The 72,089-nt window shown below is 38.1% G+C and overlaps 7 protein-coding genes across 11 annotated transcripts in view; 5 read left to right on the forward strand and 2 right to left on the reverse strand.

Moving 5' to 3' along the window:
* The window catches only part of LOC139191802 (uncharacterized), a 984-nt gene extending 209 nt beyond the window's left edge, over window positions 1-775 (forward strand). Inside the window, exons 1-2 of the mRNA XM_070812823.1 lie at window positions 1-164; window positions 261-775. The exon at window positions 1-164 is cut by the window's left edge and continues 209 nt beyond it. Of these exons, the coding sequence (XP_070668924.1) occupies window positions 1-164; window positions 261-775 (679 nt within the window). The remainder of the gene's footprint in view (window positions 165-260) is intronic.
* A 4,478-nt stretch (window positions 776-5,253) lies between these two features.
* LOC103401376 (uncharacterized) lies at window positions 5,254-6,368 on the reverse strand. Its single transcript, XM_029094689.2, has 2 exons — window positions 5,719-6,368; window positions 5,254-5,587 (listed from the first exon to the last, which is right to left on the reverse strand). Exons 1-2 carry the CDS (start codon window positions 6,104-6,106, stop codon window positions 5,508-5,510), a joined length of 468 nt encoding a protein of 155 aa, XP_028950522.1. The 5' UTR covers window positions 6,107-6,368; the 3' UTR covers window positions 5,254-5,507.
* A 6,410-nt stretch (window positions 6,369-12,778) lies between these two features.
* On the forward strand, window positions 12,779-13,276 carry LOC139191803 (uncharacterized). The gene has a single exon (XM_070812824.1). The coding sequence runs from the start codon at window positions 12,779-12,781 to the stop codon at window positions 13,274-13,276; it is 498 nt and encodes a 165-aa protein (XP_070668925.1).
* An 11,450-nt stretch (window positions 13,277-24,726) lies between these two features.
* LOC103401436 (uncharacterized) lies at window positions 24,727-27,136 on the forward strand. Its single transcript, XM_008340147.3, has 2 exons — window positions 24,727-25,497; window positions 26,717-27,136. Exons 1-2 carry the CDS (start codon window positions 24,727-24,729, stop codon window positions 27,134-27,136), a joined length of 1,191 nt encoding a protein of 396 aa, XP_008338369.3.
* Window positions 27,137-30,627: 3,491 nt separating this feature from the next.
* LOC103401378 (uncharacterized) lies at window positions 30,628-35,232 on the forward strand. Of its 5 annotated transcripts, XR_001785966.3 has the most exons (13): window positions 30,628-30,966; window positions 31,064-31,102; window positions 31,203-31,345; window positions 31,601-31,676; window positions 31,798-32,092; window positions 32,175-32,284; window positions 32,392-32,439; window positions 32,526-32,729; window positions 32,955-33,056; window positions 33,253-33,386; window positions 33,503-33,641; window positions 33,799-34,068; window positions 34,884-35,232. XR_001785966.3 is itself a non-coding variant. In XM_008340092.4 (12 exons), exons 1-12 carry the CDS (start codon window positions 30,770-30,772, stop codon window positions 33,938-33,940), a joined length of 1,629 nt encoding a protein of 542 aa, XP_008338314.3. In that variant the 5' UTR covers window positions 30,628-30,769; the 3' UTR covers window positions 33,941-34,245. The 5 variants fall into 5 exon arrangements, 4 of the variants coding, with proteins under 4 accessions (XP_008338314.3, XP_017178780.3, XP_017178779.3 ...); XM_008340092.4 differs by lacking the exon at window positions 34,884-35,232 and having other exon boundaries at window positions 33,799-34,245; XM_017323291.3 differs by lacking the exon at window positions 34,884-35,232 and having other exon boundaries at window positions 33,802-34,245.
* A 26,262-nt stretch (window positions 35,233-61,494) lies between these two features.
* On the forward strand, window positions 61,495-63,247 carry LOC103401380 (uncharacterized). Its single transcript, XM_008340097.4, has one exon. It carries the CDS (start codon window positions 61,668-61,670, stop codon window positions 62,886-62,888), a length of 1,221 nt encoding a protein of 406 aa, XP_008338319.3. The 5' UTR covers window positions 61,495-61,667; the 3' UTR covers window positions 62,889-63,247.
* Window positions 63,248-68,802: 5,555 nt separating this feature from the next.
* On the reverse strand, window positions 68,803-69,252 carry LOC139191804 (uncharacterized mitochondrial protein AtMg00820-like). The gene has a single exon (XM_070812825.1). The coding sequence runs from the start codon at window positions 69,250-69,252 to the stop codon at window positions 68,803-68,805; it is 450 nt and encodes a 149-aa protein (XP_070668926.1).
* Between the last annotated feature and the right edge of the window lie 2,837 nt (window positions 69,253-72,089).

Here is a 72,089-nt window from a genome sequence, read left to right on the forward strand (position 1 = left end):
GGAGGGGATCTTTACTTGTGTTGAGAAGTTCTTCCCCGATAACTATGAGGTTCAAAACCAAGTGATAAATGTTGAGATGCATAAGTATAGAGTAAAAGAAGGTGGATTTGGAAGACATTTGGCCGAACTTGGATGCGCTGAGAATGATGAAAACTATAATCCGGGTATGAATATTCACATATGCTTACATTTTATTTATTAAATTTGAGTTTACTACTTATTTTTCATTACTAATTGTGTGTTTTTTTTTTCTTCATTAGTTGCATGGTGGTATAATTATGGAAATGGTGTGCCTAATTTGCAAAGGATGGCTATAAAGATACTCTCATTGACTACAAGTTCATCTGGTTGTGAAAGAAATTGGAGTTCTTTTGAAGGTATACATACCAAGAAAAGGAATAGACTAGATACAACAAGGTTAAATAATTTAGTCTATGTCCAATTTAATGCAAGGATTATGAACAAGAAGAAAAGAGAGAAGGAGAAGAAGGTGGACATATTGCTTGCAAGTGAAGCTAGTATGGCTCAAGGATGGATTGTGGAGGGTGGTGATGAAGAGCTTGAGCTTGGCTTGGGAATTGGAGAGACATCGGAGGTAGGTAGTTCCCTAGAGCCTAGGGGGAGTTCTAAAAATATTGAAGTAAGAGAACTTCATGAAGAAGATTTTATATCGGATGAGGACACGGAAGAAGAAGGAGATGATGAAGAAATTGAGTTCGAGTCCGACACGGAGAGAGTCTTGGAGGGATATGGTGAAGAAGAGTTTGATGCCTAGTAACTTTCGTAGCTCAATTTTCTTTTATGTCAGTGTCTGCATGTGTAGCATTCGAACATTTGACTCGTTGTTAATTCTATGAAATGTATGCCCATCATTCGTACTCACTGATGTTAATTCTATTATGTGAAATGTTTGTGCAACATTTGTACATTTGACTTAGTAGTGTTGGACTTGAATGTTTCCATAGTTCTAGTCTTCCATACTTACAAGTTACAAGCAGTGTCTAATTTTGAGAATGCTCATTCATTGGACATAAGATTGGAAATCACATTTCATTTCAGTGGTTGCAAGCACTGCCTTGTTCTCAAGTATACCATATGATTATTACTTCATTTGTTAAAAGAAATATTTCTTTTGTACATTTTCTACATGTTTTGTAAGTGTCAATATACACTTATTCACAGGATATACAAAAAATTTACCTAAATCCGCCTAGGCCGCCTAGGTGCCCGCCTAGGCGCCTAGGCGCTAGGCGCTAGCCCACCGCCCGACTAGCGCCTAGCGTTTTTTAGAACCTTGGTTATTTTTATAAAAACTTGAGCAATTTTATACGAGGAAAAGAAAACTTTCTTGCACAACTTTGAATCTATCCGTTGATTTGTAAATAAAACAATACAAGTGTGAAATCGGTAGTTAAGTTCAATCGTAGAGAGTCACGTATGTATTGTTAAATTGTCAATTATATTATTGTCAAATTGTCAACTTTGAAAAATCGTATTCAGTTGTATTCTTAACTACAGCTGGATGGCTTAGTAGTTTTAGATTTGTCTAATTTTTCGTAAAGATAATATGCACTAAAATATAGACGATTTAGATCATTGAAAAAGCTAAAGAATGAGCACCGTAATGTGTTGAGGGATCTCTCAACGAAATGGAACTCTATATATGTAAATGTATGTATAATTTTAGTCAACTATGATTACTGAAGCATGAATCTTAAAGGGCAGAAAGATGAGCTGCTATATACAGTTATACACGACCCGCACACGCTTGCCGTCTTTGAGTTGAGTTGTTCTGCTTAATTAGGTCTGGTCCTCACTGACCTAAAAATATGTGTGCTTCTCAGTTGCACTTACACTTTGCTCAAATTTTTATGCCCCTTCCCATTAATTATATAAAAAAAGAAAATATAAGTTGGGGGCGCAAGAGGAAGATCAAATTCAATAGGGTAAATCTATTACTTGAAAAAATATTATGAACACAGTAATAAGACACATAAAAAAGGTGGGAATGATATTTGTTTCGCAGAGGATAGAACTTAATTAGTACCATCGATCGCTAATTAAGAACAAAACCCTAGATCTTTTCATGTCACCTGAGCCAGAACACAGATGGGCATGGGCATTCATATATATGATCTTATAATCAAACGCATGTGTTCAAAATGATCACTGCAAGTCTGCAACCGCACAGCAGGAACTCAACATGCTGTTCCAAGTTTTAGTGTACAATTGTGTCGCAGAGACTTTAGAAGTAGGCAAAATCATGAAGACCAACTATATACATGGATATGGGTTTTATGATTAATATTAGGTGATAAACATCTTGTAACAGGTCACAACTCTGGGCCCAGGTCGGCCTACGCACAATGGCAAATTGGTTGGAAATTTTAATGAATGAGCCACTGATGATAATTACATTTAGATGCGATCTTATTTTGTAGGGTAATATTATGCGAGAATTTTTATACTAACAGAACAAGAGAGGGTTTAAATTCGAGATGCAGCTGGTTGTAAAGAAATCCTATATTCACTAAGATAATGTACCACTTTCATATAAGGATAATTAAGTTAGTCTATTTGTAAAAAGTGAAATATGTGCATTTCCTTAAGAAGGGATGAAAGTATTATCCATACTTGAATGGGTTTTAACGCAACTTGCGGCGTTTCAAGAGGCTTAAGAGGCAATTAGTTGCTATCTTTTTTTGTGTGGCTTAATTGGATTAATAGTGTAAACACAAATATTCCTGCGATGAAACGAGACAAGAACACGTGTACAAAATAATATTTGTATTAATGATTTTGGGGTTACAATCTCTTCTACAAATTTAGCCTCTGATTCAATCTTCGTAAGGTGTTGATTTGTGGATGGGTTGTTGATCCAAAGGGCCATCGGAGCTTGATCTTTAGGATGAACAGTGGTGTACAGATGGTTTCTTCAAGGGTCATTGGGCTTGATCTTGAAGAACGGGTGATGAACGATGAACACTTTCTTCAAGGGTCGTCGGGGCTTGATCTTGAATTGGTGGAAGTTTTTCAAGGGCCGTTGGGACTTGATCTTGAAGGAGGATTTGACAAAGAACGAAGAGAGTTTTCTTGATCATTCGGGATTTGCTTGGGAGCTTTAGAGTTTCAAAGCTTCAAGGTTTTGGTGTGATGTGAATTGGTCCCCTAAATGGATGAAATGACCTTGTATTTATAGAATTTTCCAAGGCCTAATTTTGAATATAATATTCAGATGAAATAAATCATTTTTGCTAGGTGTTGACACGTGTCATATTTGATGACTTTTCCGATGATTTTCGATTTTTTGTTGAGTCACATGCTACGTGTAAAATTTATGTGATAGGTGAATGTTGGAATTTTAATTATTGATCAACATTTATTTCACCGAAATTTCGATGTCTACAAATAGTCCCCGTGGTGATGTGGTAGTTGGAAGATAGCCTATGTGGTAAAAAAAAACTAGGATTTAAGCCCCTGTGATGAAGTTTGTTAGGATTTATGCTCAAAATTAAAAATTCTGTAAATTTTCGGTTAATTATTAGCACATGAGCCAGCGGCTGGGCTTGGTTGCAAATTTAGGGTTTGCTTTTGGAGAGAGAAAGGGAGGCTTCCCCATTTTCAGTTATAGTAGGATGTGTTAAATCAGAGTGCATATATACATCATACACAAAAAAGTAATTTGCATGGTTCATGTTTTTTTTAATGCATATGATATTATCAACATTAATGAATGAGAAAGTAGGCTAAATCTCATAATGAGTTAGTTATAATAATTTTGTTCGAATTTGTCGTTGACGAGAATTAAAACTAAAACATTTTATATATAAATAAAAAAAATACCAATAAATTATAGTGCTAAGTGGCATGATGCATATTTTTAAATTCTCATACTACTGGCAAGGATCAAGGCCACGCTTAGTGCTTTTAGTGGTGCTTGTTGGAGCCAGCTTGTTTTTTGCACTTTGATTTCAGTCCACCCCTAAATTCATTAGTTATAATAAAAGGCCAATGCAGCATGCACATGTTACCATTGAGATTGAAATTCAAATCAAACACTTCAAACTCAGTTCATTGACTTTGGTTTTTTTTTTTTTTTTCTTTCTAATTTCTCTTTTATTTACGAACGATAAGATAGGTTACATTAAATATAAAAGAAAGGATTTCAATAAAACCTCAAGTGCAAAAATGCAATTTTTAATTAACTAAGTTAAAAACCACTTGCAATTTTGATGACATTGTTGAAGTGAATGGCTTTTTAAGCATTGTTGAGTAAATTAATGTAAAATCCACGACAAGTAGCTAAAATATCCATACAGTAGACGCTATATCATCCCAATTAAAATGATATGTTGAAGGTATCCTAAACTTTAAGGATTAAGATGAAAGTATTTATGAACATAATTAATCTTCTACAGTTCTACTTCCATTGCCTTCCTCTTCAGGAAAGAATATGAGTAGAGCTGTATCCATTAATAAAAAGTATGAGAGGTAGAGCTTTCTTGTTCAGTTTCCCTAGTATACCATGCAAAAGTAAAAGACAAATTTAATATCCCTTGAGTTAAAATTGTCCATGCAATTTACATATATTTTAAGGCTAAATAAATTTTATACCCTCTAATTTAGAGATGATTTTAAAATGCATCACAAGAGGTCCGATTTTTTCACATTACACTATGAGGTTTTGAAATTGTATCAATATATACTTTTTATTTGTTTGAACATCTGATCCTCCAATAAATTAATGAATTTTGTTTTGTCATTGTGATTTACATGTTATCTCATATATAGGTCTCATGCTCATCTTGTCATTAATTTGTTGAAGGGTTAAAAATGAATTGATTCAATTACAATAACTAATGATGCAGTATGAAAATTTTAGAACTTTGGGCTCATTTTGAAAATGATTCTAAATTAAAGGATGTGAAATGTAGTTAACCTAAAATTTATTGATTTATTGTCTAAAACATGAAAGCTCACTGAAAAAAAGAAGAAGAAGTTTTAGAAATCTAAACCAGATTCTTGAAGTGCTATTTGAGCTAGAGTTGGCGTGCATTAGTTGAAAAACAAAACAAAAATAAAGGAAAAGAAGACATGTTGTAGGAATGTTTTGTGTATTATAATTTGTTATTACAATCAAACAGAATCAAAGTGTCGGACATAAACATTCAAACAAACATCGAATTGTGACTTTTTTTTTTTTTGCCTTCAGACACTAATTCAACTAAATGAGAAAAAAAGAGAGCAGACAAATAGAATGAGAACATTGCCAGATTACAAACTAAAGAAAAACCAAAAGCAAAAAGTCAATCCATTCCCAGTACAAGTTGGTTCACATTAACAACTACTTTTTAGAATTTTAATCCCTCTGGTTATTAATTTTTAATCCATGCAAGCAATAAAGTCGGTGGGGGTGGGGAATTTGGAATCATAAACAACAATCATTGACAAGTTTGACGTTGACGTTTTGGTTACTTTCTTAACTCTGGTTTGGTACATTAATCACCTCACGAACTCTGCCTCACCGTGCAAGCAACCACCTGTGCCCACTGCCTCAGCCGCGTCTTCACCGTCTGCGGCGTATCTCCTTCACCCAACATTCCAATTTTCCCGAGAAACAAACAGAAAGTCAGGAACTTGATTCATAAACATGATGAATAGTTGAAGAAGAAGCAAAACCAAGTTTTTAAAGTCACGTGAAAAATGAAATATACATACCGGGTCCGAAAATGGTATGGGGGCTGCCGATGGGGGAGAACACCGAGTCGCACTCAGACGGCGTCGGCGAAAACAGCGATGTTGGAGTCGCAGTAGACTTATTAGAAACCGAGTCACAGTAACTCTTGTTAACCGCGTAGTAAAGTCCCAACGCGGGAAAAGTGTTAGCGAGTCGCTGATCGGACTCGGGCGAGTCAAACCCGAACCCTAGCTCGATGCAGGCTTTCAACTCGTCGAGATCTTCGTCGGTGACGCTCTTGCTCCGCTGGAGGTTCGATCTGCCGTTGATTTTCTTGCGGCGGTGCCATGCCTCGTCGCGGTAGGCGTCCGGGGACCACGACCGCTGCTTGTAGAGCGGTGGAGGAGGCGGCGCGTCGGGTTCAGACATGGGCGCATCCACCGCACCTGGCGTGGTGGGTGGGTGGGTGGGGGGGGGGGGGGGGGGGGGAGATTTGCGGCGGAGGTCGGAGGACCTCGCGCGCTGGGGGCTCTTTGAGAGCGCTTATGGCTTGGTTGGCGTTTTTTGGTTTGTTACGAAGGAGGAGGGTTTAATAGGAGGGGAGGTAGATAGTAGGGCCCAGTGGAGACTTTGCTTAGGTTGGTCCTCGTCATCATGACCTGTGCCCTTTGCTGATTTTTCACAAGTGTTTGGAAACTTCTCATTTTTTTTTCTTCTTTGTTTGAGTGTTTTGGTATATTATGTATTTTCTGTTTGATTTGCGGAAAAATGTTCGGCGGGGAAGGGGTGTGTGTGTTAGGGTGGGGTTGTGTTCGTCATTGATGCTTCACATGAGTGAAAATTGGTTTTTGTGGTTATACCCACCACCTTGTAATTTAGTTTTAAGGTAATTACGATATGCATGAGGGATTAATGAGTGGGAAAGCGATTTTCAGACTCTATTTTCAATTTTTATATTCGTACAGTAGAATATATCAAAGGGTAATTAAAGAAGTACACGAGGAAAAAATTAGAGTGTGGAAATTACTATTATAATTAGGGTTTATGGTTTTATAGAAAATTTTAAGGTCCTGTGCTAGTTTGAGTAGCCTCAAAAATATCATGATTAGGTTCAAATGATTAATGGTGTAAAATTAATTAATAATACTTAAGATGAAGTTACGCATATATGTGCATGATAAATCTACCTACACAATGTTGTTGTTCTTTTTTTTTTTTTTTTTTTTTTTTAAGGGGGACAACTGTAGCAAGCCACGATTATCCATTCCTTTTGGGGGCCGGGAAGATTTACATAGGCATTTTAGCCTCCTCCTGACCACAAGTCTGGCTTCCACATCAGCAACGAGTTTCGAACCCGAGACCTCCAGTCTTTAATTTTAAGAAAGTCTCGTAATCCGCTATTTATCACTGAACCACCAGCTCATGGTTCATACACAAAGTTGGTTGGCTTGGGATGGATGTCTAGGTAACCACACTGAAAGCCTCATAACTGGTGAAGTTGAAATTGTTGCAAAGCTGCAGGGTGGATTGAGCTTGAGGTGGGGTTGGATTCACAATGACGATAACTTGACACACACGATACATGATGGAACATGCCTCAATTGGTACATTCATTTATGACACTAATTAAGTAACTTGCTCATCAGTTTAGTTTTGTTTCATTTTCAATGTAGTTCGATCATCTTGCAATTTAGTTTTACATCGTTTTCATGTTGATGGAGTGGGTAACAAGGGTTGCTCAAATTTTAGCTACATTTGCATGTAAAGAAATTAAAATAGTACGTAATTAATTATAATTTTATTTTGGTTAGGAAACTATGGTTAATCCTGATTGTGATAATACATAATTAATGAGAACAATTAAATACATGAGCAGGCTTTGTATTATATAGTTGGTTGAACACACCATAATATTTTAAGAGTAATGCTAGTTAGGAAGACTAAATTTGTAAACAAAATATGCAAACTAAATGATGTGTTACCAATAAGAAATGAGCATATTTATTAACGTTTAAGTAATCATCCAATCCTCAACTTCTATGTTGTGGACCAAAAAATAATTCCAAAAATCATGGAGCTGACACGTGAATTATTTTCCAAAAAAGACAAGACTACCCCTATTAAATGAGCAGGGAGCAGCCTCATTCATCACGCTCAACTGAGGAATAGCAGACAGAGATCAACGACTGCTCAAGGCACCCTTGCTCGTAGACAAAGTCAAAGGTATTTATGATAGAATAATATCTTATTCTTATCATAAATACATTCCTAATTAGAGAAGACCCATTTCAAGTAAGTTATTCTAATCTCATTTATTTAGGATATTTACCTAATTATTCTAAGATATTTATTTACATAAATATCTTAGAATATTCTCACCCAAATTCCACCCTAGGGCCGACCACCTCTAAACTAGAGGGCCAGCCCATCTCCTCCATTTCTCCTATAAATACTCCATCTATCTCCAAAATTCAGAGAAGCTTTAACTACCCTTAAAGAGGATTTTTGCTTCCCACAAACACTCAAACACATTCTTTTAAGAATTCTAATTTTGACATCAGAGATTCTTTGGCCAAAGCCCACCCAATTCATCGTGGGCACCATAGGCTTTTTACCTTAATCTTAGGTGTTATTATTTTGCAGGTGCAGATTTGTCAATCAAGGAAAAGCGGAAATTTGCATCCACAAATTAGTGCTTTCATTGAGAGTTTTGATTTGAAGACTCGAAGAAGACTCTTGCTTTCAACTTCCTTCGTTCGTAGATCCACGACTACAATGGCAGGAAACTCAGAAACTATAACCAATTGGACCCCCTACGTTGAAGAACATAGACCAACCGATGGAGATCGCGACGTGGCTCCATGCCATTTCTCCTCGAGGCTCACCATAGCAAGGACTACACCTTTGCCGCCACAAGACACCGTGGCCATGCCAGCAGCTGTTGCTATCGTTATTGTGGCCAACGGGGCAACCTCCGCTCATCGCGATGAAAGCCTAGGGTAGGAAGCCCATGGTGCAAGTAACCAGCAACCGCAGGTTCAGGCAATTGCTTGCCCTCTCCAGTAGCCTTTGGCGCCTACCACTTTCACTTGGATGCGAGTGACCCAGACTGAGGCAGCCCAAGCCACGCCAACCGAGGTAGCCCAACGCCCGACCTGCTCCCGTAACCCTCCAAAAGGTCCAACATGGTCCCAGACCAGTTCAACCAACCCAGATCAAGATCCCAAGGCTGACGGTTGAACTAAAGGTATTTTCACCACCACCTTATTACAGATTTGACCTATCATGGCTCAAGCTTTACACATGGAGTCTATTACACTTCCACAACTCAAGCAGATGTTTACCATCCTAGCTCTTGCACTCCAAATAACGAACAACACATATCCCGATAGGTCGTCGAACTCACAAGCGCCATCGAGCAACAGACTACCTTAGTGAGTCAGCTCTTGTAGCATACCCCAGATGTGGTGTCCCGAAGCAGGACCAGGGTAGACGATGACGTTTCTCTTTAACAGCGTCTCGACAAGCAGCCCATCGACCAGCCATGAACTAAGTGTTCTGGCAATGTACACTTCCATCTGGGCCCCTGAGATAGCGTAGACTCTCATCTTAACGAGCGAAGAAGCATTCACTCTCGGTTAGGCCCCCGAACGAGTATACATTCACGGTTGGGGCCACACTCCGATAATTAACATGGACAACCTTCCAAGCGGAGTGTTTATACTCGGCTAGGCCCCCAAAGAGCATCATCTACCTCACATCGGAGTAGGCAGCACGACGGATGAGGAGAAGCAACCTCACAATCCGACTCAAGTTCAACTTGCAGCTTACAAGAAATTAGCTTGCCTACCAAGAACGTACTACATGCACAGCAGCCGCGACATAGACGAGTCGAGTGTAGGGAAGAGCAGCCAAAACCATTAGGTCATAACTGGGGGCAGTTGGAAGCCTTGTTACCTCGACAGAAATAAATTCAAAAAGAAGTAGAGAGGCTCTTGATTGAGCGATTATGCAAATTCTAGCGCATCGAGACCACATATTCGCAGGGACATGGCATACATGGGCATATCACCTTTCACGGATGAGATCGAGCAGACGGAACCTCCACGTAAGTTCAGTACGCTACATTTCACCCTATTCAAGGGAGATGGAGACCCGGAAAGACACTTGAAGCACTACCACAACGCGATGATCATCTACAGGGCTAACAAAGCTTTAATATGCAAGATTTCACCATTACTTTGCAGGGTGAGCCACAAGATTGGTTCTATATCCTGCCTCCATAGTCCATCAGGAGTTTCGATGAGCTTTTTGTAGTTCTCACCAATGAGTATTCATCATACCACTCAATAAAAAAGAAGTCTAATTATCTCTTCAACATTAAGCAGAATCCAAATGAGTTACTCCATGATTATGTCAACAGGGTCAAAACGGATAAGGCGAAGATAGTCGGTTGCAACGACTTGATCGCCAATGTAACCTTCCAAAAAGGACTCCCAGCAGATCATCCTTTATTCGGAGAATTGATCATGAAATAAGACTTGACTCTAACAGACTTGTTTGATTTAGCAGAGAAGCATGCGCTTTGGGATGAAGCCCGACGAGTAAATAAGGCACCTGAATAGCCTCAGAATAAGCCAGACATCCCAGAAGAAAGTGGACAAGAAGCAGTCCAATGACCAAGGCAGGCAGAGGGCCATGTAAAAAGACTAGTGCCCAACAAGGGGAGGTCAAGCCACCAAGAACTATTCTAAGTTCTTACTCCTGATTAACTAGATCCTCCGTGACTTCAAGAGTGAGCCTTGGTTCAAGCTGCCAAGATCACCCAAATGAGACACCTCCAAGCTAGATCACACCAAGTTTTGCGTGTTCCACCGAGGTCTTTGTCATGTAACCGACACTTGCTATACCTGGAAGGACTATCTAGAGAAGCTAGTGAAATGAGGTAAATACGACAGATACCTAGACAAGCTAGCTTCACATCTTAGGAGGAATGCAAACATAGACGAGAAGCCGCCTGCCAAGACCATAAAAATCAACGGCATCTTCTTTGAGTCCGAATACTTGAGGGCCCAAACAACTCCAAGAAGAGGAAGATCCAGCAGGCTATAACAATCTCTTAGGATCAGGCAGTCGACGTCAAACATGGGCCCATCGTTGGTTTCACTGAGCAGGATGCTGATGGAGTTGACTTCCCATACGATGATGCTCTGGTAGTATCCATTCAACTAGTACACGATATAGTCGATAAAGTGATGGTGGACAACGGTAGCGCAATAAATCTACTTCATCTATTCGTCATTTAGAAGATGTGCCTGGAAAGCACGATAATATGCCCAGTATAGGTACTTATCGGATTTAACGGATACACCTTAACTGCTATTGGCAACATAACACTCAGTGTGAGAACACTACCAGTAGTCTTGAAGCATACGTTCATTATAGTCAGCGACCTGTTTCTTTATAACGGGATTCTTCGAAGGCCTTGGTTAGTGAAATTGGGCATTAGAACCTTCATCGAGTACTAGAAAACCGATTCAGTATCCCGAAATAAGGAGTCGGAGAGATCAAGTCTGACCAGGCTGCATCCTGATGATGCACGGTGCAAATGTTAAAAGAGTCAAAGAAGAAGTCCTTCACCCTTGTGCAAACTACCGAGGTTAAGAATGACAAGCTTACTACCAAATAACAACTACAACAGGCGGATCAAGATGATGGCATTCAGGAGGACATGCCGACAAAGGAAAAAAGATGAAAGCTAGAAGAGGATGTTGAATACATCATTCTTGATCCTGAGCAACCAGTGAAGACGGCTAGAATCAGTTCATGACAGAGCCCAAAGGAAAAAAAAGAGTTCATATCCTTTCTTAAGGAAAACCGTGATGTTTTCACTTGGTCACCTTCTAACATGCCCGTCATCGATCCGAAGATAGCCTGCCACAAGCTACATGTCGATCTTGTTGCTAAACCAGTGATCCAGAAAAGAAGACACTTTGCTCTAGAACGAGTACTTATCATTAAGGTAGAGATAGACAAGCTACTGAAGGTTGGATTCATCGAGGAAGTGGCGCATTCAGCATGGTTAACCAACGTCGTGCTGGTAATGAAGAAAAAGAATGGCAAGTTGAGAGTATGCGTAGACTACACGAACCTCAACAAGGCTTGCCCAAAAGATTCACTCCCTGACCCCCGAATTGACCTACTGGTGAACTCAATTACAGGGAACCAGCTGCTCAGCTTTTTGGACGCATATTTCGGCTACAATCAGATTGCCATGTTTGAGCCTAACAAAGATAAAACTATTTTTGTGATTGAGCGAGGCACCTACTGCTACAAGGTTATGCCTTTTGGCCTCAAAAACGTAGGAGCTACCTATCAAATGTTAGTAAAAATGATGTTTAAGAAGCATATTGGGGGTTACCATAGAGGTCTATGTCGACGACATCATGGTAAAAGGAAAGTAACGGTCATACCACCTCAGAAACTTGGCAGAGACATTCAGTATCCTTAGCCAAATGCATATTTGGAGTTTCCTCAGGCTAATTCTTAGGGTACCTCGTAACCCAATGAGGAATCGAGGCACATCCCAAGCAGATCAAAGCAATCTTAGAGATAAAATGCCCAACCACTTTGAAGAAGATCCAAAGTCTGACCAGATGAGCAGCTGCGCTCAACCGTTTCCTTTAGTGCTCAATTGATCGATGCGAGCCCTTTTACAAGGCCATCAATAAGGCGCAAAGAAACAAGTGGGACGACGAGTGCAAGAAAGCATTTCAAGACTTGAAGAGATATTTGACATCCCTTCTGTTACTATCCAAGCTGGAAGCAGCCGAGGAATTATACATTTACTTGGCAGTCGCAGATGTAGTAGTAAGCTCTACCCTTATACGAGAAGAGCTAAAGGCCCAACTACCAGTATTCTACACTTCTAAAGCTCTCCTCAATGTGAAAACAAGATACCCGAGGATCGAAAAGCTAATTTTGGCACTACTTGTTGCAGTTCGAAAACTCAGACCATACTTTCAAGTGCATACGATTGTCATTTTGACTTAGTATCCCCTACGATATATCTTATATGGTATAAACCCTTCTTAACGAGTGATGAAGTTGGTGTTGGAACTTGGCCAATACGGCTTGGTTTACCGACCCCACACGGCTATAGAAGCTCAAGTCTTGGCATACTTCATAGCAGAGTTCACTCCCAGCCTAGAAGACGCAACATCACAGCTCAAAAGTACCACTGAAGTAGCCGAGCACGCCCTGGCCGCACCAACCCTTTCTGACAAAGACTTTTGGCGCTTACACGTTGACGGTTCATCCAACTACAAGGGCTCTAGAGCAGGTTTGGTTCTCATCAACCCAGACGGATCAATGCTCAAGCAAGCAATCACTCTAGGCTTTAAAACATCAAACAACGAAGCAGCGTATGAGGCCATATTGGCAGGCTTCTTAATGGCACAAGATCTGGCACTCAAGAAACTCGCAATCTATTCCGATTCTCAACTCATCACTAGCCAGACTATCGGGCAGTATACAGCAAAGCATCCAAGGATTGTGCTATACCTCACGAAAGTACGAAATCAGCTTAAGGCGTTTTAAACTTACACCCTCACACATGTGTCATGGGCAAACAACGCTCATGCAGACGCCCTAGTAGCCTTAGGCTCCACTTTGGACTACCAGTTTAAACGTTCCATCTTGATCGAGTATTTAGGAAAGTCGAGTATAAAAGAAGAACCAGCAACCAATGTGTTACAAGTCAATACAACCTCAAGCTAGCAAGATCTCATCATTGACTACCTAGTCAATGTGACACTCCCTGCAGAAAGATTGGAAGCTAGAAAGCTTCAAATAAATGTTGTACGCTACTATATGTAGAACGATATTCTCGTCCGAATGTCCTTTGTAGGCCCACATCTTTGTTACTTAGCGCCTCTTGACAACTTAAAAGTTCTGAATTCGATCCACGAAAATTTTTATGGAAACCACTCAAGAGGTCAATCCTTAGCATAGAAGGTCTTCAACGCTGGCTATTATTGGCCCACCGTGCATCAAGAGGCTAAGGAATTTGTTCAAAAATGTGACAGCTACCAAAGCTTCAAGTCTCTACTCACACCACTTATCAACGTGCTCCACCCACAGACAAGCCCATGACCATTCATGCAGTGGGTAATCAACTTGATAGGGCCTATGTCGTTCATTACTAGGGGCAGGGGCCTAATGATCATGAATACCGACTGCTTCACCAAGTGGGTAGAAGCTGAGCCCATAACCACCAATACTTAATTAGACATAATGCGCTTCATATAGAGGAACATCATATGTTGGTTCAGCATCCCTCAATCTATCGTCACCGACAACAGCCTGCAATTCGTAGGCAAAAACTTGGAGAAGTTCTTCTAGAAATATGGCATCAAGCAGCACATGTATACGCCTAGATATCCCTAAGAAAACGGGCAAGTGGAGACGTCCAACAAAACAATCCTGGACTGCCTCAAGAAATCCCTCACATCCAAACAGGGAAAGTGACCAAACGAACTTCCTGGTGTCCTATGGGTGTATCACACGACCAAACGACGAGCAACTGTCATTTCTCATTGGCATTCGGTTCAGAAGCAATCATCCCTCCTAATGTCATTTTCCAAGCATCAACACCATACTGTCAACTTTGGAGCATAATAGAAATGAGATAGCCACAAATCTAGATCTGACAGAGGAGGAACGCAAAAAGGTTAACACCCGCATTACAGCCTACTAGCAGTACCTCATCTCCAGCTACAACAAAATGGCGAAGATCTGGCAATTTTAGCCTAGAGATATGGTCCTAAGAAAAACATTCATCATTGCCCAAAGAGAAGGCTTAAAAAATATGAATCTTATTTATGAAGTTCCATACAAAGTCAGCAGAGTAAGTAGCAATGGTAGTTACACCATCACAACCATGAACGACACAAAGATTGACAAGTAGTGGAATGCCTACAACCTACGGAAGTACTACACATGACCTCCCACTTCTCCCTGAGCTCTTCTCAGACTAAATAAAGCTCGAAGACTCAAACAGCTCGACGAGCCCTACCTCGAAAGATGATGACTATTCAATTGTTATGCAATTTCTACCTTTCAGCTAAGTTCGATATCTTTCATCTCATTTTTCAATGAAGATTTCTGAAGTTATTCATCACTTGGCTCGATCGCGTATTTGCAACAACTATCTACTCCTTCTCTTATTGATGATCGTGCCTAATCAAGAACTTATCATAGGAATTACGCCCCCCAGGGACCAACCTTGCTCCCCATTGGGAGAGGGTAAACTACGCACTCCGAATATCCAGTCGTAGATGGATCAGGCTACCCTGGTGTAACTAAAACACGATGGCCTACACCGGCATCCCTAGAAGTAGCCATAATGATCTTTTTCAAGGCTTAGCTGGATTTGAAGGATTTAGGCATTTAGCTTGATCCACGGAGACCCGAGCCTCAGAGACGGAGGAGGCACGCTGCGCAACTCGCCCTTTGGACGGCTACCCACGAAGATGGTAACCCCGGCTGAGCATTATGTATGTGACCAACTAGCGATCTTCGTGTTACAGAATAGTATTGCATCTACCCATTAGAAGAACATCCCTTTTGAGCATCTGTGATATGACTAGCTAGCATTCACAGTTGAGCATCCCTGGTGTAATACATAGGTGATCTCTGCGAGGATACGAAATTCTAGCTCCGGCTACATGCATGGGTGCACGCGGTTGAGCATGTTGATGTGACTAGCTAGCATAAGTAACTGAGCATCTTATATGTGACCAACTAGCGATCTCTGCGTATCCCTGGAAACATAAAGCTGCTGCAAATTCAACAAATAGCCCACAGATTCTGGAAGATCCCTGGGAACCTAAAGCCGCTGCCAATTCAATGAGCAGCCTATAACATCTGGAAATACCTGGGAACTTAAAACTGCTACCAACTCAATGAGCAACCTACGGTACACCTTTCGAGCAGTTAGCCGCATAAACCTATACAACCGCACAATCTTGTGAAATGTTAACAAGTTAATGTGAACATGCACTGCTTAGCGCAGAACAACCTATTGGGTTTACACTGATTCCTAAAGTGTTGTGTTACTTGCTATGCAGCCTGCATAATTAGTTATATAAAGTGCAAAGTTTTTTTCAAACCACTGCCCACGAAATTTCATAGAACCACGCACTTTTGATGCGAAAGGTTAGCAAACTTCGTGTCCCAGCAATTTTATTATGTTATGATGCAGGCCACACAACTTAAAGGATTAGAGAAAAGACAACCAGCTAAGCAGGCTATGGTCAGGGGCAACAACATGAGATAAAGCTCATCAGTTCAACACCCTAGAAGATAAAAGTTAACAATCGAGCAGTCATGCAGACTCGTCTGCTTCTGTAAGTAAGGCGCTAGGCTGCTAACTCTCTGGTTAACAGCTTTGTAGAGGTCCTAAGCCTAGATCGACAGTCACATAGGTCAGGCAAGTCTATTTACTTATTAAAAAGCAGCACGTTTCACTAACAACCTTATGATTAAAGATCTAGTGGACCACCGATACGAATATACAACTATGGAGTTTATTCGGCCCGGTAAGTTAGAAGTTTCAAAAGACGCCTCAAGCAAGGGAAGATTCTTACTCGACAAGCCGAAGTTTGCGCCTCAAGTAAAGCGAAGAAAAACAGTTTATTAATTTCTAGCAAATTGGTAAACTAGCACGAAGGCCAGCAGAGTTCAAGCAATGGAAAAAGCAAACCAAGAAAAGAAAAGAAAGTAAATCCTACAGTCTATCTAAAAAGACTACTCATCAGTAGCTTGGACATCTTCAGCAGCTGCATCGCTCCCACTAACATCAACCTCCCGCGCTTTATCTATAGCTGTCCTATCCTGGGCAGTATTGTCATCAGCTGCCTCTACCTGGGTGGCACCACATTCGGTTGCACTTACCTGGGTAACTTGATCTTCAGCTGCTCTACCAATGACGCTCTCTCAAATGAAAACTTAAGAAGATCCTTAAAAGAAATAGCAAAAAGCTCAAGGTCCTTATCAGAAAAGGTGTAATCAGACGACGTGACAAAGAAATGATTAATATAGCCAAGCTTGTAAAAGTCAGCTTAACCTTGGGTAAGGACAACCTCACGACTAGACTTCTCGCTCATCAGCTGCTTATTCTCCTCCATCAGGTTAGTACAAGCAGTCTACAACTTATCTAGTTCATTCTTTAGGTTCTCATTAGAGGACAACGCTCCATGTAGCTCCACCTCCTTAGACTTAAGTCTACTGGTAACTTTCTTGAGTTGAACAACATCATTATGCATGGCGAGTGGCTCTACATCCTTGGCATCATGGGCAGACAGAAATTTTGAAATGGCACGCTCAAGGTCCTGCGCTAGCAACACTTGGACTTCAATCTCATTCTCTGCAATGCCATACTTTCTTCAGATCACGTCAAGCTAAGCCTTCAAGTCACTGATCTCTTGGCGAGCGATCTCAAGCTTCCGAGCAATGGGGGCAGAAACATCAATTCCCTTCAAAAAGGCAAGTCTAGATTCCAACTCTTTAATTTTATCAGCAGCCAAGTAAGCATCTGCTACAATGGCTGCCGTTACCTCTCTAGCAGCCTTGGCGTTATCCTGCTCCATACGAGTATACTCGGCTACTAAGATCACATATTTATGCATTATAGCAAGCATAAAACCCCTTCGCGATTAAGCTTCACGCCTCACAAAGAAACTGGAGTCGACAACTTTGTTCATGCCATCAACAAACTTGGCATATACCTCTATGTCCTCAAGCAGATCAAGCTTCAACAACGTATGGATCTTGAAAAACTCCCATAAAGTTGGTTTGGCAAGCTGATCACGGCTGCTCATGCAGGCAGACGCTTAATTCTTAACAAGAATGGCCAGCTATGACACAGTCTTAGCTATGGAATCACCATCCTCACTCTTTACCGCTGCACGCACCTCCAGAATCGGATCGAACTTAGGCACAGAAGGCTACCTCGGAATAAAATCAGGCATAGAGGGTACGACAGAACTCCTCCGATGTGTAATCCTGTCAGTAACTGTTCTAATAACCCTCAGAGCAGCAAGTTTCACAAGCTCAGATCCAGCAACCTATTTCTTTTTTTTAGAAAAAGTCAAGTTAATAACGAGCCTCCAAGCAGTGGACGAACCCCCGTGAACAACAGAGGAGGTCTTCAGCTTTTTCTCCACCGATGGCTCTCGACCAGGCGATGAAGATCTATTTCTCTCCCCTTCATTTGCAGCAGGCTCTACAATGGCGATCAGACAAGCAAACGCCTAACCCTTGATCCTCCTAATCTCTTCTAATGAGGGCAATTCACCTTTCTCCCTACGAAAAGGACCAAGCAGCCAACGCCATTCACGATATTCAGCAAGGATCCCCAAAGTGATGTGCACATTTTTCATGTCTGGAGAAGTCTTGGGAGTTGAACCAAATTTTGAATCTACATAAACAGGGGAGGAAAAATCAGAAGGCAACTCAGCAAAAGTGTAAAGCAGCTTAGAGACTAAGCAGCTTACTTACCATCGATGAAGGCAATCGGAATGCACAGCCTAGGCGATGAGTCGGATTCCCACTCTCCACTTATCTCAATGGTCTCCCTAGACCAATCATGATCTCATTTGCTCGAGTGATTGAAGAGCCTATAACGGGTCCTCAGCTGCCCAACACCATTGATGTAACCTATGTAAAAGGAGTACAAAAAACTTGTTGGTAGTCAAGTATAAGTAAAAGAACCTGCTGAAGTAGTGGAACCCCATCATCACGCAGACCACGTTCGAAGAGCACTGAGCGTGAGCACACTTCATGGAGTAGATCACCTGTTGGAAGAATCGAGGTATAGGAAAGGTGAACCTCAACACAAAGTAGTAAGGGTGAAACTTAATAGCTCTCCTAGAACCACACAGCCCACGACTGTAACCATCCTTGGCCCGCTTCACGCTAACCCCAAACAGAATTACGTGCTTAAACATCTCGAGGAAGTACCTAAACTGCTCATCGAAACCTACCTTGACATGAGCAGCCCTGAAGTAGCCTAGCTTACCTACAATGATGCAAGGAAAAATTATTAAAAGGCTGCTCGAAGAAGAAACCAAAAAAAAACAAATGCATGGACCAGCGCACCAGGCCGCAGCCCAGCTGGCTGCCCCATGGACCCAGCACGTCATGCCTTTCTCTCTTGGCCCAATAGGCAGGAGGCATGCCATCTTTTATCACCCTCGGCTTAAATGGCTTTGCGGCCCAATTCACCTGGAGGGGGCTAGTACCCCCGCGCCTCCTTCTGTCTGTCTCTCTCTCTCTCTCTCTCTCTCTCTCTCTCTCTCTCTCTCTCTCTCTCTCTCTCGTATCTTTCAATAGTACATGGGCCTGAGCACAGTAACCTAAGACCCAAGCAAAGCAACACACAGGCCCAAGCCCAGCACCGACCTTCCTCCTTCTCGCCTAGCCCAACATGCCGAGCTGACTCATCGCGCAAGCCCTAGCGGTGAGCCAAGCCGACCCAACTGCTACGGCAGCAGCAACATCACAGCCGCCCAAGGCTGCACTTTTTATCACTTTCTCGACCCCCGTCGATCCAAAATTTGAGCCCTGAGGCTTTGAAAAATCAATAAGAAAGAGAAAATTAATTTTTTTCTTACCTTGGAAACGAAAAGCAACTAAACACAATTCTTTGTACCGGCAAGCGAAAAAGATTGCTAAGGGAGGGCGAACAAATATCTTCTGGCTTTCTTTCTTTCTTGTGGGGTTTTAATTGTACTCCAAATTTATTTAACTCCCTGCTTGATGCAGACTTAAATAGGTTTTGGTGGCAATTACATTCCTTTTCCTAGAAGAATTTAAATTCCAAATTAAAGATGGAATCTACATCAAATTGGGACACAAACTCCATTACAGCTTTGGATTCCTACACCTCCTGCACTTTCTTGCGAGCAGCCCAGTAGATGTGGGGACATTTGTGGAGCCAAAATAATCCCAAAAATCATGGAGCTGACACGTGAATTATTTCCCAAGAAAGACAAGACTGTCCCTATTAAATGAGGACAGAGCAACCTCATTCACTACATGCAGCTAAGGTAGAGCAGGCAGAGATCAATGACTGCTCAAGGCACTCCTGCGCATAGGAAAAGTCAAAGATATTTATAATAGAATAATCCCTTATTCTTATCATAAATACATTCCTAATCAGATAAGACCTCTTTCAAGTAAGTTATCATAATCCCACTTATTTAGGATATTTACCTAATTATTCTAAGATATTTATTTACACAATTGTCTTAGAATATTCTCACCCAAATTCCACCCTAGGGTCGTCCACCTCTAAACCCTAGAAGGCCGGCCCATCTCCTCCAATTCTCCTATAAATACTCTATTTATCTCCAAAATTCAAAAAAGCTTCAGTCATCCCTAAAGAGGCTTTTTGCTTCCTACAAACACTCAAACACATTCTTTTCAGAATTCTAATTTTGGCATCGGAGATTCTTCGGCCAAAGCCCCCCATTCATTGTGGGTGCGTGAGGCTTTTGGTCTTAATCTTAGGTGTTATTATTTTGCAGGTGTAGATTCGTCAATCTAGGAAAGATGGAAATTTGCATCCTCATATGTCATTTAGTTTACAAAATTTTATCTACATATTTAGTCTTCCTAGCGTTACTCATAATTTAATTAAATGAATTCACAATACGCAAACCTCTCTATAAATTACCAACTAATCAAAGTTAAGCTATATTACAATTTACATGTAATTTCCTTCGTGTATCAGCAGCCTACAAGAGGAAAGGCGGGTCTCTGGCGGCTTAATTTCCATTAGAATATAATAGAGATGCTTCATAGATTTGTATATTGACCCAATTAGTCGTATAAGTTCCAGAAAGTTTGGACAAATATATAGTAGAGGGGTGAATCCATGCAACTTTCTTTCATTCTTTGACCACGAAGAGAAGGTGGATGCCGATTTGCTAGTGCCAAAGTCTCAACTATTACCGGTATTTTACATCCTCATTATAGCGTCTTATGCTAATAATATAAAGATACATGTAATTTTTTATCTACATAATATAATAAGATCCATTTTAATACGAGACGTGTTGATATATAATTGTGTACTAGTATCATTTAAGTTACTCTTCGTTTCCGCTATCTCATATGCTAGCATTATATTACATTATTGCATGAATAATGACCTTTTATTTTAATTGGAAATTTGACCGTGTGTGAGTTGTGACTTTGGATTCCCATATCTCGACCCTTCCATGCCAAACCTAAACACACAAAACTGAGAGAATGATGGCATGGGAATAATGCAGAGCGCGGATCATCATGTCAGCTGTCCCATGTCCTTTGAATTTTAATCCAAAGCACTTGTAATTAGTAGTAATTAGTCAACGCAGCAGTTCCAAGTCGGCGGAGTTGTTTAAAGTAAACGTGGGGTTTCCACTTATAATTTTCTAAAGCCAAAAGCCATTTTGATATCTCAATTCAAGTACTTTTATTATTTGTTTTTGAATTAAAACATTTGAGTTGAATAATTAACGTGAGATTTTTATTGTAATATTTGGTTACTTACTGTAGGTTCCCGCTCTTTTCAAGTCGCCACATTAACAGCTAAAACCAAGTAATCATACTTTCAATAAATAAGATGGTGCCTTGTTTATAATGTGATTATACGATTATTTATCTTTATCTCTATCCTCATGCGATAACTTACCACGTCATAAGAAATATAGACAGAAACCAAACGGAGGCATGAGGCCTAAGAGATGAAAATTTAAGAAGGCCTTCTTAATATGAGTATTTATAAAATCATTTTTTAAATTTCATTGAAAAAATTGTTCTTCTTGCTTTTGGAAAAATCATTATTCCCTTCTCTCAAACAAAAATACGAAGAAAAGAGAGTGTCATATGAAGAAAAGGCTGGAGGCGTGATTTGGGTTTTTTATTTTATTTTTTATTTTTTTAATATTAAGAGTATCTCCACATGTTAGTGGAATACAAGAATAAAGGCATGTAAGTAGCCTTTACTTTGAATAGGCAAGGGCAAGCAATGACAAGTACTATTCACAAATGTTTTTTTTTTTCTTTTTTGAATCTTTTATGCTTTGTTGGCCTTATCTAGTAGAATTACAAACCAAATTAACAATCCCACTATAGTATCTACTATAAGCAAAACACAAGCCGTAATCACCGTCTTCTTCCAAACTTCGAAAAGAAGTAATTTTGACCATGGACTTAAGCATGAAGTGTTGACAAATTAGACTTTGGGCATGAATTAGCAATGAAGATCGGAAACAATGGTCAACTTTGGGCATTGTCTAGATGTCCCACATCCACCTTCAGCACCTAAACATAGTGCTTCATTTACCTTGCACAAACCTGTCCCATTGATTACCCCTTGAAACCCACTTGCTGGTCAACATTTATGTTGTGGGACCCACTTGCTGGCGTCGTAATGACGTGGCCTTTGCCAGTGGGCTCAAGGCTTAGCAAAAATTTTTGCTCTTACCTTTCATTAACAGATGGAGATGCTCTAAAAACACTTCAATACGAAGGTGTGACCTAAGGCCTTGCTCACAAGAAAAAAAGCTTAAAATTTTTTAGGGACGAAACATGTTGCACATGTAATCCGTACAATTTATTCGGAATTGTTGGATTTCAAATGAAATTTTTTTTTATAAAATTAGAATTTCGAATCCAACTTGTACCCCAAAATAAAATAAATTTTCAATTTGATAGTGTTGGGCTTGAGTAAATTTGGGCCAAAAACCGAATATACACAAGTCTTCTATAGCCCATATAGAATTATAGTCACCATTTCAATTTTATGATAATTCTAACCAAAACTTGATGTAACAGTACTAACATACCCTTAATATTAGGGTTTCTCACAACAAAAACAAAACCTTCATGGCAATCAACAGCAATCAACCAAGAATGAAAAACTGAGAGAGATTTTGACAAAAAAACAAGAAAAAAAAACAGGGAGAGATAAAAAATTGAAGAAAATCAGGAGAAGAGAGGACCTGCAAATGGGTTTTGGAATCAAAGGGGAGCTTTTGCTTGGTGTGGATTCTTAAGGCTTTGGCATCGTCACTATATACAGGGAGGTGTCCATTTCACCACCAAAACCCGAAACCCAAAACCCTAGCAGGTTAGTTATATGTGCTAATTAATTTTTCTCTAAAACCTTTTCCTAATTTTAATATATTTACAGGTTAGTTAGATGCGCTAATTATTTTTTTTTCCCTTCAGAATATGACTCAATTCGTGACCGTGATCCATTACGGATGGAGGAGGGTTGATAGCCCATACACAGATGGTCAAGTGAAATCAATGGTAGTGTCAACCAAAGTTACTCATCAAGATCTTATACATGGTATATATAAACGTCTTTGTGTTAGCCCAAGTGAATTTAGAATCTCAGTACATTATCAATGCATGCGCAACTTAGGGATGCAAAATATGATGGAGATTGTAAACAATGACGATGTGACTAGTTGCGTATGTGAAAGTCTTTCTGCAAAACCGAACAAGATTTCGTTATATGTTACAACATATCCTCTAAATGAACCTGAAGATGAACACCCAATTGCATGCAGTTCTCCATCACCAACAATGGCAATTCAAGAGAATGATGACATTTTAGGTGATGAACAACCAAGTCAATTTCTTCAAGACAATGCCCAGGTTAGTGAGACTTCAATATATGTGAGTTTTGAGTTTACTGATGACTATCATGATTGTCAAATCCCAACCCGGGCCCCCACCACATCCCGAGCTCGACTCTGCTATAGCACGATATTGTTAGCTTTGGGCCCCTACCACGCCCTCACAATATTGCCGTAGCACGATATTATTGTCCGCTGGGAACTCACACATGAACTTCCCAATGGGTCACCCATCATAGGATTGCTCTCAGGCGAACTCGCTTAACTTCGGAGTTCCTACAGAATCCGAAGCCAGTGAGCTTCCAAAATGCCTCGTGCTAGGTAGAGATGGGAATATACATGTAAGGCTTGCAAGATCCACTCCCCTGGGCGATGTGGGATGTTACAATCCACCCCCCTTAGGGGCCCGACGTCTTAGTCGGCACACTTCCGGCCAGGGATTGGCTCTGATACCAAATTGTCACATCCCGGGCTCGACTCTGCCGTAGCACGATATTGTCCGCTTTGGGCCCTGACCACGCCCTCATGGTTTTGTTTCTGGGAACTCACACGAGAACTTCCCAGTGGGTCACCCATCATGGGATTTCTCTCGCGCAAACTCGCTTACTTCGGAGTTCCTACGAAATCCTAAGCCAGTGAGCTGCCAAAAGGCCTCATGCTAGGTAGAGATGGGAATATACATATAAGGCTTACAAGATCCACTCCTCTGGGCGATGTGGGATGTTACAATGATAGTACCCATTTTGATAATGTGCAGTCTAACGATGCTAATGTCAATCTATCGTCGTCTCGTCGTAATAAACGTAAGAGCATACAAGGCTATGCTAATATTGCAGATTTGAATATAGATGGAGATATTATGGTCGGACAATTGAACTCGAGTAAGAAAGAGTTGCAAAAACAATTAGCTATGATTGCAATGAGGAAGAATTATGAGTTTAAAGAGGAAAGATCAACTAAGGATCGTTTGGAAATTAGATGTGTGGATGATAATTGCAAGTGGTGACTTCGTGCAACCAAATTACAAGTGTCAGAATTTTTTGAATTAAGAAAATTTGAAACTAATCATTATGTTCATTAGATGTTGTTCAGCGTGATCATCGGCAAGCAAGTAGTTCTGTTGTTGGCCAATTTATAAAGTCAAAGTATAAGGGGCATCACGTGCATATAGACCTAAAGACATCATTGAGGATACAAGTTGGGGTTAATATGAGCTACAAGAAAGCTTGGAGAGCAAGAGAGCATGCATTTGACATGATCTGAGGATCGCCAGAGGAATCTTTTGCCGCACTTCCTGCCTATTTTGCCATGTTAGAAAGTAAAAATCCTAGGACAGTAACACATATAGAAATGGATGACAATAATCACTTTTTATACTTTTTCATGGCAATGGGAGCCTCTATAAGGGGATTTCGTGGTTCTATGAGGCATGTGGTAGCAGTTGATGAGAGTTTTCTAAAGGGTAAATATCTTGGCACCTTATTTGTCGTTGTATGCCATGATGGACAAAATCAAATATATCATTTGGCATTTGGTGTGGGTGACTCAGAAAATGACGCTTCATGGACATGGTTTCTTACAAAATTGAGAAGTGCCATAGGAGAGGTAACAAACTTGGTGTTTGTATCTAATCGACATGAAAGTATTGGTAAAGCTGTGCAAACTGTGTTTCCAGAGGCATGTCATGGAGCTTGTATGTATCATGTAGCTGGCAACATGAGGAATAAATTCGGTGATGATGAAATGATGTTTAAGTTATATTCCACTGCAGTAAAAGCATACCTTGTGTCAGAGTTTAATATTGTTATGATTGATATTTGGGCAATCAAAGATGGAAAAGTAGGAAAACATCTTCAAGAAATTGGGTATCATGGATGGGCTCATGCACATTTCAATGGAAAACAATACAACATGATGACAACCAACATTGCCAAATCCATGAATGCAAATCTAAAGGATGCTCAAAAGTTTCCTATCACTACTCTAGCGGATCATCTTAGAGGTATACTCCAAGAGTGGTTCAACGAACGTCGGAACACAACAAGTTCATGGAATTCGACCTTGACAAAGTGGGCAGAGGAAAAAGTGCACAAGAATCAAAATAGAGACTTACGTATGTCGGTATGTATGATTTTTTTACATTTTTATCCACTCTCACATTCCTAATGCACACTGGACACCTAAATCCACATAGAGTCCATACCAAGAATAGACAAAGAAAAAAAATAAAGAACCGACACCCTTCCATACTTGTAGTGTTGACAAAGATTTTATCATTTAGGTACAATAGTAGCTCTGTTTTTTTTTTTTTTTCCAAAAGTACTTCTTCGTAGTCAAAGGTTGAGGCCTCTGTCGAAGAAAAACTTTCCAAACTTGTTCTCCAAATTTTTTGAATAAGACCAACATTTTGTTCTTATAAGGATCACGATAATCACCTATTATTTTAAATAGAAATCTAAAAGCCAAAAGCTACGAGCTAAAATCTAAAAGCTAAAAGCTAAAAGCATATCTTAACTCTTTATTTAATCAGTTGTGGCCAGGAAGCATGTAATATTTCGTGGTTGAGTGAGCTGGATGATGGCCAAATCTATGTGGTTAGTGCACATATTTTGTTAACCAAAAACATAGTTAAAATGTTTCAAACAAATAAACAGGTTGATAAAAGAATATGATAATTATGATTAATTGGTCTCTTGTTGTTGGTTGTCACTTGTCAGATTAGAAGATTTGCAATTTGCAAATAATTTGACGTATTCTAATAAGTTTTTAAGTCCCTAATTTTTCCCATTGGTGTTTCTTCAAGGTATTGTGTGCAAGGTTCTAAAAGTCGCTAGGCGCTAGTTGGGCGGCAGGCTGGGGCCTAGCGCCTAGGCAGCTAGGCGGGGCCTAGGCGGGCACCTAGGCGGACTAGGCAGATTTAAGTAAATCTATCATATTTTAGGTAAATAAGTGTCTGCTTCTACTTGAAATATATATAATTTCATCATAAACTACAAAATAAAATGCATATATATCATGAAGTATTGGAACATAATGAAAACATGTGAAATAAGGATATAATGTTTGTTCATTCAAGTATGCAACAAGTCTCTTACAAGTTATTGGAAAAAAAACAAAATGCAAAATGAAAGTTATGTATTTTCTGTCTAAGTGAGTTGCAACCTAGGCGAGTGCCTAGGTGGGCTAGGCGGGTGCCTAGGTGGTCTAGGCGGTGGGCTGGGGCCTAGGCATTAATCGGGGCGGTGGGCTGGGGCCTAGCGCCTAGGCGAGGATTTTTAGAACAGTGATTGTGTGTGCATTTTTTAATTTTTTTTTCTTCGCATGGTTGACAACTATGCAGGTATCTTCCATTAATCACTATGCATTGCAAGTACATGAGCCAGACTTATATCATATGGTTGATCTAAATGCCAAGTCATGCATGTGTAAAAGGTTTGATCTCGACCAACTTCCATGTGTCCATGCAACTGTTGCATGTCGAATTCGCAACACGTCGGTGTACACTATGTGCTCCAAATTCTACACAGCCAATGCAATTGTGCTAGCGTATGTGGAGCCCATTTGGCCGATTGGAAACAAGAGTGAATGGAGTGTGCCAGAAGAGGTGCAGAATGGAGTTGTGTTACCTCCAATCAGACAAGTTGTATCTGGAAGACGCAAGATAAACAGAATCCCATCTCAGGGGGAGGAAAGGATAGTGAAGAAGCAGTCGCTGTGGTGGGACATGCCACAATCGCCAAACTTGCAAGAATCCAATTAGACTCCATTCCAGCACATGATGTGAATGTTTTTCTTTGGAATTAATTACATTATTATATTTTCTATTATTCGGGATTTATCACATTATTGACTTTTATATTTTCAATCACCAGTTTAGCAGAAAAACCTCACACATATTTTAGCTTACAAGGGTTTTTGCTCCTCTATTTTTAGATTCAAATTTTGCTTCGGAAATTCAGTTCCTGATTAATTTTTATGTTTAGTTTACTGGGTTATCTTCAATTTTCACATTCTTTGATTACATTTGAATATCTATATTTACTATATATATTGATTATAAAAATATATATAAATAAATAAATAAAAGAGTGTAGGAAATGGAGGGGTTCGAGAGTAGGGGTATTGGACAGTATTGAAGAGGCTACCTTTTTTATGCTTCAAGATCTCAACTAATTGTTGTGTTTTTCATGATTAAGAGCAATGAGGAATTTTTTTGTCATTAAGGGTATATTAGTATTTATACATCAAATTTTAGTTAGAATTATCATAAAATTAAAATAATAGCTATAATTAGACCTGGCAAACGGGTCGTGTAATTCGTGTTCGTGTCGTTTTCGTGTAACACCTGTTATCTTAACGGGTCGTGTCGTGTCACACCTGTTATCTTAACGGGTCCTTAACAGGTCGGGTCACTTTACCCAACGGGTAAAATGACCAGACCCGTTATGACCCATTAAGAAAAATATTTTTTTTTCCTTAAATTTGCACATACCACACATTGTCACATAAATATTACTTCAAAATATTAAAACACATTTGTCGTTTAAATACTACATCTACACTAAAAAATAAGAGTCTCATAAAAAATACATTCATACACTACTAATCTATTACAAATATTAAATGTGCAAGGATATGCAAAATGAAAGCGTTTTTGTTTTCAAGGTTGTGAAGCATTTCTCAAAAGTTTAAACCTTGCCAATGGAACTCAAAGCTTAATTAAGTATAACATAAGATTTTGTGGTATCCACTAGTGTAAATATTTTAAATTGAAGATCGAATTCATTCATTTTATTCATATAGGGTCAAGGAGTGTAGTTGTAAAAAATCATCAAAATCGGAGTTAAAATAATTGTTAAATTGTGATTTTTCGTTTATAACCGTCGAAAAAATTTGTCTCGTTACTTAATCTTTAAATGTTTGTTTTTTGCAACTTTTGGCGTATGCGATCTCGAAGCATATACAAACAAGTATGACGGTCAGATCGTTGAAACTAATTTCGTAGAATGCGTATCTCATCAAAACAATAGATTCACTAACACTTAAGAGTTTATTCTTACTTTCATTAAGTATAACATAAGATTTTGTGATATCCACCAATGTAAATATTTTAAATTGAAGATCGAATTTATTCATTGTATTCATATAGGGTCAAGGAGTGTAGCTGTAAAAAATCATCAAAATCGGAGTTAAAATAACCGTTAAATCGTGATTTTTCGTTTATAACCGTCGAAAAGTTTTGTCTCGTTACTTGATCTCTGAATGTTTGTTTTTTTTCAATTTTTGGCATATGCAATCTCGAAGTATATACAAACATGTTTGACGGTTGGATCGTTAAAACTAGTTTCGTAGAATGCGTATCCCATCAAAACAATATATTCACTAACACTTAAAGATTTTATTTATACTTTCATCAAGTATAACATAAGATTTTCACTAGTGTAAATATTTTAAATTGAATATCAAATTCAATCATTGTATTTATATAGGGTCAAGGAGTGTAGCTGTAAAAAATCATCAAAATCGGAGTTAAAATAACCGTTAAATCGTGATTTTTCGTTTATAATCGTCGATAAGTTTTGTTCCGCTACATGATCTTTGAATGTTTGTTTTTTGCAATTTTTAGCATATGCGATCTCGAAGCATATACAAGCAAATTTGACGGTTGGATCGTTGAAACTAGTTTCGTAGAATGCGTATCCCATCAAAACAATAGATTCACTAACACTTAAAGATTTTATTCATACTTTCATCAAGTATAACATAAGATTTTGTGGTATCCACTAGTGTAAATATTTTAAATTGAAGATCGAATTCATTCATTGTATTTATATAGGGTCAAGGAGTGTAGCTATAAAAAATCATCAAAATCGGAGTTAAAATAACCATTAAATCGTGATTTTTCGTTTATAACCGTCGAAAAGTTTTGTCCTGTTACTTGATCTCTGAATGTTTGTTTTTTGCAATTTTTGGCGTATGCGATCTCGAAGCATATACAAACAAGTTTGACGGTTGGATCGTTGAAACTAGTTTCGCAAAATGCATATCTCATCAAAACATTAAATTCATTAACACTTAAGAGTTTATTCATATTTTCATTAAGTATAACATAAGATTTTGTGATATCCACTAGTGTAAATATTTTAAATTGAAGATCGAATTCATTCCTTGTATTCATATAGGGTCAAGGAGTATAGCTGTAAAAAATTATCAAAATTAGAGTTAAAATAACCGTTAAATCGTGATTTTTCGTTTATAACCGTCGAAATGTTTTGTCTCGTTACTTGATATCTGAATGTTTGTTTTTTGCAATTTTTGGCGTATGCGATCTTGCAGTATATACAAACATGTTTGACGGTTGGATCGTTGAAACTAGTTTCGTAGAATGCGTATCCCATCAAAACAATAGATTCACTAACACTTAAGAGTTTATTCATACTTTCATCAAGTATAACATAAGATTTTGTGGTATCCCCTAGTGTAAATATTTTAAATTGAAGATCGAATTCATTCATTGTATTCATATAGGGTCAAGGAGTGTAGTTGTAAAAAATCATCAAAATCAGAGTTAAAATAACCGTTAAATCGTGATTTTTCATTTATAACCGTCGAAAAGTTTTGTCTCGTTATTTGATCTGTGAATGTTTGTTTTTTGTAATTTTTTGCTGATGCGATCTCGAAGTATATACAAACAAGTTTGATGGTTGGATCGTTGAGATTAGTTTCGTATAAGTCGTATCCCATGAAGTTCAATGGTGTGTGTGTATATATTTATTTATTTATTTATTAAGTAGATTTAAATCTATTTATTTTGTATGTATAATTATTATAGTTTTTAGGGGTATAAAATTTAATTTAAAATTTAATATATATATATAATATATATATATATATAAATATAACTATTATAGTTAATATTTTGGGGGTATAATTATTATAGTTTATATAATTATTATAATTATTATAGTTTTTAGGGTATAAAATTGTTAAATTAATATATATAATTATTATAGTATTTTTTAGGGTTATAAAATTATAAAATTAATATTCTGCTTCTCGTGTATCATGTTACCCACGTATACCCGAACCAACCCGTTATCTTAACAGGTGCTTATCGGGTTACCCGATAACGACCCGTTTCGTTATCGTGTCGACCCGAACCCCTGTTAATTTCGTGTCGTGTCGTGTCAGGTTATCAGTCGTGTCAGAAATTGCTAGGCGTATAATTCTATATGGATCTAAAATATGATTACTTTTCCAAATTTCTCATTCGCCTCATCGTTCTCATGGCGGATAGAGGAGGCAAACCGTAACTACCAAGAGGGTTAGGGCTCCTCTCAGGTTCGCAACTCGACTAGTCGACCCTCGCATTCGAATCGAATCCGGTGGAACGATGTGGCACGAAGCCAGGAGGTCGGAGCGGAAGGTCCACGACATGATGGACGCCGCTCGTAAACGAGCTCAAAGACGTGCCGTTTTCCTGGCCAAGCGCCGCGGCGACCCCCAGCAGTCGATCCAGGTCGTCGGCTCTCGCTGCCGCATGTGCCGCGATGACGGCCTCTACCAAGCCGCCGAGGACCAGCAAGGCCTGTAATGCTCCTTTACCTCAACTCTCCTTCTCTCAGCTTCAATTTGCATGTGTATGTATAATCACGACGTCGTTTTGTTCGAATTCAATTTCTATCAGGATTCCTTGGAACGGGAAGCAGGATTTTTTGATTGATAGGTATAAATTTCAATTCTGTTTTAGTTTTACTGTCGATTTTTCATATTGAATTTGTGAAGGATTTTAGCTTGAATTTTGTATTGGTAAATGTAAAATGCAGATTTGATGGGCGAGCTCTGCTCGATTTTATTCGAGATACGCCGCACTTGCGTGCTCAAGAAAAGTCCGAAGAAGAGGAGGAATTAGAAGAGTGTGTTAATTTTGAGTGTTATCGGGATTTAATTAAGCATCGTCGTAGAGGATGTCGGTACTTTGTTTTGATTTCTAATCATATGTATTCATTTAAATGTGTATGACATTGTAGATTACAGACCATGTTTATGTAATCGAACGGCCTTAAGTTCGTGGTTTATACATTGCTTTTCTGTATGCAATAATTATCTCTATCCGTAAGGGCATTGAAAGACGAAAATTATAAACCTCTGGTGCTCGAAATATTAATTGTGATGTGGGGTTTTAATTTAAGATTGTCACAGTTTAAGCTTCTTACGTTAACAGATACTGATGATGAGGGTTTGCTACATGTGGAACAAGAGATAGAGGCCAAGTTTACTGCCCCGTTTGCTCCTGACAGGTTTGAATTTTCTTTTACATTTATACGGCTACAGGTCTTCTCATTATTAGTGGTATGTAAGTTTAGCATACTATGATAGTTTTGCATGTGGCATCAAGTCTTGTTTTTGATGCATTTTTAGGTCTCAGGCGCAACAACCTTCTGCTGTTAAGGGTTCTTATTCGCAGGTGGGGTTCTCTTATGAAGGGAATGGAAAAGATGAGGCCCAGTTTTCGGACTCTGATGATAATGATGAAGATGATGACGAAGATGAGGATGAGGATGATTTCAACAGTGATGACAGCAGTGATGAAGGAATGGATAAAATAGCAAAAGAGTTTGGAATAAAAAGATATGGTTGGCTTGTTTACATGGATAAGAAAGCTAAGGAGGAGGAGAAACGGCAAAAAGAAGTGATCAAAGGCGATCCTGCAATTGTAAGTTCTCACAATTGTGGGTCACATGTGCTTTCTGTTCCAGTAGTCATAATCCATAATTTGAATTTGCAAAACTTTGTAGAGGAAACTAAGTCGTAAGGAAAGAAGGAAGGCTTCTCAGATAGAAAGGGAGAGAGAAAGAGAAACTGCACGGGTAACTGGAACTCGGGTGCTCCACCATGACCCGTACCGGTAAACAATGAATAATTTTATTTTCCAAAATTAGTTGACTTTTGCTCCTGTTGCCCAAGTGGTAGGATTTTTTCTTCCATATAACTTATGAAAAGATTGCACTGCAGTGAAACTAGACGAAGTCCAACATATGAAGCTTATCCTCGCCCAAGAAGGTAAAATCGTTATATCATTCGTATTCGTGTCTAAATCTTTCCACAAAAGGCCTTTGCTTGTTACCTCTTGTTATTTGTGTGTGTAGATCAAGATCTCGATCATATTCACCATCATACTCACGGAGATATCCTCGTGGACGACATTCTGATGATGGTCATCGAAGCAAACCAACAATTGCTAAAATTGAATATATTACTGAATTTGGGGGATCCGGGGACAAGGATGGATCAAAGCGTGAAGGGTTCTCTCCACCATCGTCTCCTTCCTCACAGGCCAATGTGTTAAACCGGTCGGAGCACTCGACCATTTATTCTTACAAAGATCCATTGGACACTCTTTACTCTGCTGCATCTTTTCACCCATTTTGTTACGTGAGCAAAATTTATTGGTTTAGAATAGATCAGGCTTAGGGGTATCGACCTAACTGCCAAGAGGAAGAGGGAAGGAGGCTTCATTTCTGAAGCTCATTTTGTTCCCAGATATTGTTATTCCTAATGCTTCTTCTTTCCTGCAGGCCCTCAACTGGTCTCATACTTGAGGCTCTGCATATTGATCCTGCATCCGGTGCATCCCTTGAGAAGGATAAGGGGGCTAAATTGGTGAAACCACCAGCAAGGTATCTCATGGAACCTGGATCAGAAGATCTTTTGTTTTTCTTCACATTTGAAGTTTGAGGGAACGTAATCATTGGAGGCTTTATTAATCATTGTGCTTATTATTTTCGTCTCAGCTTTTATCAGTGTGGTTTTTCTATATCCTTGTAACTATATTTTTCTCACTTTTTAAACTTTGCTTGTTTCCTTACCTCACAGTAGATCATCAGCATTAGCTAAGGTAACTAAGGGAAGTACTTCTGTTGGGCCGTTGAAGCAGCAACCAGTGGAGAAGAAAGAAACTCCTCAAGAACGACTTAAAAGGATTATGAGCAAGCAACTGAACAAACAAAGTATGTCCGATAACTTAATGCATTGCTTATGTTAAACAGCTTATTGTTATTCATTTTTGTTATCAGTGCCTGACTCATGGTATATAATATCATTTTGAACTTAATTGCTTTTTCAGTTAAGAAAGATACTGCTGCTGAAATAGCTAAAAAGCGAGAGCAGGAACGCCAGAGGCTGGAAAAACTTGCAGAAACAAGCCGATTAAGTCGATCTAGGCATCGTAGCCGCAGTAGGAGCTATAGCCGCTCTCCTCCAAGGTCGGTGATTTTTCTTTTTACATAATAAAGGGTGCTGGCTATAAGTATGAACATAAGGCTGATAATCAAATCATGTTATGATCTCTTATGGTGGGTCGAAAATCGGTGCCGCAATTATATTGCCTTGCCCATGATTGTGAAAATGTGTTAAATGCAGAAGACACCAACGTGGTAGAAGTCCGAGAAGGAAGAGTTCCCTAAGACGTTATTCCCGGTCTCATTCTAGATGTCGTTCCCGGTCTAGCTCCCGCTCTCAAACCCGTAATCGTTCACGAACTTACTCCCGCTCACCAAGGTGACCCCACTGTGTATCTTTTCCTTATGTTGCCTGGGGCCTATTGGTACTCATGGGGATTGTTACCGAGAGCGGACCACCTTACAGGGTTAGGAGCCGTTCAAGATATTGATGGAAAAAGAGTTCAGGAAGGTGAGCATGGTACTTGATGTACTTTTTTATTTGAGTTTTTCTCTGCTTCTAGTTCTAGAAGGTAGAACCGGTCAATCATACTTGAATTTCTGGGTTTGTGGGATCTCGCTGTGAGTTGTGAAATCCCAAACTTGTTTGTATATGAAATATTATATTAAATGGATTGGTATGTTTTTATGTTTCGTTCTCGAATTGGATTGGATTCATTGTATGCCGCATGAAGAAATGGATGTCAGCATCCAAATTTTGTCCGAGTTGAAGGTAAAACATGGAGTCATCAAGAATTAAACTTGGTTAAAATTTGAAAATTGACATTCATTTCTTCTTGCAACATTCGTTTGTGGGGGTTTTTCTCTCCGTTTGTGAGAGAATTTTACCAACTTCCATTTCTCACCCTTTCTACCATTTTTTCCTCCCCTTTCTTCAGTTTCTCTCTCTGATTGCTGTTTTGAGAGTCAGCCTTGGATTTCTCTTCTTTCTTTTTTTTTTTGCGTTCTTTTCATACCTTCTTCCTCGTTTTCAGCCCCTTTCCCTCAACCCAACCTACACATCAATCCTTTGCAACAATGAATTTTCTTCTCCCCATCTTCCCTCTCCCATAACCAAGATCTTAAAGTTTCGAGCCCAATCTGGAATCTCATTTGCTACACTTTAAGATTTAATTTTTGCTTTGGGTATGCTTGTCATATTTGGGTTGATTTGGATGTGGGCTGCTTCTATTTAATGGGGATTAAGGTTTTGTCGGCTGTTTTTACTTTTGGGCTAACTGCTTTTGATGTCTTCTTGTATCTGTTTGCTGCTGGTGCACCTTTTAGTTCTTCCTACAGTTGTGGATTTCACGTTTGTGGTGATTGTTTGGATAGTTCGAGAGTCATGTTTGACATATCATTTGATCGCTTGAAGATGACGCCTGTTTCTAGCTCCGGGAGGATGCTACAATATTGTCTTGTATGGATCTCCCGTGGAGGCTTCGATCTCCTCTTTGGCGCTTGGGTTGATGGTGGCGGTGGTTGTAGGGAGATAGAAGAAGTTGCTAGGGTTTCCATGTATGTATGTTTTTTTTTTTCTTTTTCTTTTTCTTCTTGTATGGGCTCCAATTTCTTTTTGGGCACAGGCTTACTTTGTATTTGTTTGTATGGAGTCCTTTCTTTTGTTTTGTGCTTACTTTTGTATACGGTACCCTTTTTTTGTAGTCTTGTTCTGTTGGTAATGAAGTTACTTTTGACCTTAAAAAATGTTAATTGCCCTCAACACCAACCATTTTATAAAGAATTTCAAAAATACAAATAAATAAAAACACCTAAATACAATAAAATGAGTGATCAAATAAGGAATGTAAACCTATGCGGCAAAACCCTAAAGCTAGAGATGGCAAATTAACCCATTGAAATGTAAATGGGTATCCGTTAAGACCCGTTTAAATTGATAACATCATGAGATGAGGGTGTGAATGGTAGTAGTAATATTGTTGTAAGGTAAAATCAAACTAAATGGGTCTTAATATGTACTCATTAACAACCCAATAAGTTGATTTGCCATCCCTACCTCAAGCAATTGACCATAAAAATACCCTAAAGCAAGTTTCATGTATATAGAAAAGCCTAAGGATTCTTTGCCGGTTCTTAGCTTGTTCTCTTCTCTCTTCTTCCCTTTGGTTCGATTATCGTATCTCTTCCCTCACTGCATAAGAAAAACATGGATAATGACAAAATAGCAACGGTGATGCTCTAACACTTGCCGGTGAAGTCAGTTCTATAGTCTCAACTCGTATACAAACAGGTCCCGCGTTCCCCAACATGTCTTGGGCTCACAATCTGATTTTGCATATAGTTTCAACTTCTATCCTGATCGGAATGAGTACTGTAAATACGAAATTTCCTACAACGAATAAGAATAGAATATGTGTATAAAATGATATTTGTATTAATGAAAAATTAGGGTTACAAACTCTATTACAAATGTTTGATTCCTCTAATTCGATCTCAGTAATTGCCAAGTGTAGATGTAGAGTGACTCAATGGTCGTAACGACTTGTTCTCGAACGATAAACGTCACAAGGATTTGGCTTATGGCAATGGAAGAACTGGCACGTGTAGTGATGCTTAACGGTTCTTCACGAGTGTGGCGAAGAATACAAAGAACTTTCAAAGTCTTCTAAGTGTTTGAGAACGTTTGGAGGCTTGAGCGTCTGAGCGTAAAAATATGTTTTCTACCCTCTTCTTTATCTTGGAATCTCATATTTCTAGGATCTTCAAGTCTTGATGTGGCTTGATTTGATTTGGGCCTGATTAATTGACGAATGAATTGAGCCTCATTTTGGACTTGGTTTATAACTTGAACCCATTTTTAATCAAGTTATCTTTCACATTTCAACTTTAATTTGACTAAGCTAAATGTCGACGCGTGACACCCTTGATAACTTGTTTGGTTTTTTTAATGAGTCACATGCCATGTTTATAATTTGTGAGACATATGACATATGCCACATAAGCCTTGACATGTCAAAAACTTAAATTGTTGGCGGACATTTATTTCACTAAAATTTCGATGCCTATAAGTGCAAGGTACTCCAAGCACGCTGGGTTTACAAGGATAATATTTGAAACCTGGAAGGAGTAAACTTCTAGGTTTTGATACCTATAGATCTGTCTATTCCACGGTGGAAGGAAGTAAACTTCGAGGTGTTAGCTATGCTTGTTTGTTGATTTTCCGTTTCGTTTGAATTTGCAAAGATGTTTTCCGGATTTTTTTTTTTTTTTTTTTGGTTGAATGTTTTCCGGGTTTACTTCTGATTTTGCAATAACTTTGATAATGATATCATCGTCTACTTTTCTTCCATGTGTGAATTTGTTCTAGATGAGAGAGAGGGGTAAAGAGAGAAGATGATACTTTCATACTCAATGTTGAAGAACAATTAAAAAATAAATATAAATAATAGAACTTGAAATACTGATTCTTTATTAATGAAAAATACTTGCACTACAGAATGAAATAACATAGATAATTACAAGAATTAAAATGATACTAACTTGATTGAATCATATATAGAGGCTAGCACAAAAGTTATGCCATTCGAATAGTATTCAAGTCTCACTCTTGTGCTTGTGGTTCTATGACGTTTGCTTGATCAGGATACAACTATCTAATTCTACAACCCGCACTGAATTATAGAATTATGGCGAATTGTTTTGTGTGTTTACTCTCTAGGAATTTTGTACAGAAGAGAAAGAGGAAGAAAAGATGATTCTATTGGAAACTGAGATTGCAAATATATAGGTTGTTTCATACCCTTTCAAATACATGTTAAACGTATTTGAAAGTACACAACTCTTTCTAAAAGTTGTGTCACTAAATCAAAACGGTTTTTAATTAATATGTTAATTAAAAAATTTATCATAAATTAAAATTAATGAACTTTGATTAATTTTAACTTCTAAGGGCTTGATTAATTATATTAGACTATATTATACAAGTGTAATCCACACAACCATAAGGCTAAAGCCTTCAATCCTTTTCCAAATGGTCCAATGCCAAACCACTAGTATAAAGGACAAAACATAAATAAGGACCATTGGAAACCATATGTTCCCTGATGTGGAACATGGAGTCTCAAAACTCCAACACTCAATTCATGATCCTTAGAATGATAAGAATACAAATCACATTATTTAGAAATACGGAATACAAACAAATACAAAATATACGATATGCATACTTCTACACGGGCCTAAGTGAATGGGCTAATCATTACGGCTGGTATATATGGTTCTCATCAAGGATTGCAGCCACATCTGTGCCTGGTTTTGTCAAATTTATATTGGTGTTAAAAAACTTAGTTTCATAGTTTGTGCATTCTTCTCGTGCTCTTGGGTTTTATTAGCAGTAATGAAGCAGTTATGTTGAAGTTCATTGGTCTCAACTCCTAAATGTTATGCTACAAGATAAAAATATATATCTTCAATGCTATAAGTTAGAAATTTATTTAAAATATGTTGCGGTGGGAAGATTTTTTAATGTACTCGAAACAGGAGGCGATACACCATGTGTAATGTGTGTCATAATACAAAAAGAGAACACTGAAAAATACATCTTATCTTCACTTTATGGCAAGTGGTGTACTGACTTATGTTCCGAGTATTTAAAAAAATTTCTCATTACGGTAACAACCAAAGGTATGCATTGAATTTGAAGGTGCATTTTGTTTCCGGTGAAGGCAATAATTGTACTTCCTGTGAACCCTTTCATGGAAGCAATAGCCTTGTAAACAAATTATGTTGTAATTAGTTTTTGAAAAGAATATGAAATCAACAAACTATGTTCCACCAAAACTGTGAGCTTTCCAAACAAGTCCACTGTCCAGGTTTGGTGATTGTTCTATTCATTACCAACTTTAAACCAAGGGGCTTAGGTCAAGTTTCCCCATCAGTCCATCTTAATGCACATTGACAGGAAACAACTAAGCTAAAACAGCCTCTTTCATAATAAATACATTTTTAATAAATGGCATTATATTAGCACTCCACAAATTGTTGAATAAACCCCACATACTTAATACACCCCATATTTGCTTTTTCAATTAAAAATTATCTTAATACACCCCACATATTTCCTCATAATACCCTCACACCCCACATTCTTAATATACACTTTACATTTTCTACATGCACCCCATATTTTCTATACACCCCACATATCTCAAATCTTAGAAAGCTTTTAATTTGGATAAAAAATGCCGGCTAGAATTTTGACAAAAGATGCCGCCTAGGATTTAAAGCATATGTGGGTTGTTTTCAATTCCACCATTAAAACCCATATCTTTAGTTTTTAATATTTGGTGGTAATTTTAGGTGTTTAATTCTTCATGTAATCCATGTGATCCCTAAAAGATGAATACGAACATAGAAGCTTGAATAACGCATCAAAAGCAAGATTCAATAATTATCGATGTCGTCAAAATCACTAAAACAATAAAAAATATGAAGTCTTACCTCATGTGAAGCTTCCAAAACATCGATTTCGTGTTTCATTCGTCAAAAATAATTTTTCTCAATCAACATGTTTGTAGTTTCATTGGTTAGGGTTTTGTTCAACAATAGAGGGTTGAAGGGGTTTTGATAGTTGAAGAAGATAAATAATACATTAAAAGTAATTTGGGGTGTATATAGTACTTTTTTTTAAAAAAAAACTAATAAGGTCAAAATTGCAATTGCATAGTAGGGTAAATAAGTTATTTAATACTAAATTTTAATGTGGGGTGCATTTAACATTTTGTGAGGTGCTAATATAAAAAACCTTAATAAATTAGAATAAACACGCTAACAACCATAAGTTTTATAAAAAAAAAAACACAGTTAATTTAGTTGGAGAAAAAAATAAAATTCCCCTTAGTTAGTCTCTTGTTGTGTTCCAATTGATTTGTGATTGTGAAATTCTTTTGATTAATTCTTTTCATTAAGGTTAGTAGAGCTTGAGTTTTTCCTTAACATATTGAGTTTGAAATGTTTGTATGTAAAAATATAACAATATTATCACGAGCTTTTATATGAAAAACCTTTCGTTTTTTTGGAAGGAAGAAAATATCGTGCGTTATATCATGTTCCCATTTGTTAAAATGTAGATGTCTAAGTTTACAGTTTGCCTTATACATATTTTTTTATGCTTATTTTGTTAGAGCGTGCATGCATTCATAACTTTATAAATCATTGAGGGCCTCCCGAATCAAAGTGCCAATTGGAGATTTTAATGTTGTAATGGGAACAAAGGAAGATTGTAAAGATGGATGAAGATAAAGGCAAAGTTCAAGTTGCATGGCATAGCATAGATGCATCCACCATCTTCCTTTTTATTGGCCACTTTATATCCTTCTTTGCATCCCGTGAGCCACACGGGAGTTGTTCTGGGTTTCTGTTAAAGCGTAGCCATCACAAAAAGCTCAGATTTAAATTAAACCTCCATCTGCCTTTGCCCTTTATTCCATCCGTATCACACGCACGCACGCACGCACGTATCTTATATATCTCTCAGTGAAAGTGATGCCCAATTGCATATCATATATTCACATCAACTTTACTCTTTATTTTTTCATCAAACCCTACCTTTACTTGAATACCTTCCTTCCTAGCTACTTGATTTTTGGAGAGAAAGTTGTCATATAAAAATTGAAGAATTCTTACCACCACACGAGGGAGCCTCTAATCTAATTATAATCTCCCTTTAAACTTTGTGATGGAATATGATAATTTGATGTCAAAGTAATTTCCATTCAAAACCCCACTACTCACGTCTAAGCTAGCGATGTAGATAGGTTTGCAATTTGGTTAATGGTGATGGTTGGGAAATATAAAAAATGCAATTAGGAATGTGTTAGGGTAGCCTTTGTCTCAATTTAGTACACTAATTGGCCGAAAGATGATTTAACAAATGTCAACTTAGTAAGCATGAAATTAATATTTTTTACAAAACGGTTTAATATGTTATGTCGTTCATTTGTCAATCAAATCCCAAATGTTGGTAAAGCAAGTTTTGTTTGAATATGATTGAAATTAACATCTTAACAACATAACATATCAAATATCAAATTTTAAACCACAAAACGTTACTCTAAATATCATCTTCATTTTCCATAGTCTCATTTATCAAGAACAACAATAGTCTAGTTCAAACTTATAGTAAAAGAAACCGACAACAATCAATGGCCTCTTTTAGGTTTCTTCATTTATCAAATAGTATATGCTTAAGCCTTTCCCACTTTCTACCTAAAGAAATGAATCCAAATCTCATTCATTTATTTGTCTCCCTCTTAATCCCACCTGCGCCTATGCGCTAGGCTTAAAATATATGAATTGAGATCTTTTTTGAATCCTTGTGTACGGAGTCAACAGATCCAGAAATTCAAACCACTTAATTTAAATTTTGCGATCTTTATTAGCCCATCTCACTAGCTCACTCACACAACACTAAGCCCTTAAACAGCCCGAGTCTCTTTCTTGAACGGTCAGAATTTTCGAGTCCATCGATTTTGGATACAGAGATCCAACAAGGATCTCTACTCTAAATATATGACCCCATTCTTCCTACAAACCTTAATTAGGTACAATTATTGTTATGTTGTTAATAACTATAAAATACATATCTTTGAACTTAATAATTAAGTGAAGCACATGAGGTGGTGTATCTCTCTTGGATCAACGTAGAAATTATATTGAATCTTCAATCCAACAGTGTATAAAATAAAATTAATCCTAGTCTAGACCCTACCCTACAAAATGATTTTATTCTTCAAAGCATGCAGTCCCATCTTTTAATCGCCTTCATATTATGTTATCATCCTAACCACAACGAACCACTGCAAATCTTCTTCTATTTCCTTCTGTCCCAGTTATTTGAACCTTAATTAAAATATATGACCTAAAACTCCCATTCCCTCCTCTCTCCTCTCCCCTCTCCCCTCTCCATGCGTTTTCGACATCATAGTGACATCACAGATCTTCACATTTAATAATTAATTAAGTATTTAATTAAGTGTTGCATATAGATATATCTGACTGTCAGATAAATTTTTTAACTAATATGAGGATGATTGTGAAAGGGGATCAAGCAGCCAGCAGAGTGAAGACAAAACTAATTGTTTACTTTAATAGATTGGTTAATTTCATGTAAATATTCATATTGACATGTAATGAACTTCCACTTAGCTTAACTTTGTCACAACTAAAAAGTTTAGGCTGTATTTTTTTTTTTAAATAATAGAGTTAATGAATTTAATTGTTAGTTGTTAAAGAAAAGAGAATTGGTAAGAATCTATCCACCAAAATACATAACTTTCCTCCATTGGAATAAAGTATTATCTGCAAGCTTAGGTTGTATTAAAAAAACTTAAAGAACACGAAAAAGAGATATGCTAATTAAGATTCCCTAGATGGGACCAAGCATCAATCCTATGCATGTTCATCCACTAAGGACTAGAAAACGACCATCTAACTAGAATTAGGCATATAGGGACAGTTACCTCCATGCTTCCAAGCTAACTTTCATCTTAATTAGCCTTAGGGGTTCAAGCCTACTATTTTACCCCCATATAAATAAAATAATTGTATTGGTTTAGTGAAATTTTTTCTCTTCTTATAAATGAAGGATTTTAAGTTCGATTTTCATATAAATAACGAATTTAATATCAAATTATTACTGATCGATGGTGTGTTTAGCTCAATCTTCCACCCTTATTATGTCTCACACACTATTATACTTGTATTAAAAACATAGTGCTGATTTTCAGGCACTATTATAAGCCTTTCACACATCTTTTTAATTGTTTTATATATAGAGTTTAGGCTGATTTTCACACACTATTACTTTTTCATGCAACTTTTCAATTGTTATATATATATATAGATATATATATAGTTTTTTAGCTGATTTTTACATATATTTGATTTTTAGCCATAAGATTGAATAAATCAAACGAAAATAATATGCAAGATTAAGCATGGGTGTCGAGAAGAAAAGAGATCATTAAGCTTCCATATTTACATGCACAGTTTGCAAGATAAAAGCTATTAATCAATTGTAGTGTGTGAAAGTTTAAAAAGAATATTTGTATGTAAATTCGTATCCCAAGAAGGGTAATGCTAGGTAAACTAAATTTACAAATCAAATGATGTATTACCAATAAAAAAATAAGCACGTTAATCAACACTTAAGTAATAATCCAATTCTCAACAACAACATTATTTGGTTTACAAAATCAAATCACCCTAACATTACCTTCTAAAAATGTTTTGACCATCTTACCAAATGTCCAAACTATTTAGTAAATTTCAAACGGCTGGCTTGATTCCATACTAGTCTCCATCAGTCTCTGTTGATAGAAAGGGTTACGCATTAATTAATAATAGTATTATTGCTTCTGCTAATATTTTAAACAGAGTATCGATTTTAATTATATCAAGCAAAATGTATCTTTGGTCTGACTTATGAATGTTGTACAAATGTATTTCTATCGAAAACTTACATTTCATAACAAATAAAGATTACAGACAAAGCAAGAGAATTGATATATAGCTTGACTAATCAATGTTTAAGGGAACATAATGTGGGATTGAGGAAGACAAGCATGCAAAGTTGCCCACTTTATCGATAGGTCCACTGGACTGGGTAGATATCGGTGATTAGAAAGTGCTGTATATGGACCCTCACCATGTCTTCTATTCTACGTACAAGACAGTGGCATACTCCAATGGCTTCCATGCAAAGTGGCATCTTACATCCACGTTCAGTTTACCATTGAAAGACAAGACCTAGACATCTCTGTAATTTCTCGTATGGTTTTGTGACCAGGCTATATATTGGGTCCATGCCTTGCGATCGATCGAGGACGTCTCTATCAAAAACCCTACGAATCTAAATTCAACTTTTGTGTTAATTTCATGTATGTTAAAAGAGACCATGCTTTATGGTCCATATCTCAACTCCCACAAATCTTTAGCCAATGCCGACCTCCCTTTCTTTTTAAGATCCTTGTTAGTCAAAGATTTTGATATATTTGTACATATACAACAAGTTCTCTCTCTCTCTCTCTCTCTCTCTCTCTCTCTCTCTCTCTCTCTCTCTAGTTTAAATTCGTGAACTTCATTGTTGGGGACACCCCACAATGTAGCGGAATGACCATCCATGTTTTAGGTTCCTATTGATTGATCTTTCCTATAATAAGTTAAATTGGAAATCTTTTGTGGTAAGATTCAAAGATAAGGATATTCTTTCGAAATGATTATGATGATAATCAATTAGCTCAATGATTTCATATATTGTAGAGAGTATCCCACGTTAAGAGTATTTTGTATGTATTGATAAGTAATTGAACTGCTATGGATGTTGCCAATTTATTTTAGGAAAAATTAGTATCTGGTCCCTAGTTTATGTTGCTTATTGACTAAGACCTTATCAGTTTTTATATTTAGATCAAAGTTCTTATCATTAATATATTAATAAATTACATGTAAGTTACATAATTTTATAATAAAAAATAGTAATTGATTTAGAGTTTTAATACTCACACCCTTATTAAACTCCTAATTAATTTTGTAATTTAAACATTTCCAAAATATAAAAAATAAAATTAGAATAAGTTTGTACCCATTAAATTATATTACCAATTCTTAAATATACCAATTTGTTATATAAAAATGTACCCTTTTTAATATAAAATGTACCCATTTTTTTATATTCTCTCAATCTTTTCTCTAATCCGTTTTTAAACTTATATGAGTACATCATATTTCGTTGATTTGAGAACGTATCCATGTCAAGTACAATAGAAGAAATTTAATAATGTTAATAAGCCTGATATCTTTTTTTTTTTTTGAAAAATGTACCCATGTTTTGGTACAATAATTTTTTGGTTAGTTTTGATGAACGTACCCATATATATATTGGAGAGTATAATTCATCTTTAATATTTTTAATCTCATAAATTATGGGTTTTATTAAAACCTCATTAATATAAATAACTACAAATTTCATTTTGAATTTAAGAATATAATAACCAACATAGAAATACATTATTACATTTATGTCAGGAACTTCGATAAAAAACTAAAAACCACAAAGGTTTCAATAAAAAAACATTGATAGTTAGGAACCGCATCCAAAGTGTCCCTTTATTTTATGATGGAACTTCAACATCCTTCATGTGGATATGTATCATAGCTAAGTTGACACAAATATTATGTCAAATGGCCACACGTGCTCAACGTCACTCAATTTGTGTTGCCCATGTGTTAGAATCGAAAATTCGTCACTATGTTGAGAGTACAAATCTCACATTGGAGACAAAATGGATCTTATATATGAGCTTATAGAAGTAGAGCTACTCACCATCTTCCTATTAATTTTATGACGAAACCTTAACTATTCATGATATTTAGCTAATTTTTGTAAGAGGGATCTAGGACAGAATCAGATTCAAGCTTCAATGTCAGACACTACTTGAAAGAAAAAAAAAGACTTTTAGTTACAACAAAGATTATTACTAAAAGTATAAAATGTTTAACTAAAACGTTTAGTTATGAAAAAGTTCTGTAACTGGGTTGTGACTGTAAATTTCGTGACTAATTGATTAGTTACAAAAAAACACACTGACTTGCTAGAAATGTATTAGTCACAATATACCTTGTTATTAGAAAATTAAACAAAGTTCTAACTTTTATTCACAACATCGTTTTAGTTACAAGCACTCTTCATGACTAAAAATCTTAGTGACAACCACCCTTATAACGACTAATAAGTATTTAGTCACAACAACCCTTTATCATAAAAACCTTAATAACGACATACTTCCATAACTAAGCTCTATAGTCACAACCTCATACATTATGCTGAAATCAAGATGCTTTGTGTCATTGTATTAGTGATTGGGTTCACTACTTTTCTACAACGTTAATTCTTTAAACTCTTCTTTTTTCACAAATTTTCTAATTTGGTGATAATTTTTTTAGATTTTTGTTTGGACGACTCACGAAACCATAATTTCTTGGGGCTTATTATATTAACATCCCACAAATTGTTGAATAAACCTCACATCCTTAATACACCCCACATTTGTTTTTTTAATTAAAAATTATCTTAATACACCCCACTTACTTCCCCATAATACCCTCACACCCCACATTCTTAATATACACCTTACATTTTCTATATGTACCCCACATTTTCTATACACCCCACATTTTTCAAATCTTATAAAGCTTTTAATTTGGACAAATAATGCCGACTAAAATTTTGACAAAAGATGCCGCCTGGGATTTAAAGCATATGTGGGTTGTTTTCAATTCCACCATTAAAACCCATGTCGTCTATTTTTAATATTTGGTGGTAATTTTAGGTGTTTAATTCTTCATGTAATTCCTGTGATCCCTAAAAGATGAATACGAACATAGAAGCTTGAATAACGCATTAAAAGCAAGATTAAATAATTATCGATGTCGTCAAAATTACTAAAACAATCAATAATATGAAGTCTTACCTTATGTGAAGCTTCCGAAACATCGATTTCGTGTTTCATTCGTCAAAAATAAATTTTCTCAATCAACATGTTTGTAGTTTCATTGATTAGAGTTTTGTTCAACAATGGAGAGTCGGAGGGGTTTTGATAGTTGAAGAAAATAAATAATATGTTAAAAGTGATTTGGAGTGTATATATAATTTTTTTATTTATTTTTAACCTAATAAGGTCAAAATTGTGATTGCATAGTAGGATAAATAAGTTATTTAATATTAAATTTTAATGTGGGGTGCATTCAACATTTGTGGGGTGCTAATATAAAAAGTAATACCCCATTGTAATCACCTAATAATGACATTAGTAATTTAATGGTAGGAACATTTACAATTCAGTGATGAACTTATTTATAAAAAACAATCTCTCAATTAGCATTTATAGAGAGCGTTTTGCACTTCTGCATATTGCTTAACATTTTACAAGTTTCGTAATCCCCCATTGTAATCACCTAATATTCACATGGAGAGCGTTATGCACTTCTGCACATTGTTTTATAACTCACAGCTCCTTTATTCAAAATGAAGACACATTCTTATGTGGACCTACACTTTGTAGATTCCATGTGGTCGGAATTAGTTTAGTCTTTCACAAACAACATCCCTTCAATGTTTTTTTCATACACACTAATATCATATCCTTAGGACCCCTCAAGTGCTTAAGGATTGCCCATACGACATCCCAAAGTTTTGGCGTCCTAGGTTCACTTAGAACCTACTCACCAACCCAATGAAAAAGTAGATATCGGATTTTATACATAGCATACATTGAGATATCCCACAACCTGCTTGTGAGATTTTGTAATCTTATTTCAGTTGACCAAATTTTTTTTATATATAACTAAGATCAAAGAATCCAACAGTAAGAATTTAGTCTCACTTATGTGAGATTAAATCCTAGGACTATTATTGTGGTAAAGTTTTTTAATTAATGTAAAAGTGTGAAAAATACACAAGCTCTCGTAATGACAAACTCTACAACTTTTTTGAAGAGGTCAATTACGAAATTTTGTTGATTGCCGTTTATTTATGCTCTATTCTTCTCACCAAATTTAGTTTTTTTTTCCTTTTCCAGATTTTGTCTTTTGAAAACATGATCTTTTTGCGGATGTAGAAAGATGAACACTTTGGATTGTTGATATCATGTTTAGATTTTTACAATTAGTGAAAATATTACTCGAAGTTTATAAAGTCTCTAGAAACTATATAACATCGACTCATATTTCGATTAATCGTAAACATCGAAACGTGATATCAACGATTCAAACTGTTCATTAGTTTGCATCCGCTAAAAATCTTGTTTTCAAAAAATGAAATCTGAAAAATGAAATCTGGTGAGAAGAATAGAAAATAAACGACAATCGATGGTTAAATATTGTTTATACCATATTTAGGGCCTCGTATTTAGATCTCGTACAAATATTCAGGGGACATAAATGTAATTATGTGATAAAGGAATGGGCAAATATGTAATAAGTGAGGAGCCCTTATTCTATAAAAGGACTCCTCACCCTCACAATTAGGGGAGGCGAATTCCTAAGCCTTCTCACCCCCCTCAAAGCTCTCACTCTCAGAGCTCTCTCTCCCTCAGAAATATAATCAGTGTGGACGTAGCCTAAACCTTGGGGTGAACCAAGATACATCTTGTGTTATTTACTTTCTTGCAGATTCACGGTCGGATTTACGTTGTTCCAAGACCTCCGGTTTTGTGCATCAACATTTGGCGCCGTCTATGGGAAAGAACACAAAAAACTATGTCAGTTCTCTTTCATTTTTTCACCTCCGTCGTGGATCTGCAAAACCCACACAGAGACACCGACACAACTCTCTCTCTCTCCCTCTTTCTCTGAAATTTCCAATTTACAGAGCTGTTTCGTCTTCCACTGTTTCCATCTCCCAAAATCTCTCTTCCATCCACACGCTTCATCTGAAAAATTCTCTCTCTTGCGGTAGGAGGAAACAGGGAGAGAAGGATATAAAAACAAAAAAAACAAAAAGAGCAGGGGTAAGAGAGTGACGTTGAGGAAGAAGTACAGGGTGATAGGGAAGCTGAGGGAGCCCCACAAAAAGAAGGCCAAGGACTCCAAGAAGCTCGGCTTCAAAAACAAGAAGGTCAAGAAGGACCTGGGTATTCCTAATGACTGGTCCTTCAAGGAGCAGGAGCTCAAGGCTCTCGAAGCCGCCAACCCGACCCGGCTTCAAAGTAAGAGCACCGAGCCTCATCATCCCATCGCCACCGTCCATCTTCATCGACGAATCCTATCAAATCAAGCTCGAACCCGATCAAAACGGTTCAAAAGCTCAACATTTCAGCGGCGAAGAAGAGAAGCAGAGTGGCAGAAATCTCTCATATGGAGGACTACTTTGTCTCAGACCTATGTTAATGAAAACGATGAAGAAAAAGAGGAAGGAGGTGGAGGAGCTTGACCAAGTCAACGAAGACTTCTCCTTAACGCCAAGCTCTCCTGGACCAACTTCACCTCACAAGCCCACAGGGAAGATGAAGCACACCTGCTTCCTTCCACCGCCCAGATCTCATTCGACCCTTTTTGGATCTTTCAATGTTTCTAATGGGTCGGCGCTGACCAGCCCCACCAAATGCCAAGTCTCCGAGAACTCTCCCTCATTCTCTAATCTCTGAAAGCTGAAGGCTTCAACATTTCCAAACTCCCATCGGAAATTTTATTCGATCAGGGACCCAATTGGTTGTTTGGAATCAAAGTCGTGGTGACACGTCGTCGTTTGGCTCAGAAAGATGGTTTATCACTCTAGTTTCATCAACGATGAAGGAATTTCTAAAGCTTGTGGATGCCCTCTGTTGCCGTCGAAAGTTCCGACCCAAAAGCTCCGTTATGTGCCTTAGAATGAAATCGAAAGCTCCTTCCGAAATCCGGAGGCGATTTCATTCGTGCTAATGAGGAGATCTGACTCAGGGAACTATTCACGTCGCAGATCTAAGAACTCGCTCATTCACGACGACCCCACCACGACGTCAACCATGAACGAGATTCTGTGGGATGTTCTGGAGATAGAGGTTCCAGCGTCAGATTTGTTGATGTCGTAATGGTTCGTTCTTTGATTTGGAACCGGACTGAGATGTTTCATTCCTGCAACCGCGATCGACAGTCGAGATCCGTACTGTCCAGTACTCACACATATCGTCCATCTCTTCTTAATGAGAAAAGTGCAGATCAACAGTTGAGATCCGCCAAGCCCACTACCATCCACGGCTGCACTCAGTCCGGCAACCCTATTGGGTTTCAGAAGATGCTTCAGGAAAACCCATCTCGTCGTTATGGCACAAACTCATCTTCATGTTTCTGCTGGTTACAACAGGAGTGAGATAATTAAATTTCTTCTTGATTGGAAAGGGCCGAGTAAGGTTGAGTTGGAAGCCAAGCCGGATCGGCCAGCTTTACTCCGACCAGTACATGCGCACCTGGTGGGAAAAGCTATGGAGATGTTTGTAAAGCAAGTCTGCAAAAGCAAAAGCGGAGATAAGCTTTCTATTGTTATGACTCATTTTGTCTGCTAAAGGAGCGAGGAGATCAAGAAAAGCAAAAGAAAAGATTATTTTCTTATTATTAATTCTATTAATCATTCTTGTCTGCCATGAAGCAGAAAAGAGGAAACAAAAACAAAGGGAGAAAGCAGAAAGCAAAAGAAAAGGCAGAAAGCAAAAGCAAGGAATAAACACCCTACCAGAATGATGTGATTTACTTTTCTTGTTTTTTGAATGATATAATTTATTTTTCGTATCTTTCGGAGATACCTGTATAAACCCCATCAGAGGGTAATAAAAAAAAACGCAAAGCCTAAAATAGCTCTAACCAGGTGATCAAAAGTACGCCCAGTACTCCACAATTATTCGGCAACCCGTCGCTATTATCGCCAACCAGATGACCAAAAGTACGCCCAGTACTCCAAAATTATTCGGCAACCTGCCGCTATTACCATCAACTAGGTGATGAAATGTACAACCCGTACTCTAATATCATTTGGCAACTAGCCATTCATGCCACCAACCAGGTGATGAAATGTACAACTCGTACTCTCCTTCATGCCACCAACCAGGTGAACAAAAGTACGCCCAGTACTCCAAATTATACATGAGCATTACTCATGTCATTCATACATAAACATTAATGAGCATCACTTATGACAATCATACATAAACATTCATTACCATCATTCATGTCAACATTCATGAGCATCACTCATGTTAACATTCATGAGCATCACTCATGACAACATCTATGAGCATCACTCATGTCAATCAACATAAACATTCATGAGCATCACTCATGTCAATTAGCTTCAAAAGCTTCATTTACAGAGCTCTAGTTTCAAAAGCTTCATTTACAAAAGCTCCAGCTTCGAAAGCTTCATTTACAGAGCTCTAGCTTCAAAGCTTCACTTGCAAAGCTTCACCTACAAAGCTTCAGTGCAGGGTATACAAATACCGCCTCCGAACAATCGCCACTTTAGCCCATACATGGATTTAATTTGAAGTCTCCAGCCAACAGACTCTATTGACCGAAGACTTGGGGGACTACATTATGTACCATATATTGGGCCTCAACTGGGCCTCATAAAAAATACTTGGAGGACTTAGCCCATTATTTATGTACTGAGGAGCGAACCCTTATTCTATTAAATGGACTCCCTCATTTTCATTAGAGATCACCCATCACTTATTTATTGAGGAGCAAACCCTTATTCTATAAAAGGGACTCCCTCACTTTCATTAGAGAACACTCATGAAAAATACTTGGGGGACTCTAGCCCATCATTTATGTATTGAGAAGCGAGCCCTTATTCTATAAAAGAGACTCCCTCACCAACATTAGAGAGCATCAACTTTAGCTCATCATTCATGTATTGAGGAGCAAGCCCTTATTTTATAAAAATGGCTCCCTCACCTTCAACGCCACAAGTCGAGCCAACCAAGGCAACATAAGCCACGAGCCGAGCAGCCTCGCAGCATGTGCTACTTCTAGTTGAGCATCATTTCAGATTGAGCACCACCTCATATCGAGCATCAGTTCAAGACAACATCTAGTTACTTCGGCCCACACGTGGACTGAATTTCAAGTCTCCAGCCAAAAGACCCTCTTGATTGAAGACTTAGGGGACTACTGTTTATACCATATTCAGGGCCTCGTATTTAGATCTCGTACAAATACTCGGGGGACTTAAATGTAATTATGTGATAAAGGAAGGGGCAAATATGTAATAAGTGAGGAGCCCTTATTCTATAAAAGGACTCATCACCCTCACAATTAGGGGAGGCGAATTCCAAAGCCTTCTCACCCCTCTTAAAGCTCTCACTCTCAGAGCTCTCTCTCCTTCAGAAATATAATCAGTGTGGACGTAGCTCAAACCTTGGGGTGAACCACGATACATCTTGTGTTATTTACTTTCTTGCAGATTCACGGTCAGATTTACGTTGTTCCAAGACCTCCGGTTTTGTGCATCAACAAATATAAATCTAGGGTTTATGGAGTATGGTGTCGGATTTCGAATTTGATCCCTTTGCAAAAGTTGTAAAGCTTGTTCTATATATATATATATACACACACACGTTTTTCATAGTTCTAAAATAAATATTATGAATTTTTAATAATTTTTCACTCAAACAAAAACACTATTCATGAGGGTTTGGAGGGTTTTAAAAATCTAAATGACGATGTAAGTATCGTCTAAGCGTGGAGGATGCAATCACGAGTGTTTATATCTTTTTCACACTTGTACATTAATTATTATGAATTTTTATTTATTTTGAACTCCCGTAAAACACTTTTCACAAGGATTTGTAGGGTTTTAAAAATTCAAATAACGAAGTACCCATCGATAAAGCATAGAGGATGCAATCACGAGTGTTTGCATATTATTTTACACTCTTTACATGTATAAATGAATTATTATGAATTTTTTATGTGTTTTGGTATGTTAAAATTGTTTTAGTATCTTTAATATGCTGTAGACCTTTTGAATCTCATCTATGTGAGTTTGAGAGGATAAAACATTTATGAGTATGAGAGAGCGTAAAAATCTTTTTAAATTAACTCTAAAATTGACAGTCTCCTAACTAGTGAAGAGGAACTATTGAAGAAGAACAAAATGTATAACCTAGCTAGGCAATGATCTTTTCTGACAATTATATGCCCTCATAAATAAATATCCATTTTTGAGAACCATTATTGATTGCCCTTGAAAATAGATTGTTATTTTTACGGCCTCTAATTCCTATCGCAAATGCACAATCACTTCCGGCAACAACTAATTATCCTTGAAAATAGAGAAATTACTACCGACGACCACTTGTTGCCCTTGAAAATAAACAATTTCTGATAATTTAAACACGCCCTCGTAAAAATTATAACTATTACCGACGCATACAAGTTTCGATGTAAATAAATGTGGCACCAAAATTTCCCTCCAAAAATAGCTATTTTCGATCTTGTCGAGATGCTCACTTGAGGCCATGGATGGAATGTTGAAGTTGCATAATTTATGCTCCTCAACTTTAGGAATAAATCCTTTGGTTGTTCCATGTATAGTTTATTAAGGAGAATGAAGGACCACCAGATTGTAATGCACACAATGCACTAGATTAGTACTTAGCTTAGCTATTAAGCTAAGTTTGATATAGTCGGTTATGAATTGCTGACTAGGATATAATTATTGATGTATATATCCTTGTGTAATGAGATATCAGAGAAGTGTAATGAGAATCATTTTTCTTACAACCCAAATCAAGCTTTCTCTCTCTCTCTCATCAACTGCACAGATTCATAACTTCATCATGGTATCTTCGCCGGAGTCCACCGACGTCGATCCTTCGCTTCCCTCATTTTCTTAATTTCTTGGATTTTTTTTTATTTTCTGATCTCCCAAACAGATCTTTTCTCTCTCTCGTGCATTCTGTCTGCAATCGCTATGGCGCCTCATCCATCCTCCTCTGATTCCTCTCCTCCAGCTCCCTCTTCTGGTCCTACTCCTCTTGGTGAGATCTCTACTAATGTGCCTCCATCGATTGCGACGATTACTGTTCAAAACATTGCTGGAATGGTTCCGACGAAACTCAATCGGCACAATTTCATCACCTGGCGTAGCTTATTTCTTCCTGTTCTGAAGCGATTCAAGCTTTTAGGGCTTCTTACTGGAGATGATCCTTGTCCTCCTCCGTGTGTTCGTGATTCGTCTGGATCTCAGATTCCTAACTCTGCGTACGAACTGTGGTGTGAACGTGACCAAATCTTGACGATTTGGATCAACTCCACCCTTGCTGAAGATCTTCTTCCTCTGACCATTGGAATGGAAGATTCTCGTTCTCTGTGGCAGTCTCTTGAACGTCGTTTCGCAGGCGCTTCGCGTACTCATGTTCATAGTCTTCGATCTAAAATCCAGACTATTCAGAAAGGTGATGCTTCCATGACTGAGTATCTCAACACTATTAAGGACATCTCTGATAAGCTTGCTGCTGCTGGTGAATCGATTTCTGATTCAGATCTAGTGGCTTATATTCTCGCTGGTCTCCCAGATGAGTATGAATCGTTTGTTGACTCAATCGAGACAAGAACTGAGTCTGTTAATGGTGATGAACTCCATGGTCTTCTACTTAGTAAGGAGATTTCCCTTCAAAAACGCAAGACTCGACAAGGCTCTACATCCTCAAGTTCTACACCCTTCCATGCTTATACTGCTCAACAAGGCTCGTCTGGTTCTCCTTCTTTCAGAGGCAACTTCAGAGGCAAATATCAGAATCAGAATCGCAATCAATACCACAATCGTAATCGCTTTCCTCAGAATCGCAACTTTGGTGCTAATCGCCAACATAATTTCTCTAGAGGTATTCTTGGTCCTGCTCCCTCTCGTTCCTCATTTTCTGGTGCACACTCTGGTCCTATTCCTGGACCATCACAACCTGGACAATCCATTCCTTGTCAGCTTTGTCATCAATATGGTCACTCTGCTCTCTATTGTGGCTCTCTCTCCCAATTTGCTTCTCACCGTTCCCCTCCCATGGGTTTCAATGCTCTGACTGGATCCCATCCTCCAAGCTACTGGATTACTGACAGTGGAGCGACTCATCATGTCACTCCTGATCCAGCCTCGCTAAACTCTGCCACACCATACACAGGCACTGACCAACTTTTCGTGGGTGATGGTAAAGGTTTGTGTATTTCTCATACTGGAAATGCTTTAATACGCACTCCTAATGCTGTGTTCAAACTTCATGATGTGTTATTAGTTCCTCAAGCCTCTCATAATCTCCTGTCCGTTTATAAATTTGTGTATGACAACTGTTGCTCGCTGACTTTTGATCCCTTTGGATTCTACATCAAGGATCTAAGAACTGGGAGGATGCTTTTCCAGGGCCCCAGTGAAGGAGGATTGTACCCTTTCTACTGGCATGCTTCTACTGGTGTTTCTGGCATTGCTATTTCACCTCATGCTCTAATGATTGCTAAAGCTGATATCACTACATGGCACAGACGGCTTGGTCATCCTTCAAGTCTAGCTTTCAATAAAATAGTAAATAAAGGTCACTTGTCTGTTGCTGGTTCACATTCTCAGAAGTCTGTTTGTTCTGATTGTCAATTTGGGAAGGCTTCAAGATTGCCATTTTCTGTTTTACCTTGTAGATCTACTCGGCCATTTCATCTTGTTCATGCTGATGTATGGGGTCCTTCCCCCACCTCTTCTTGTACTGGATATCGCTATTATCTAATACTAGTTGATGATTTCACTAAATATAGCTGGCTCTATCCACTGCATTATAAATCCGATGTGTGTTCTGTTCTTCAGACTTTTGTTCTCAAAGTTCAAACTCTTTTCGACAGCAAAGTTCAACGTTTGCGATCTGATTCAGGGGGTGAGTTCTTAAGTGCTACTTTGCAAAGCTTCTTTAATCTTCAAGGCATAACTCATCAATTGAGTTGTCCTCACACTCCTGAGCAGAATGGATGTGCGGAACGCAAACATAGACATGTGGTTGAAATGGGTCGAACTTTATTATCTCACAGTGGCTTACCTTCTCAGTACTGGATTGAGGCTTTTCAAACTGCATTATATCTCATCAATCGCCTTCCTCCTCAGGCTTCTTCTATCAGTCCTTGGGAATTACTCTTCAAAGCTCCACCTCCATATCATCTCTTGAAGACTTTTGGGTGTGCATGCTATCCCTGGCTCCAACCTTACTCATCCAGTAAGTTAGATCCAAAGAGTAAACTTTGTGTGTTCTTGGGATACAGCTTGAATCACAGCGGTTACCGTTGTCTTGATCCGGTTACTAACAGGTTATACATTTCGAGACATGTGGTGTTTGATGAAACTCTTTTCCCTTTCAAGCACTCTCTCCCTTTACCTTCTCCTACTGTATCCTCTCCTTCTATTTCTTCTCCTTCATTATCTCACCCTATTTCTCTTACTATACCTATTCATCCTACTCCAACCCCTCCTGCCATTCTACAAAATCCCTCATCTTCACCTTCCTCCTCATCAGTACCCCTCCCTCCTCCCTCTTCTTCTTCTCCTGTCCCCCCTCCTACAACTATCCCAACCAACCACCATCCCATGATTACCCGAGCCAAAGCCGGTATTTCTAAGCCTAAGATCTTTACAGCCACTAAGCATCATCTCTCCCCTTCCGTTGATCCACTCACCATCATTCCTCCGACCCCTACTACTTATCTTCAAGCCTCCAAGCATCCTGCTTGGGTAAAAGCCATGACAGATGAATATCAAGCACTTCAATCCACTGGTACTTGGGAATTAGTATCTTCTCATCCAAGTTATAATTTAGTTGGGTGTAAATGGGTATTCAAAATTAAGCACAAAGCTGATGGTTCAATAGAACGATACAAGGCTCGGTTGGTAGCTAAAGGGTTTCATCAACAAGAAGGCCTCGATTTTTCTGAAACTTTTAACCCTGTAGCAAAGCCGACCACCATCAGAATACTTTTGTCTCTTGCTGTGAGCTATGATTGGTTTGTACATCAGTTAGATGTCAGTAATGCTTTTCTGCATGGCTATCTCAAAGAAGATGTGTATATGGTTCAACCTCCTGGTTTTGTGGATCAGTCTAAGCCTCACCATGTTTGTAAACTCAAACGGTCTCTCTATGGACTCAAACAAGCTCCCCGAGCTTGGTATGAAGCCTTCTACAACGCACTGGTTTCGTTGGGTTTCTCTTCTTCTTCCTCGGACACTAGTCTCTTCATCAAGAAAGACTCTTTCATCACCTTCATCTTAGTGTATGTGGATGATATCATTATCACTGGAAGTTCCCCTGCCCTCTGTCAGTCCATTATTTCCCAGCTTCAATCCTTATTTCCAGTCAAAGACTTAGGTGATATTCATTATTTTCTCAGCATTGAGGTTCACCGATCTGCAAAAGGATTGTTTCTTCATCAGTCCAAATATGCCTTGGACTTACTTACGAAGACAGATATGCTTGGGGTCAAACCCTGCACCACTCCCGTTAGTTCCATCAAGTTGGATCACTCTGGTTCTCCTCTCACAGATCCTACTTCTTATCGCTCCACCGTTGGTGCCCTTCAATATCTTACTTGGACACGACCGGATTTGGCTTTTGCAGTCAACCAGGTTTGTCAGTACATGCATACTCCCCGGACTATTCATTTGCAGGCTGTCAAACGGATTCTCCGGTACTTGAAGGGTACCCTTGACTCCGGGTTGTGGTTTACCAAAGGTCGGCAAATTCTTACAGCATGGACTGATGCTGATTGGGCAGGTTGCCCTGTGGACAGACGTTCTACTAGTGGATACTGTGTGTTTCTTGGACCCAATCTCATTTCCTGGAGTGCCAAGAAACAATGTACAGTAGCTCGTTCTTCTACTGAAGCTGAGTATCGCTCTCTTGCTCATACTGCTGCCGAACTCAGTTGGGTTTGCAAAATTCTGGTTGACATTTCCTTTCCTCTTCTGAAAACCCCGAGTGTTTTCTGTGATAACAAGAGTGCCATTGCTCTAGCTTTCAACCCAGTCTTTCATGCCCGTACTAAACATGTAGAGATCGATTATCACTACATCCGCGAAAAGGTTCTTCTGGGACATATCAGTGTTCATCATGTGGCTTCCTTACTCCAACTCGCGGATATCTTTACCAAATCCCTCCCTGCTGATCGATTTGCACAGCTTCGGTTCAAGCTTTCAGTTCGCCCTTCTTCCTTCTGCTTGAGGGGGTGTATTAAGGAGAATGAAGGACCACCAGATTGTAATGCACACAATGCACTAGATTAGTACTTAGCTTAGCTATTAAGCTAAGTTTGATATAGTCGGTTATGAATTGCTAACTAGGATATAATTATTGATGTATATATCCTTGTGTAATGAGATATCAGAGAAGTGTAATGAGAATCATTTTTCTTACAACCCAAATCAAGCTTTCTCTCTCTCTCTCATCAACTGCACAAATTCATAACTTCATCATAGTTCTCCCTCAAGATAGTTGTTTAAGAAGGTAGTTTTCACTTCCATCTGCCAAATCTCATAGTCATAGTGAGCGGCTATTGTAAGCAAAATTAGAATGTTTTTCATCATGGAAACAGGTGGAAAAGTCTCATCAAAATCGATGCCTTCTCATTTGTCTATACCCCTTAACTATAAGTCTAGCTTTGTATGTTTCGACTTGCCTTTGAATTTTGTTTTCTTTTATAGATCCATTTGTTACCTATGGGAACTAAACCCTCAGGAGATCAACCAAGGTCCAATTTGGTTAGAAAACATTGAATCATTTTTGGGTTTCATGTTGACTTGCCATTTACTCGAATCAATGTCAAACATCACCTCCTCGTAAGTCCTAGGATCATCAATTATTTTATCATTATATATCCTCATGTAAAAGAACTAAACGATCTATTATAATTATCGTTCTAGTTGACTTACGAGTAGATGATATGTCAAACGATTTATTATAATTATCTTTCGTTTATGTATGTCAAATGGCGCAAGATGAGGAAGTGCCAATTCCAGATTAACAAACTAAGACTTATTTTTCCTCTACATGCTAATCAGATGAATTCTTATCCACATTTGGCAATACAGAAGTAGCCCAATTATTTCTAAATACATGTAAGGTTTTTTCTATATTGGATGCGGGATTCATTTTCACACAAATCAGGTGACATAGTTGGGCTTCACACATGACAACATGGCTCAGATACCATGAAGAAGTTGAAGTTTCACTATAAAACCAATTGACATTATGAGAGGAGTAGCTCGATTATTTATAAACACATACAATGTCTCTTCTTTTTTGACGTGAGATTCATACTCTCAACACGTTTTGATTACAAATTTGTAAAGTATGCAAATATCCGTATACAAATGTATGTATGCGTGTATATTCATGTAAATATCCGTATGTACAAATTTGGTGGATGAGCTTTCGATGCGTTTATTGCTTAGTAACTTGGCTTCGCATGGCGTGTGGCCCATGCAAAGCAGCTTATATAACACGCCCATGCAAAGCAGCTTTCGATGCGTTTATTGCTTAGTAACTTGGCTTCGCATGGCGTTTATTCCAAACTAAGATGCTGCAAGTGGATATTTGCTTCATCGTGTCTTCCTCTTATTGGGTTTACCATTTCCGTACCTGCATGGGTTTTTTACAGTGAAATTATATAAGTATACTGCACGAACCGTTGACCCACTATATATAAATTATGTAATTCAAATTCTAAATTCTAAATTTTTTTACCGAAATAAACAAGGCCACCCTCACATGTCCTGATAATCTGAGATGGTCAGGTGAATTATTTAAGCTGCCCAAAGCAAGAACAATAACCGTAACTAGCCTTCCTGAGAAAAGTTGCCGTTTAATAAGTTTAATTATCGTTTTTGTTGTCTAGGGCAAATACCAGTGTTTCCATCACGTGCTCAATTGAGAAAGTAGCCGTTTATATTGGGATAGGATCGTCTCCGGAGCATACCCATCCGGATCCTCCAGATCCTTCTTCGTTATAGTCCGAGTCGGCATCCTAGCTTCCCCGGAGTTGGCGTGGTGGCTTCCCCGGAGTCGGCGTGGTGGCTTCCCAGGCGCTGGTAACCGGCAACGTCATAATCGTCTGGAACGACGAACTCCGCTCGTCGTTCTGAAAAATAGGATGCGTAGAAGTTCCCCGGAAACAAGCAGAAAAAATGAAGAAGAAGAAGCAGGACTGAAGAAGAAGAAGAAAAAGATTGAAGAACGAGAGGAAGTAGAAGCAAAACTAAAGAGATGAAAGAAGAAGAAGAAGGATCGGGAGGATCTGGATGGGTTGGATCCGGAGAGGATCCTATCCCGTTTATATCGGCCCAGCAATGTACTTCGCAGGATTAAGTAATTATGTTTTGTGTTAAGCATGGATTTAATTTCGTTTTTATTGTTTGTTTAGTGTAGAGGAAAAACAAAGTAAGATTCAAACTTTGCTATTAACATGAGAGTACGTAAAATGCTTTGGTCAAAATAAATAAACATGAGAGTACATATATAATATAATAAGATGGCAACTCGAAATTATTCATCCTTATATCTGTCCTATTTCTGTAGTTTCTTAAAAAGGGTGCAAAATTTGTTTTTCTGTCACTAATCTTATTACACCAACCAAATTACTGGATCAAACATGACTTACATGTCCTTAATGGCATGGGAAATATTCAAATATGTCATTATTATTGGGAGAGAATATGTTAAATCCAATATCCAATGTTAGAAAAACCAGACTTTCGAATTTCAACATGCAACTGGCTTTGTCCTGCTTTCCAGGAAACCCCCATGGCCACTGTTGCTGACTTTCTGATCAATTTAGGTTGACTTTTGCAATGTAAATCCTTTGCATGGTACCACTTTTGGATTCTATTTTTTGGTAAGCTGCTATTTGATTTCGTTGCTAGAGACATATGTAAACATGAGTAATGGTAATATGAGATTATCTAATAATTACACCATACGATAAAATTGTGGCCGTTAAATCTTTTAACTGTTGGACTTTTTTCAACGATGCATTCATCTAGTGTATATATGCATGTCATATACCACAACACCCCAATCAAAGTCTGCAAATTAACTGAACTAATAACGTTCTTGTTCTTATACGAAAATAAGTAGATTTGAATGATATACAATTATCTATTTTAAACTGTTTCATTTTATAGAAAATAAACACACTAACTTAATTAACCAACTGACGTAATCCAGAATTACCACTTAACTTGTTACATTACATAAATAGATAAGGAGAGAGCTTTATTTGGAGGGGACTAGCTAGGATACTTGTCCTGGCAATGAATGATCAAATTAAGCATGCTGGCACCTTGAGGAACATGTATCTATCTCCTTGTTGGTCTTATTATTCTGATGACCAATGATTAGGGATTAATATTTTCGCAGCAAAAAAGGTGAAAACTTGCTTTGTTTTCCTAAATAAAATACTTAGAAAGCAAATTAACGTCTATTGTACAGCAATGTGGTTGTATGATATGATGAGGTCTGCTACCCCTTTATCTCTTCTGCCAAGAATCAAACCAAAATGCATCATTATTTATGGGCCACTTTTTTTATCCTTTTTTTCGTAGTTAAAACAGCAATTAGCACAAAGGAAGCTCGTTTAATGATTAATTAGGTCAAGGAAATTGACATTTGTTGCACTATAATCCCGTTAGAAAAAGTGACTACCTCCCAGTCCCAGCACATCACAATCAAATCCCCAAATACCACACTTTCTAACTTTTAACCGTTGCTCAATAGTTGATAAAATTATAATTCTAAAAGAATGTAAATTTCTTTTCTCAAACAATTTACTAATCGAATTTAATGTCTAGAATCATATATCGAAGAATAATCCATCTAACATATCACGCAACGATTTACCTCTATTATTTTTAGACTAGTATTTGGAGAAGCTAAACCTTATAGATTATGTTTTAATCCAGGTGATATTAATGAAGGAAAATTGAATTGAAGATTTCAAGTACAAAGAAAAAGAAAAAACTGAACTATAAACATACCTAACTTTTTAGTTGATGTTCTAGCAGATCTTGGTCAGTTAAATAAATTGGTAAATTTAGAAGGTTAGTCATTATAAAACAAAATTCAATGAAAATTAATTAGTAAATTTAGTAACCGTGGTTAAAATACCACTTTGAATTTTTCCGGTATTCGAAATTGTTAGATAACCGCGATTTTGATACTAGTTGTTTCTTTTAAAAAAAAAAAAATTAGTAAATTGAGTAACGACTAGGCTTAGTTAAATAGTAACCTAGAAAATGAAAAAAAAAATTAAAATAAACCAAGACCAAAATCTGAATGGGGTCCACTATAGAGCGGCTATAAATATACAATCTTGCTTTCTACAGCCCCAGTGTTCCATCTTCTCTCCCACCAAAAAGCGCTCCCACTCGGCACCTCCTCCCCTCCACTCTCCTCCCCTCCCCTCCCACACACTTCCTATATTTTTTCACTTCACACAGACCATTTCACAACACACGTCACCTGCATTCCATATCTCATCCGATTCCCCGCTCACTTCCGATTCACAATGGTCGACGTCGATCGGAGAATGACCGGCCTCAACCCGGGTCACGTAGCCGGCCTTCGCCGTCTCTCCGCCCGAGCCGCCGCCGGCCCACCAACCCCAACAACCGCCGCAAAATCCACTCTTCCCGTACGGAACGGCCTTCTCTCCTTCTCCTCTTTAGCTGACAACGTCATATCCCACCTCAAAAGCTCCGGTTTCCAGGTCCAGCCGGGTCTATCCGAATCCGAGTTCGCCCGGGCTGAAGCGGAGTTCGGCTTCGTATTCCCTCCAGACCTCAGAGCCATTCTCTCAGCCGGGTTGCCTGTTGGCCCCGGTTTTCCCGACTGGAGAGCCGCCGGTGCCCGCCTCGGTCTCAAGGCCTCGCTCGACCTCCCGATCGCTGCGATTTCGTTCCAAATCGCAAGGAACACCCTCTGGTCCAAATCCTGGGGTCTGAGACCGTCCGACCCGGAAAAGGCCTTGCGGGTCGCGAGAACTGCTTTGAAGAGAGCCCCGTTGCTGATACCAATTTTCAACCATTGCTACATTCCGTGCAACCCCTGTTTGGCGGGGAACCCCATCTTCTACGTCGACGAGAATCGGATCTTCTGTTGTGGCTTGGATCTATCCGATTTCTTCGAGCGCGAGTCTCTGTTTCGGAAATCGGAGACCGACCCGTATATCCTTAAGAAGCAAAGGTCAGTGAGCGAGAAATCGGCCGGGTCGTCTTCTAATTTCTCGCGGCGGAGCCTGGACACTGGTTTCGGTTCAGGAACCAAAACCCCTAGATGGGTCGAGTTCTGGAGCGACGCAGCCGTGGATCGTCGCCGGAGGAACTCAAACTCTTCGTCGTCGTCGTGCTCTTCTCCGGAAAGGTTCTTCGATATGCCGTCGAGGTCCGAAATCCCGAAATGGGTGGACGAGTACATTGATCAAATCGGGTCGGCTTTGAGACATGGCGGGTGGAGCGATACGGATATATCGGAGATGGTTTCGGTATCGGCGTCTGGGTTTTTCGAGGGAGAGATGGTTATGTTGGACAACCAAGCGGTACTCGACGCGCTGCTGCTCAAAGCGGATCGGTTCTCGGACTCGCTCCGAAAAGCCGGGTGGAGCTCGGAGGAAGTTTCGGAGGCTTTGGGCTTCAATTTTCGACCCGAGAAGGAGAGGAAACCGGCTAAGAAGCTGTCTCCGGAGCTCGTGGAAAAGATAGGGAAACTGGCCGAGTCGGTTTCCCGGTAATATTTTCATTTTACTATTCTTATTTTTCTTTGGGAAAATTGAAAGGGTCATGGGGCCTCGGGTTTCTGGATTTGGGTTTCCCCATCGGGTTAAAAAAAATCAAATACGTAGGGGGACGCGTTTGTTCTATGAATGTTGAAACAGAGCCTATAAGTAAGAAAACAAGATGAAAGAGTTCAAATTACAAGGAAATAATATAGACATAAATAATTGATAATCCTATGTTTTTAGACAAAATTATGGTTTCTGTAATTATGTTGTTGCCTTAATTATGTGGATACAGCTCATACTTACTGATACTGGTGGGTTTTATTTAGTTGTACAAAAACAAAAATAATATTTACCTATTTTTATTATTATTATTCATGCCTTTTGGTTTTGACGGCTTCTCTTTCGCCATTAGTTGCTTTTTTGTACTTGTAAGTGATAGTTTTAAGTTTAATTTTTATGGGCTTGTGGTTTTCTGTTCGACTTTCATGAGCAAGTCACGAATTGTACGAGTTGATTTTTGGATATCATGAGTTATTATTCGCTAATTCATTGTGTAATTTAGCGGAATTCTGCACACTCAATATCAATTATGGAATTAAGGAATGGGGTTATGGTTTGTAGGGGGTAGAGCGCACGTGTGCTATCTTTTTAAAATTTGGAATTTTGAGCGCTGGAATCAAAGAGTTGGCGATGGTGCGATGCGCTGCGCTGTTTCTGTGAACGCGTGGGACACTGTGAGATGATTCGTGCTACATATTCCAGGAGGCAGTGGCTAAAAGACACCGTTCTCATGGGGCCTGAACAGGAAAGGGCTTTTTCCTGGATGGGAACGATTTTCCGGGAAAATTTTAGTGAAAGTAAAGTAGGGTTTGTGATGGTGAAAACACTGGGACTGCGGTGGAGTCTGGGAGTGTGGGAAGAATGGCAGGTGTGAAGTGAAAGGAGGAAAATGTCTGGGGGAAAATTTGCTTCTTTTGAGATAGCGATAGGATGGGGATATTATTAATGGTCGTTTTCCTTGAAATTTGGGGAAAAAAAAAGAGGAAAAATATTGGGTTTATAGAAAAGAAAAAGATTCTGATAAAAAAAATAAAAAAATAAAAAAAGAGAAAAGGAAAGAGTGAATGAAGCCTGACAAAGAAAACCTTGTGTGTGTTAAGCTTTTAAGAGACACAACACAAGTACTTGGTCAAGGTGTGTGAATTTTGGTTCCAAAAAGAGGATTTTGTTCATGTATTATTTGAACTTTGTTTTCTTCAATCAATCGATAAGATATTTACAATTACGTAATTTGCTCAGCAATTTTTGGCCTTGCACGTTTCATTCAACAGGACTTGTTGGATGGATTGATTTAGCTCTTGTTAAGAGAATTTGATCAATTGAGGTTGAAATGATTATGAATGCATTTTGGACACTATTACTAACTATTAAGAGGATACAATTCTTTAATGCAAACATTGATTGATAATATTCAAAAGATTGTTTGTCGATTTTTGACATCTCACTTTTAAATAGAGATGCAAACTTTTTAGCAGATGCTCGCTTGTATATGACATTAATTCTCTTCAAGTCATTAGAACCTAGCTAAATCAATAAGAAGTTTAATTCCCTTATCAATAGAATATGTGAGATCATCCAAAAAGAACTTTTTAAGGATTAAACATTTGGACCAAAATTTATGTAATTTTTAGAAGTGGAAGGGCATGGTTGATAACTTGATATTTACCAAGATGGGGGGCCACGTGATGTGGGGTTCTATTTGAGATGGATTAATTTGGGGCTTGTCCGGAAAATAGTTTTAAACGACTGAAACATTTTTATAGACAATATTTTTGGATTTCAAAAGCAATTCAAGTATTTTTTCAGAATTAATTTACATTTTTATTAAGAATTTATTTTAAAAATATTTTCTTTAAAAATTATTTAAATCATTTAAATGCTATTCTCAAGCAAGCTCTTGGACTTTTCACACTTAAAAAAGAGGTGTGAGACTAGAGAAGTGGAGCTTTCACACATTGTGTCCTCACAAATTTGTTTCAAACTCTTGAAGTTGATTTATCAACTTCTTGGAGGGAGGGGGTGTGGTGTTGTGGGCCGTTTGGATATTCGATTTTTAAGGGTTTTGTTGTTATGTATCGAAGCATGGTATGCATTAGGTTTTTAAACTATCAATTTTTTCGAACTCTTTGACCAAATAAATAAATAAATAAATCCTTTGACCCTTTATAATGCAGTGTCTACTATACATCAGAGCATAATAAAATTTTTTATTTGTTGTGGAGCATGGTGTTTGATTTGTCAACATGTTGATCTGGGAAACATCTAATTTGTGTCCATGTGGTGGAGTGTGGTACGAAAGTACGGATATAGGACTTGTTTTGAAACATTTATTTTTATTCAAACTTGAAATTAGTGTTTGGTGAACTTACAAATTAGTGCTCAGCAAACGTCCAATAATTTGCATTATTCATAATGCATTATGCATGTACGTATAATTCATATACGGCTTTTTGGCTTTTCGCTTTCTAAATAACTCGGTTTGTCCAAGTCTCCATCCTGCTAGTTGACAAGAACTTGTTACCAAAAGCACTTAAATGCATTACAAAATTCACTCTTACTTAAGAACAACTAATATAAAACAAGTTTATCAATTGTCGTATTTATCTAATAATATAATATTATGTGTTGACAACTTTGCACATATCATTCTTTTATTTAAAACAAAACGTCCAATAACAACAAACTCGTTTTACATAAATTAATCTCCTCTCATACACTCACTTTAATAGCATAGCAAATTTGTTAATTGACTCAGTAGCCTTCCATTAGTACTTCAATATTAAAAGACAATACTTCATGCATTGGCGGATCCATTAAGGGGCAAGTGGGGTTAGCTGACCTCTCAAATTCCGGTGAATCTTTATAAATGACTTGGGTGTTGCTTTTTTGAAGGTTGGAGTTGTCCTTTATACATGACCTCTATGCCTTAAAGAGAAGTTGACGATCTTATTATTTTTTTATAAGAAAAATATCAGCTTGGGCACATTCTTGATATGCATTCAAGTAGTGAATTTTCTCAATTGAAAGAAATTGGTAGTCTTGCAAAAAAAAAAAGGTGAAAACAGGGAGGAACATAGCATATAATCATGTATATTTGCTAATTACATTGACTTTGATTCTACTAGTTGCTATTGCTTCAGTGGAGAGAGGATTTTGCTATGAATATTGTGAAAAATCCATTGCGTAAACGAATGAGAGATCAATTTTGAGTGATAGCATAGTGGTTTATAATGAGAGCAATATTTTTTCTTCCATTGATAGCGTTTTCAAAATATGAAAATGTGTTGTGAAAAATTGTAACTTGTATTGTTATTTGTTCTATAAATAGTGAATGATGAAATTATGATTTATTTTTATGATTATTAATATATACCTAAAAAAAGTTTACAAACTTTTACATGAGACGCTCCAAATAACTATTTTTGGATCCGCCACCACTGACTTAATGGCAAATTATGAGGTAAAGACTAGGTTGACCCACCACACCTTTTCAAACAAGTGTTAGCTTTTCAATCTTGCAATTGATGAAAAGGATGAAGGCTTAAAAAATCCTTGACTGCTTAAAATCACGTAATTTGCGATTAATAAATAGAGTATTCGTCAACAAAAAACCATGCACGGAGTGAAAAACATGCCCTTGTAGTTGCACAGTCACAACAAAATAAATAAAAATAAAAATAAAAAAGAAAAAGGCTAACTTAGCACGAAGTTGAAACGCAGTGTGCCAACCACTGTTAATTATTGATATAATTATATATCAAATGATAATGTGAAATATTCAGTTGAGATAAGCAACTTCAATATATATTTGTGGACCACAGTAAAATTGTACATGTGGGATCTAACTGATATAATATACAGTCAATGAAAATTGTTAGTTGTTAATATACTGTAGTATGATTTACATTTCAATTAGACATGTGAAGGCATGTGAGATTTCACAACATCAATAGTTGATACTCAATCACTTACGGAAAAATTCGGCCCATGAAAATGATTAAGGGTAGTGACAAATTAAAACTATAAAAACTCAAGTTGACTAGAACAACGTCTCTACTTCTTACTATGCATTTAACCCTCATATAAGATGTTTAATGGTAAATTACATTATGTCACCTCTAACTATAAAGATAAAAAGGGATAAGAGATTAAAGAACACAAAAGACCATAAATAAAGTAGCATGAATCCGATCCATGATGCGTGGAAATGGAAAGCTCCCCCTGGTATGGCATAGTGTACCAAAATAATAAGCCTATCGAATCGAATGTGCAAACAGCAAAGGCAAAGCCAAGTTGATGAGACTTGAGAGTACGTACACGTGTCAACTCAATAAATGTTCCAACGGTCACTGCCACCGCCACCTGAATCGACCGTTGCTCCATCACGTGCCTCCCCCACCGCCTCATTGACCCCTCTTCACATGCCACTCATCTCTCTGCACCCTCTGCTCTGCTCTGCTGTGTCTGATCTCTCTATCACGTGTAAGAACCTTCCTCTCTCACAGTGCCGTTGATGAATACTAACTAACAGCACATGTACAATTAGGTAGAAAGATTGCTTTCTGTATTCACCTTTTTAATAAGAAGGTAGTTACAACAGAGTATATATACTTTGCTAAATAAGCTTAGTGATTAATAACACTAGATTAACACCTAATCATAGTGATTAGTTACAAAATAATTGTAACAGATTTACAGCTGTTAAAAACAGAAAATATCTAATGATGAGATGTCCCTTTACCCTCCCTCAAGCTAAATGGAGGATCTCCGAGAGAAAGCTTGGACTGTAACAACTTGAATTTGGCCTTGGAAAGTGCCTTGGTGTGAATGTCTGCAATTTGATGATGAGTACTAACATGATGAACTTGAATCAAATTTGCTAAAACAAGTTCTCTAATATAATGATAGTTAATTTCCACATGCTTCGTGCGAGCATGAAATACTGGATTAGAAGCCAAAGAGATTGTAGAAACATTCTCACACCAGAGTCTAGGAACCTGTCGAAGAGGAAAGGTGACATCTTTTAAGATTTTGCAAATCCATGTCAGCCCCGCAGCTGTGTGAGCAAGAGATCGACATTCAGCTTTTGTGGACGATCGAGCAACTGTGTGTTGCTTCTTTGCACTCCAACTAATTAAATTTGGGCCGAGATACACACAATAGCCACTTGTTGATCTTGTGTCAAATGTGTATCTAGTCCAATCAGCATCGAAATAGGCTGTGAGTTGTAAGGGAACAGACCTTGAGTACCAGAACCCTTAAGAAATCTCAAAATTCGTTTGATTGCTTGAAGGTGAGGTTCTCTTGGACAATGCAGAAATTGACACACTTAGGTTATAGCAAAAGAGATATATGGTCTTGTCCAAGTAAGGTACTCATTGGGATTGGTAAGTAAGGGACCAGTGTGATCCAACTTAGCTGTTCCAAGTGGAGTAGAACATGGTTTGCAGCCATCCATATTGGTTTTAACAAGTAAATCAAGGGCATACTTGCCTTGAGACAAGAATATGCCTTCTGTGGTTCTGTGAACTTCTAACCCAAGAAAAAAATGGAGAGGTCCCAAATCCTTAACAGGAAATAAAGAGCTCAACTGATGAATAAAGGCTTGAAGGTGAGAAACATTTGGACCAGTCACTAGAACGTCATCTACATACACTAGGACTATAACTAGAGAGGGCTTTGTGTGAACAAATAGAGAGCGGTCTGATTTGGAGTTTGCAAAACCAAGGCAGCTTAGAATATGAAAGAGTTTATCATACCATGCCTTGGGGGCCTGTTTCAAGCCATAAAGAGACTTGTTGAGCTTGCAAACAAAAGATGACCTTGATGGATCAATAAAGCAGAGTGGTTGCTACATGAAAACTTATTCTTTGAGAGTGCCATGAAGGAAGGCATTGCTGATATCTAATTGATTTAGAAACCAGTTGTGTTGAACTGCAAGTGTTAACAAGATTCGAATTGCGACTGGTTTGGCAACAAGACTAAATGTCTCCTGAAAATCAAACCCTTCTTGCTGATGAAACCCTTTAGCCACAAGGAGAGCTTTGTACCTATCAATGGTGCCATCGGATTTTCTCTTAATTCTGAACACCCATTTGCACCCTACAACATTCTGATTCGGAGAGGATGGAACTAGAGCCCAAGTGCTAGTGTTTTGCAAGGTTTGAAACTCTTCAGACATTGCTTGTCTCCAATGCTCATGTTTTGAAGCCTGTGAATAAGTAGTAGGTACAAAACTGCTAGTACCAATTGGATGCTTGGTAGCAGCTAATATCTTGGGTTTAAAAATCCCAGCCTTGGACCTTGTTACCATTGGATGTGTATTTGTAGACACAAGGGTTGGTTGGGAAGCAACAGGTACTGAGGACAAAGGTTCTTGGGATGTAACAGGCACTGTTGATTGAGTTGAAATTGGAGAAGATGATTGCTGTGAAAAATGAGCTAAACTGGATGAGGATGCAATGATATCCAAGACTAAGGGATTAGGCTGAGAGAAACTGGTGTGAGAGACAGGAAATGGAAGAGTAAAAGTTGATGAAGAGTTTGATATAGGTAATGTGGTTGCAGACCCCAATGTGATAGTGTCCTGTGACTATGGTAGACCTTTGAAATTTGAAAGGAAAATGATCCTCATGGAAAATGACATGACTTGAGATGTATAACCGTTGTGTTTGATTGTCTAAGCACATGTAATCCTTGTGTTGCAAACTATAGCTAAGAAAGACAAAATGTGTACTCTTGCCATCAAGCTTTAAAGAGACATATGGTTTGAGCCAGGGATAACAACTGCAACCAAAAGTCTTAAGCTTGGAATAATTTGGAGCCTTTTTGAATAGTGATTCCCAAGGAGATTTGTCTAGAGTAGATAAAGGTAATTGATTAATAAGATACAAAGCTATGCTGAAGGCTTCAACCCAGTATTTGTGAGGCATACCTGAAGTTAGTAGGAGAGTTCTAGCAATTTATGTGAGATGTCTATGTTTACACTCAACACACCCATTTTGCTCGAAAGTGTGAGGGCAACTATATTGATGACAAATACCATGATTAACAAGAAAAGAATTAAACGCAGAACTAGTGAATTCACCCCCCAAGTCTGATCGGAAATTTTTTATTCTATTGCCAACCAAATTTGCAACATATGCTTTAAAACTAACAAACATAGAAAAAAAACTTCAGATTTTGCCTTCAATGGAAACAACCATGTGTATTTAGTGAACTCATCGACAAATAGAACATAATACTTGTAACCACTGACAGATAAAACTGGGGCTGAGCCCCAAACATCACAATGAATCAACTCAAGATTGGCAAAGACACTACTAGTACTAGAGGAAAAAGGTAACTTGTGATTTCTACCAATAGCACAATTGTGCAAAAGAAGTTGACGGACTTGCCACCACTGTGAACAAGTTGAGCTTTATTTAAAATCTTCTTGAACATTGCTATAGAGGGATGCCCAAGCCTCCGATGCCATATCTGAAGTGAAGCTTTAGTACTTAGAAAAGCTGATGGTGTAGATGATGAGGGAATGCCTTGGAAAGGATAGAAACCTTTTCTAACTGGTTATTGAAAAATCATCATCCCTGTAGAGCTATCCTTGATTGTAGAGCCATCAGAATCAAGGGTTAATGCACAAGAGTTATCTTTTAAAAACTGATAGGCAGCGATAAGATTGAATTTCATCTTGGGAACATGAAGAACATTGTTCAATCAAAATGTAGCAGATGATGTTTTAAGCATAGAAGTGCCAGAGTGATGAATGGACATACCTTGTCCATCACCAATGTAAACCTTTTCTTCTCCAGAGTAGGGAATGGGAGAATAAATAGCAGCTATATCATTGGTGATATCAGATGTGGCTCCAGAGTCAATCAGCCATGTAAGAGAAGAAGTCTTGGAGTTTGTGTGAACACACATAACAACTAATTTGGCAGGGGGTATTTTACCAGCAAAGGCATGATTTATGCGTTCAAAGCAATCAATTGCTTCATGATCGAATGAGTGACAGATTTGGCAAGGATTTTTACCACCAAAATTAGGACCAGAATTGTTGCTGTTACGATTAAACCCACCATAATTATAACGATTTCCACTAGAGTTATTTCAAAAATAACCAGAGCCATTGCCAAAGTTATGAAAATTACCACAAAACTGAGTGAAATTCTTGGAGTAGTTACCACAATTATTGCGCTGAGATGCCCTTTTGCCATTACCACGATTGTTCTGAAACTTGGGAGGAGCATTGAATTGCGCAACATAGGCTTATGGAAAAGGATAGTATGGTGGTGTAGGGAGGAGAAGGCCCTAAGACTGAGCTGCAAATCCTGGAAAGGTTCTTGAGCGGAAGAGACAGTGCCTTTCTTTTTGCGATTCATGAATAATTCCTTGTTAATTAACAGACCATGCAATTCATCCAGAGTGGTTGAAGAAATTCTCAGCATAATATAGTTAATAAAAGATTCATATTCATTAGATAAACCATTGAGAATGACAACAATGAGGTCATGATCAGAAATTGGAGAACCAACCACCATTAAAGTATCGGAAATACTTTTAATGCGCTGCAGATACTCAGAAATCGAAAGATCACCTTTGTGCACAGCATGTAGACGAGAGCGGAGTTAATGAATATGAGTAACAAATACACCCCTAAATCGATTTTCAAGATTGAGCCAAAGATCACGAGATGAAGTCACACCGACAGTGAACGAAATGATTTCTTTAGAGAGAGTAGAGTTAAGCCAAATAAGGATATTCTGATCCTTCTCGTACCAAGCTTCATAGGTAGGGTTAGGGTTTTCGGTGGGGCGACCATTTTGATCAAGAAGATGAGGCGGTGGACAGGGCTCAGAATCGTCAACAATGTCGGTGAGCTTGTAGCGCCTGAAGCCTTTTAGACTAAGTAATTGTCACGCTTCAGTTTCGTAGGCACCATACAACTAATATTCTGGATTATGATCGATGAAATTGACGAACTGGAAGAATTAGGGTTCATCGCAAAGAAATTAGGAGCGACGGTCGACACATGATTCAGAGGAACAATTTTAGGATGCGAGGCGAAGAAGAAGACAACGCCAGTGTTGATGAGAAGAAGAAATTGAAGATCAAAAGGAAGAAGATGAAGATCGAATCACAAAGAAAGGAGGA

This window comes from Malus domestica, chromosome 15 (assembly GCF_042453785.1).
Source record: "Malus domestica chromosome 15, GDT2T_hap1".
In the NCBI taxonomy this organism is placed as follows: Eukaryota; Viridiplantae; Streptophyta; class Magnoliopsida; order Rosales; family Rosaceae; genus Malus; species Malus domestica.

Excerpts from the sequence above, each read along its gene's own strand:
- LOC103401376 (XM_029094689.2), bottom strand. The coding sequence starts at position 6,106 with ATGTCTGAACCCGACGCGCCGCCTCCTCCACCGCTCTACAAGCAGCGG. Across the intron at positions 5,588-5,718 it reads CCATACCATTTTCGGACCCG|GAGATACGCCGCAGACGGTG; the intron begins GTATGTATATTT and ends TGTTGGGTGAAG.
- LOC139191803 (XM_070812824.1), top strand. The coding sequence starts at position 12,779 with ATGAAGTTGGTGTTGGAACTTGGCCAATACGGCTTGGTTTACCGACCC.
- LOC103401436 (XM_008340147.3), top strand. The coding sequence starts at position 24,727 with ATGGATGACAATAATCACTTTTTATACTTTTTCATGGCAATGGGAGCC. Across the intron at positions 25,498-26,716 it reads ATAGAGACTTACGTATGTCG|GTATCTTCCATTAATCACTA; the intron begins GTATGTATGATT and ends ACAACTATGCAG.
- LOC103401378 (XM_008340092.4), top strand. The coding sequence starts at position 30,770 with ATGTGGCACGAAGCCAGGAGGTCGGAGCGGAAGGTCCACGACATGATG. Across the intron at positions 31,346-31,600 it reads TAAGCATCGTCGTAGAGGAT|ATACTGATGATGAGGGTTTG; the intron begins GTCGGTACTTTG and ends TTACGTTAACAG. Across the intron at positions 33,387-33,502 it reads CAAGCAACTGAACAAACAAA|TTAAGAAAGATACTGCTGCT; the intron begins GTATGTCCGATA and ends TTGCTTTTTCAG.
- LOC103401380 (XM_008340097.4), top strand. The coding sequence starts at position 61,668 with ATGGTCGACGTCGATCGGAGAATGACCGGCCTCAACCCGGGTCACGTA.
- LOC139191804 (XM_070812825.1), bottom strand. The coding sequence starts at position 69,252 with ATGGTAACAAGGTCCAAGGCTGGGATTTTTAAACCCAAGATATTAGCT.